At 47.8% G+C, this 55,000-nt stretch overlaps 7 protein-coding genes across 12 annotated transcripts; 2 read left to right on the top strand and 5 right to left on the bottom strand.

The window, feature by feature from the left end:
- Window positions 1-15,810: 15,810 nt before the first annotated feature.
- Window positions 15,811-24,650, bottom strand: LOC136938873 (carotenoid-cleaving dioxygenase, mitochondrial-like). The gene is made up of 12 exons (XM_067231786.1): window positions 24,612-24,650; window positions 23,639-23,840; window positions 23,176-23,387; window positions 21,459-21,574; window positions 21,231-21,333; window positions 20,760-20,888; window positions 20,379-20,539; window positions 19,835-20,002; window positions 19,520-19,657; window positions 18,517-18,699; window positions 18,161-18,271; window positions 15,811-17,371 (listed from the first exon to the last, which is right to left on the bottom strand). Exons 1-12 carry the CDS (start codon window positions 24,637-24,639, stop codon window positions 17,255-17,257), a joined length of 1,668 nt encoding a protein of 555 aa, XP_067087887.1. The 5' UTR covers window positions 24,640-24,650; the 3' UTR covers window positions 15,811-17,254.
- Window positions 24,651-25,148: 498 nt separating this feature from the next.
- Window positions 25,149-27,047, bottom strand: LOC136938875 (succinate dehydrogenase [ubiquinone] cytochrome b small subunit A, mitochondrial-like). 2 transcript variants are annotated; one of them, XM_067231788.1, is made up of 4 exons: window positions 26,891-27,047; window positions 26,572-26,685; window positions 26,302-26,455; window positions 25,149-25,897 (listed from the first exon to the last, which is right to left on the bottom strand). In XM_067231788.1, the coding sequence occupies exons 1-4, from the start codon at window positions 26,937-26,939 to the stop codon at window positions 25,732-25,734; spliced, it is 483 nt and encodes a 160-aa protein (XP_067087889.1). In that variant the 5' UTR covers window positions 26,940-27,047; the 3' UTR covers window positions 25,149-25,731. The 2 variants fall into 2 exon arrangements, with proteins under 2 accessions (XP_067087889.1, XP_067087891.1); XM_067231790.1 differs by having other exon boundaries at window positions 26,302-26,452; window positions 26,891-27,021.
- A 306-nt stretch (window positions 27,048-27,353) lies between these two features.
- On the top strand, window positions 27,354-28,809 carry LOC136938868 (uncharacterized). Its single transcript, XM_067231778.1, has 3 exons — window positions 27,354-27,375; window positions 27,620-27,655; window positions 27,774-28,809. Exons 1-3 carry the CDS (start codon window positions 27,354-27,356, stop codon window positions 28,430-28,432), a joined length of 717 nt encoding a protein of 238 aa, XP_067087879.1. The 3' UTR covers window positions 28,433-28,809.
- Window positions 28,810-29,728: 919 nt separating this feature from the next.
- On the bottom strand, window positions 29,729-33,781 carry LOC136938871 (centrosomal protein CCDC61-like). Of its 3 annotated transcripts, none has more exons than XM_067231783.1 (12): window positions 32,908-33,781; window positions 32,750-32,832; window positions 32,502-32,662; window positions 32,222-32,374; window positions 31,911-32,118; window positions 31,531-31,631; window positions 31,199-31,422; window positions 30,999-31,077; window positions 30,694-30,897; window positions 30,575-30,608; window positions 30,403-30,472; window positions 29,729-30,257 (listed from the first exon to the last, which is right to left on the bottom strand). In XM_067231783.1, the coding sequence occupies exons 1-12, from the start codon at window positions 33,053-33,055 to the stop codon at window positions 30,163-30,165; spliced, it is 1,560 nt and encodes a 519-aa protein (XP_067087884.1). In that variant the 5' UTR covers window positions 33,056-33,781; the 3' UTR covers window positions 29,729-30,162. The 3 variants fall into 3 exon arrangements, with proteins under 3 accessions (XP_067087884.1, XP_067087885.1, XP_067087886.1); XM_067231784.1 differs by having other exon boundaries at window positions 31,549-31,631; XM_067231785.1 differs by having other exon boundaries at window positions 31,199-31,419; window positions 31,549-31,631.
- A 692-nt stretch (window positions 33,782-34,473) lies between these two features.
- On the top strand, window positions 34,474-42,420 carry LOC136938870 (zinc finger protein ubi-d4-like). 3 transcript variants are annotated; one of them, XM_067231782.1, is made up of 13 exons: window positions 34,494-34,505; window positions 35,449-35,553; window positions 35,730-35,890; window positions 36,012-36,119; window positions 36,340-36,473; window positions 36,754-36,846; window positions 37,172-37,250; window positions 38,181-38,222; window positions 39,252-39,389; window positions 39,666-39,797; window positions 39,887-39,999; window positions 40,175-40,256; window positions 40,452-42,420. In XM_067231782.1, the coding sequence occupies exons 3-13, from the start codon at window positions 35,758-35,760 to the stop codon at window positions 40,526-40,528; spliced, it is 1,131 nt and encodes a 376-aa protein (XP_067087883.1). In that variant the 5' UTR covers window positions 34,494-34,505; window positions 35,449-35,553; window positions 35,730-35,757; the 3' UTR covers window positions 40,529-42,420. The 3 variants fall into 3 exon arrangements, with proteins under 3 accessions (XP_067087881.1, XP_067087882.1, XP_067087883.1); XM_067231780.1 differs by lacking the exon at window positions 35,449-35,553 and having other exon boundaries at window positions 34,474-34,505; XM_067231781.1 differs by lacking the exons at window positions 35,449-35,553; window positions 38,181-38,222 and having other exon boundaries at window positions 34,474-34,505.
- Window positions 42,421-43,408: 988 nt separating this feature from the next.
- On the bottom strand, window positions 43,409-45,069 carry LOC136938869 (muscarinic acetylcholine receptor M1-like). Its single transcript, XM_067231779.1, has 2 exons — window positions 44,141-45,069; window positions 43,409-44,077 (listed from the first exon to the last, which is right to left on the bottom strand). Exons 1-2 carry the CDS (start codon window positions 45,067-45,069, stop codon window positions 43,597-43,599), a joined length of 1,410 nt encoding a protein of 469 aa, XP_067087880.1. The 3' UTR covers window positions 43,409-43,596.
- A 3,670-nt stretch (window positions 45,070-48,739) lies between these two features.
- Window positions 48,740-54,242, bottom strand: LOC136938874 (sodium/potassium/calcium exchanger 3-like; the record flags this gene model as incomplete). The annotated part of the gene is given in 16 exon segments (XM_067231787.1): window positions 48,740-49,280; window positions 49,870-49,935; window positions 50,041-50,153; window positions 50,375-50,489; window positions 50,692-50,858; window positions 51,047-51,269; window positions 51,568-51,737; window positions 51,894-52,036; window positions 52,276-52,329; window positions 52,616-52,641; window positions 52,864-52,938; window positions 53,131-53,234; window positions 53,438-53,522; window positions 53,833-53,865; window positions 53,867-53,908; window positions 54,166-54,242. Coding segments are annotated over 16 exon segments (1,604 nt in total), but the record flags the coding sequence as incomplete, so codon positions are not given.
- Between the last annotated feature and the right edge of the window lie 758 nt (window positions 54,243-55,000).

Raw genomic sequence — 55,000 nt, 5'->3', positions numbered from 1 at the left:
TCAGCGTAGTTGGTGTAGTGTGAGTGGCACCATAATAATATTGTACAGTTAGGTCCATAAGTATTTGGACATTGACACAATTTTCATTATTTTGGCTCTGTATACCACCACAATGGATTTGAAATGAAACAATCAAGATGTGCTTTAAGTGCAGACTTTCAGCTTTAATTTCAGGGTATTTACATCCAAATCAGGTGAACGGTGTAGGAATTACAATACATTTTATATGTGGCCCCCCCCTTTTTAAGGGACCAAAAGTAATTGGACAATTGGCTGCTCAGCTGTTCCATGGCCAGGTGTATATGTACGTATGCTAACCAAAACCAAATATATACTAGTTATGTTACAATTTTAAATCATGCTACTTGTATATTATATGTATTATATCAGTTATATTCTAGTTCTATATTACACTATAATAATTTAAGCACCCTGCTATGAGGGGCAGGGACAACCAATCACACTGCTCTCTATGTAGGAGAATTCTTCTGCATCTCCCCTTGTCTGGTTCTCAGCTCCCATCAGACTGTGTCTACAGATCGTCACAGCACACGGCTGGTTCCTCGTCCTAGACACCACACAGCCCTTACTGAACACATCACATTGGGCCTGTCTTGGTCTGGTTGGAATGTGTTAATGCTATCTGCATACAGAACATGTATTGTATTTGACGTGTGTTAGACTGTGGTTGTTGTTTGGGGTGTGGAGTTTATCCTGCTCTGACAGCTGGGTCTGACACTCTCCTTTACAGGTCACTGGAGGCTGTCTAGTCCCAGCTCCCACCAGCTGGGAGCCAATCAGAGCCCTGTTTGATCAGAGTGACTCAGCAGTGTGACAGTCACAGCCTCGTTTCATCACAGGCAGACTGTTTCATGGGATATAGGGAGAAGCAGATGATGCAAAATACAGGCAGGGAGAGGCAGACGATGCCAGATAGACAGGGAGGACCAAACAATGCCAGATAGACAGGGAGAACCAAATGATGCCAGATAGGCAGGGAGAACCAAATGATGCCAGATAGACAGGGAGGACCAAACAATGCCAGATAGACAGGGAGAACCAAATGATGCCAGATAGGCAGGGAGAACCAAATGATGCCAGATAGACAGGGAGGACCAAACAATGCCAGATAGACAGGGAGAACCAAATGAGGCCAGATAGGCAGGGAGAACCAAATGATGCCAGATAGGCAGGGAGAACCAAACGATGCCAGATAGACAGGGGAACCAAACAATGCCAGATAGACAGGGAGAACCAAACGATGCCAGATAGACAGGGAGGACTAAACAAAGCCAGATAGGCAGGGAGAACCAAACGATGCCAGATAGACAGGGAGAACCAAACGATGCCAGATAGACAGGGAGAACCAAACGATGCCAGATAGACAGGGAGGACTAAACAAAGCCAGATAGGCAGGGAGGACCAAACGATGCCAGATAGACAGGGAGAACCAAACGATGCCAGATAGACAGGGAGGACTAAACAAAGCCAGATAGACAGGGAGAACCAAACGATGCCAGATAGACAGGGAGGACTAAACAAAGCCAGATAGGCAGGGAGGACCAAACGATGCCAGATAGACAGGGAGAACCAAACGATGCCAGATAGACAGGGAGAACCAAACGATGCCAGATAGACAGGGAGAACCAAACGATGCCAGATAGGCAGGCAGCAGCTAAAAACAGCACAGTCACTCTTCAACCCTCCAAAGGAGCTTTTATCCTGTTCTTGTATTGTTTGCGAGACGTTTGCAAGACACGAACACGCACAGGGAGCCTGAGAGCTGACGTCACAGAGCGTGTGACTGCATGAGTCACTGAGTCAGATAGCAGCTGGTGTGTGGTGTGTGTCAGGCTGCCTGGGGCAGGAGGTCTGACTGTCCCCAGTAACCTGGTGACCCCTGACCCTAAGGACCTCACTGCCACCTTCGGTGAACAAGGTGAGTTGAAAGGTGAGTTGAATGTATAGGACTGTGTGTGTGTGTGCGTGTGTTTGTGTGTGTGCCATATTCTTCTTTTCCTGCTCCTGCTACCTCCTCTACAGCTATGTATCCCTCTTCATGCTCTCTCTCCACTCTTCCTCCGGGTTTCACACACACACACACACACACACACACACACTCGCCTCCTCTCTCTGTGTTACACACTCTGTCTTTTGTTTGAGGTCAGATGGCGTTGAAGGCAGACCCCGCAGTGCAGCTGAGGAGAATGTTAATATGTCTGTCTGGGCTGATCCCTTCAGGGGCCCCGTACACAGCCAGGGGCCCGCACTCTCTCTCTCTCTCTCTCTCTCTCTCTCTCTCTCTCTCTCTCTTCTGTCTTTCTCTCTCTTCTGTCTTTCTCTGTCTTTCCATTTCTCTCTCTCTTTTCTATCTATCTATCTCTCTTTCTTTCTCTCATTCTTTCTCTCTTTCTCAGTCACGGAGGGTGATGTTGAAAATGACTGAACCTTTCTCACTCCTGACTGAGTCACCAGCGAGAAGCAGCCCTCACAGCCTCTTCTTACACCTCACATGCTGGCTCGCCCACTCTCTCTCCCTCTCTCTTTCTCTCTCATAACCTCGCTCTCTCTTTCCCTCGATATGTTTTTCTCTCACACTCACAACCCACGTGTCAGCTGAGATGTATACTTCTCAATGCATGCTGCTCTGTCCTGGTTGTGTAGCCTTGGCCTTGGGTAGGAGCGAGGGAGGGAGGGAGGGAGGGAGGGAGATCGATTCATGGTCATTTTAGTGTTGAGCTGCATCTAACTGGGCCAGTGATCAAATCAAAGAGAAGAAGGAGCACAAAAGCCAACCTGTTCACCCCCTCCTCTCTTTGCCCCCCCTCCCCCCCTCCTCCTCTCTTCAGCCCCTCTCCTTCTCTCCCTCTCTTCTCTCAGCTGTAAACAAGGAGAATGCACCCCCCTTTCCTCCATCCCCTCCTCCCCTTCCCTCCCTCCCTCTCTGCCCCCCTCTCTCTCTCTCCCTCTCTCTCTCTCTGTCCACCAAAGTCCTTTCATAATGAATGGCAAGGTACGATAATAGCCTTCAGGTTGCCATGGAAACCAGACAGGAGCCCTGTATGTGATTTTCTCTTTTTTTCAAGTGGGTAAATGACACTCTTTCTCTCCCTCCCTCCCTCCCTCCCTCCCTCCCTCCCTCCATCATCACTACCCTCTCTCCCTCTCTTCCTCTCACTCTCCCTCTGTACATTACTCTCACTCTTTCTTAATTTCTTTCTTTCTCTTTCTCTCACTCACTCTCTCTACCTCTGCCTAACATTCTCTCCCTCTCTGTCTCTCATCCTCTCTCTAACAGTCCCTCTCTCTTTTTCTCTCTCCCTCTCTGTGTCCCTCTTAGAAAGGGATCTGAAGAGATTGGGGTGGAAACTGTAGACCTGAGAAAAACATGTGCCTTAACCAGGACTCATATCATCTAATCTGATGATCTTTATCTAGGAGTCTCTGGCAGGCTCACAAAGGTCTGTTCTGTCACACCTGTAGCCCATTTATTATACCTGGAACCCACCTCCTACACCTGTAACACACCGGTTACACCTAGAACACACCTGTAACTCACCTATCACACCGTAACTCACCTTTTACACCAGTAACACACCGGTTACACTGTAACCAGGTGTAACAGGCTGTAACCAGGTGTAACAGGCTGTAACCAGGTGTAATAGGCTATAACCAGGTGTAAGAGGCTGTAACCAGGTGTAACAGGCTGTAACCAGGTGTAATAGGCTATAACCAGGTGTAACAGGCTGTAACCAGGTGTAACAGGCTGTAACCAGGTATAACCCAAGATGCCCTGGGGGATCTGACTGGCTGATCTGGGACCGGCCTTAGCAGAGGCCAGGCAGCCCAGACTGCTGTCTAGCAGGGCTGGATACTGATCCAGGGTCAGGGCTAGTGGGAGCAGGTGGATTCTGTTGGATGGTCTGTTGACATTGTCACATCCCTGCCCCCACAGCTGCTCTCAGACCAAACACTAGTGATCAAGAGTGGGTCTTATCTCACTACTGTGTCTGTCTGTGTCTGTGTGTGTGTGTCCATTTGATTGATGGTGGAATATTGAATGTTTTTTTCGTGTGTGTTTTTGCTTGTGTGATGTGATATATTGGGTGTGCGATTGCATGCACACATGCATGTGTCTGTGAGAGAGAGAGACAGAGAGAAACTGAGACAGAGACAGAGAGAAAGAGATAATAGATGGGTGTAAAGAGAAAAGTGTCTGATGCTCTTCCCAGTGTTGCAGGTTGTCCTGTCTCGTTTCCCAGCAGACTTCCAGGGTCTCAATGGATCTCCCTGCTTCCCTGCTTCACGTACCATCAAAGGAGGGATTAGAGAGCGGTGGAGGGGCAGCTCTGACCGCTCCCAACATTTAAGCTTATTAGAGCGGGGAGGTCCCTGAAACGCTAGGCAGACATCAAAGATGGCTTCTGTGTTGGTGCACAAGCCTGACTCTGTTCGTGGTTGTGTGTGTGCGTGTGTGTGATCACTAGGGTGCGTAGATCTCCTATACTGTGACGGCACCGGATCCTACAGCTCTCAGAGCCCCGTCCACAACCTGCTGTGGGGCTGTCCTGGCGTAACCACGGAGACTGAAGCTACCAGGTCAGTTTGTTTGTGACAGAGAGGTACCAGCTGCATCCATGTCAGTCGATCAAATCAAACAATGGGGGATGATGAATACAAGACATGGATCACGATCTTCACTTTAACTGTGTTTCTACGCTGTGTGTGTGCATGTGTGTGTGCGTGTGTGTGCGTGTGTGTAGAATCCATGTGTGTATACAGACCAGTCCTTTATACAGGGGATGAAGTGCAGTGTGAAGATATGTTGGAGGGAGGGGGAGGAGGGAGGGAAAGAGGGGGAGGGGCAATGAGGAGAAGGGGGAGGTAGAGGGGGAGGCAGAGAGGAGGAGGGGGAGGTAGAGGGGGAGGCAGAGAGGGGGAGGGAGAGGCAGAGGGGGAGGCAGAGAGGAGGAGGGGGAGGTAGAGGGGGAGGCAGAGAGGAGGAGGGGGAGGTATAGGGGGAGGCAGAGAGGAGGAGGGGGAGGTAGAGAGGAGGAGGGGGAGGCAGAGGGGGAGGTAGAGGGGGATGTAGAGGGGGGTAGGCAGAGAGGAGGAGGGGGAGGCAGAGGGGGAGGTAGAGGGGGGTAGGTAGAGAGGAGGAAGGGGAGGCAGAGGGGGAAGTAGAGGGGGGTAGGTAGAGAGGGCTATTTGTTGTTGTTCCTCCTCTCCGTAGTATATAATCCTGTCATGAACCCTATCAGAGGATTTAACTTATGTATGTCATAGGAGCTGGACTGTTCCTATTTGTGTATGGTGTGCATATTATGGTTGTGTGTGTGTGTGTGTGTGTGTGTGTGTGTGTACCATCCATGTGTGTGTGAGGCAGGCTGAGTGAGTGTCTGTGTATGATGTGTGTGTGTGCAGTGTGTATATGTGGTGTGTGTATGTATGATGTGTGCAGTGTGTATATGTGGTGTGTGTGTTCTCTTCCCAGAATGATTTTAGGGACTTTTGAGAGGATGGGAGTTAGTCTGTTTTCATGTTCGGATCTGCTTATTTTTGAGTCACAGTGTTTTGCTTTCATGTCTGTCTCTCTCTAATTCTGCTTGGTTTTGAGTCAGTGTGTTTTGACAGCATGGTAAAGTACCCAGCATGGAGGCGTGTTCTGTCCAGGGATGATGACATCATCGTTTCTGTTGCCTCTCCTCTGTTCCATAAAGGTACTATTAATACCTGTTTGTGTGTGGTGTTTAGGTATGTGTGTGTGTGGTGTGTAGGTTTGTGTATGTGTGTGTGTGTGTGTGTGTGTGTGGTGTGTAGGTACGTGTGTGTGGTGTGTAGGTATATATGTGTGTGTGGGTGTATGTGTGTGGTGTGTAGGTATGTGTGTGTGTGGTGTGTAGGTGTGTGTGTGGTACGTGTGCATAGCCTCCTATTTTACTTGTCATTAAAATATCATGTATAGGAATATTGTTGGAGCCGGGCCTGGTAATGGAGCTAGCAGAGCTGAACCCAGCCTTCCAGGCCTTCCTAACTAACAGTATCTAACGTTTCAGCTCTCAGAGAAAAGACCTCCGCTCAGCCAGAAGATCTGGGATACTCAGGAATGCAAACTGATATTTTGTTTTGAATTTGTACTTTGATTGTTGTGTAATTGGGAAGATGGGGTTATACCGATTTTTTTTTAACCTGTGTGTGTGCATGCGTGTGTGTGCATGTGTGTGCCATTGTTTGTGCCATTGTGCGTGTGTGTATGTTTAAAGAGAAGGTTAGCAGTGTTAAATATGTTGTGGACTCCTTTCCTCCTTCCCTCACTCCTTCCCTCCTTCCCTCACTCCTATCCTCCCTTTCTTCCCACTGCTCCCCCTCCCCTCGTCTCCCTCTCCTTCCTCTCCTTCTTCCTCCTCTTTCAAGAGTCTCATTATGTCCAGAGGAGAGAGGGAGATAGGAGGGACCTTTTAAGGCAGGTTCCCTGGCACAGAACAGTTTGTCCCCAAGTGTGTGTGTGTGTGTGTGTGTGTCAGTCTAGAACAGTCTGTACCTGAGGCCTGCCTTACTGTTCAAATGGAGCTGTTGTCACATTCTACCCCAGAGAAAGAAGAATGTGGCTCATGTTGTTGTCATGTTTTATGTCATAAAATATTTATATTTTATTGTTGCCGTCTCTCATGAAGGATTCCTCTTAACAACGTAATTACATGACTGTCTAAATGTTTTATTCAGTCTTTCCGTTTAACAGAGAATGATTTGAAGGAAATGAAGATGTGTAATATGATGTGGAAGAGATTCTATATTACAGTAACTGGTAAGAACTGAAGTCTTCAAACACACATTGATAAATTTCCATTGATGAAAAACACTAGAATGTTTCCTTGGTACATAATACCACATACATAATACATAACGAATGTTTTAATTATTCAAAATATTCCCCTCTGTCGATATTTCTTTGTTTTCAAGTACATTTTCAATAAATTGCTGGATTCCAGTTTGAGGGTGGATACTTTTGTCCCCTGTTCTCGCAATCCTTCAGGGAACACACACACGCACGCACGTACACACACACACACTATTCATGGCCAGTAAAAGCAGGGTCTCTTCAAAGCCCTGTGTTTCAGAGGGAGAGTGGGGAGGTCTTCACAGCTCCTTAATCCTTTAGCAGACAGACCAGAGCACAGAGCTATAGAGTACTCTCCCTGCTGCCAAGCTTCTGTGTGTGTCTGTGTGTGTGTCTGTGTGTGTCTGTGCGTGTGTGTGTCTGTGTGTGTGTGTCTGTGCATGTGCGTGTGTGTGTGTGTGTGCATGTTTGTATGTGTGTGCATGAGTATGTGTGTGTGTGTGTGCTCACCATGGAGACAGAAACAGGGAAAGGGAGCGGGCTCAGTGTTCTGTCTTGGCACATGAACAGAATCCCACCCTAAGGTCCTGTCCAGGACCAGGACCCCTCTCTTATTCATTAGGACCAGATCTATCTTATTGATGTTACAAAATGTAAAACATGACACAAACACACAGAGTGTATATTTCAAATAAAAAAACGACGGAGAGTTTCATCAAGCATAACCAGTGACAGACAGACACAGGGAACTGCACTGATGGGAGATTGTAGCATGGTGATGATGATGGTGACCAAACCGCACTGTGCCCCAGCCCCTGGTACTGTTGGAACCCTACAGTCTGGCTGCTCACATATAACAGGCTATTGATGTCAAACTAAGCAGAGTTACGTGTTGTTTAGACCCAGATGTGGAGCTCTGGGAAGTATCAGGGGAAAGACAAACAGGAAGGCAGAACTCCAGCTCATCATAGAATTATTATTATTATCATTATACACATGTAAACATATATGTATTCAAACCCTTCTTCATAGCAAAGTTACAGTCTGTACCTTTAAGTGAACCAGCTCCTTTGTATTACATTTACATTATATTAATTATTCCCCCCCGTGGACACTGGTTTTGGGCTATCAACATTCCAAAAATATTACTCTTTTTTAATTTAAATTTTTTATTGTTTATTTATTGTGCCTAAATGAAGTTTGTCTTGGGCATTCTAATGATGTCACAACTGTGAACAACCTCAGGAATAGCCGTGTAATTCAATTTAGTTCATTAAGTTGAATAGACGCGTAACTATAACAAATAAGAAAGCGTGTTCTTTTTCTTAACATATGTTTACAAGCCAACCCCAAGCACCTCTGTTACATATAACATTTTTACATTTCGAAAACTATTTTTTTGGTCCTCAGGAAAATATCTGAAGGGCAACAGTCATGTGATGTCAGCTGGAGTATCTTAGTAACAGAACAGAACTCCAGTAGTAACCAAACCCTCCACAGTGGTCTAGCCAGGCCAGTCTTGTCTGGTTTTCTCTTTGCACAGAAGAAATACTATTTTTTTTCTCTCTCAATTTCTTCACCCTGTCTCTGATTCCCCCATCTCTCCCACCTCCAAACTCTCCTCTCTCTGGCCCCTTTACTCAGAGGGCCTCTCTCTCTCTCGCTCCCTGTCTCTCTCTCTATCTATATATCTATCTCTATCTCTCTCTCTCCCTTTCTTTTCTCTTCCTCCTTCCATCCAGTTTAACTCCGCTGCCTTCTCTTTTTATTACGCTCCAAAACCCGCCTCTCCCCTCCCCTCTCCCCTCCCCTCATCTCTTCTCTCCCTCCCCCACCTCCTCCAACTCCCCCACCTCCTCCACCTCCTCCACCTCCTCTCCACCCTCTGTTCTCCTTCACCCCGCCTCCTTCACACCTCCTTAACACTTCAGTGCGCACCCCTCTTTTTCTCATCCCTTTTAGCACTCCCTTCACTTCTCTACTGTAGCTTTTCATCTACACGTCCCTCCTTTGCCTATCTATCCACGATCGCCCGTTTGTCTCCACCTCTCCTCTCTCCTCTCATGTCTCATTCCTTCTCTCCTTTCTTCTCTTGTTTCTTCATCCTTTCCTCTTTCATCTCCGCTCTTCTCTTTTTTCCTCCTCTTCCTCCTCTTCCTCTTCCTCTTCCTCCTCTTCCTCCTCTCCTCTTCTCATCTCTCCCCTTTTCGCCTCCTCCTCTCTCCTGGTTGAATATTCTTCTGGAGTTAGCAATGCCGACATGACTTAGAATATAGACATTCCTTTGTCGGTGTCAAAAAGGATTCCTGGCAAATGCGCCGCATGTCCATAGTGTCTTTTTGTATTCATGTATTAATATGATGTGAATTCCAGTTACCAGGGTGACTAGGGTTGCAAGCTGTCTCGTATTAGCCGGGACGTCCCTTATATTGGACCTAATTGATTTGTCCCATGTGTGACCTCCCATGTCCCATTTATGGACTGTTACACTGATCTAACCACTGACTGTTACAACAGCAACAGCAGCAGTGCTGATCACAGCACTTGAGAATGATCCCGACACCTGTCATCATCCAATCACAACCCACCCACGCGCATCAGTATAGGTTAAGTAAATGCGCCAATTTGCCAATAAGCTATCATTATAACAAATGGCATAAAACAATACAAAACCTACACCTGCACAATACCTTGCCACCTTTTGTCCCATATTTTATAGTGACAAAGTTGGCAACCCTAAGCGTGACACAAAAACAGGTAGTAGTAATGGCAACTTTTTACTTGTATATGTCAGAGCCCATACCTCTTTACTTTAACTTTAGTGAAAAAATCGTAGTCAGTACTTAAACCTTTGTAAGTGTGATGGCCCCCCTCCACATTTTCCGCGGCACGCACACACACACACAGAGCCCAGTCATGTGCACCAACGGTGGCCAACAATCCTTTGGCCGAGGGACCAAGGTAAGTCTTTTGAGTTACCACGGCAACCCTGACTACCAACAAAACGCCAGGTGTCTGAGGCAGCAGGGTGGCCCACACCCCCCTACCCCCCCAAACCCTCCCAACCCCTATGTGAAGAGGTTCTCATACACCCTCTTACCCCTCCTTCAAGCCCGTCAGACGGACTGCAGAGCTCTGGGATTAGAGACAGAGGAGCTGCCCCTCACTTTCACACCACTGTGGCTGGTGAAACAAAGCATGACAGAGAGGCGGGGGGGGGGGGGGGGTCCTCTAGATGGCAGAGAGACTGCTGCTGAAACGACTGAAGTGGAACTGACCTGCTGAGCCTCAGGTGTCACCCAGAAACCTCTCAACCTGACCGCAGAGTCAGACTCCACATAGTCTGGGGTGTCTGGGGTGCCGTGTTTGACTCTGTGTGTGAGTCTGTGTGTGACGTGTGTGTGTGTGTGTGAGAGTGGTGCGTCTCCATGGTCCAGGAGGTCTCCCTGTTTCCCAGGTCTCCTCGGCGATCCCTCCGTCCTGGGGCTCTTTTGGCCGGCGTCCACGTGGCTCAAAAGCGCCGCGGCATTCCTGATGTCTGCCGCTAATCTGGGGTGTCAGCTCGCGTTAACGCCCCTCCACCACGTCTGAGGGCGCACGGGGCCATGGAATATTAAACCTCCAGCGGTTGGGAGGGGGGGGGGGGGTGTCAGAGTTGAAGGGCAGCGGGTGGGTGAGGGAGGGGAGAGAGAGCTGAGGGGGAGAGAGTAAGGGAGGGGGAAAGGTGGAGGATGAGAGGGGCGGGGCAGAGGGGGGCGGAGGCAGGGGGAAGGGAGAGAGACGGGGTGGAGGGGCAGAGGGGCGGGGGGGTCAACTGAGGTTGAGCGTGGGCGCAGAGCGGAGGAGGGCGGACTGTAACGGTCTGATCTGGCAGACAGGGGGGCGGGGCCAGCGGGCCAGGAGGGAGCGCGCTTCAAAGGGAAAGCCTCTTCCTTGTCTCGGCTCATTGACAGCCGAGGAGATGACAAGCCTTGTTCGGAGGGTGGGTGGAGAGGGAGCGAAGACAGTGGAGGGGGTCGGCCGCCCAGTCAGACTGGTCAGTCTGGAGAGATGGGGCTGACGAGGATTGTGGGTACAGGAGACAGTTGATGATCCTCCTAAAACTCCCTTGGCATACTCCTCTTACAACTCTCAGTCTCCACCCACATCGACACGTAACCCTTGTAGACACCGTAACACCTACTTTCTAATTACAGCGTTGACCAACCCATTACGAACCAGGGAAGTCTGTTCTCTGATATCTAGCGTCCGAGACTTTTACTAGACAAAGTGTGTAAGCCTATACGTCGGTCCCAGGCCCTAGACTGGCCTCTCAATGGTGTCTTTGTCCCAGCCAGGGCATTGTCACTGACACTGAGGCCTAGGGCTCAGGAAACACCTGGCTTTCAGTGCTACACTGGCTCCTTTCACACAGATAGGAGACAAGCCACCCGCCCAGCACACCAGCTTCCCCAGCCAGGACAGCAGAGAACAAACCTGCAAGGGGAAACATATTAGGAAAGCGGCCATTTTGACCCCTCGGCCATTTCGAGTGTTCGCCTTGGCTGTAGGTACGGTTGCTGAACTTCCAGAAATGGAAGGAATGTTTCTAACAAGCAAGGCTGTAGCACTTTGCTACAGAAGGATGTGCTAGCTTGCTACAGGACGGTGGTATGAGACCAAGCTAGGCTTTACAGTAGGACTGTAGTAAGAGAAGAGAGCTAGCTTTGCTGTAGAACTGTGGTGGAAAAGTGCTAGCTTTGTTGTGCTAGCTTGAACACTAGCTTGACTGTAGGACTGTGAAAGGAGGAGATAGCTAGCTTGGCTGTAGGACAGTGGCATGAGTGCTAGCTAGGCTGTAGCACTGTGTTAGGAGGAGAGTGCTAGCTTGACTATGCTAGCTTGAACGCTAGATTTTCTGCAGGTCTGTGGGGCGAGTGCTGGCTTGGCTGTAGGACTGTGGTATGAGCGCTAGCAGTTTGGCAGCTCCTGGTATAACATATGGTAGGCTACAGGGAATACACCGAGACTTCACACACCGGCTTCTGGGGAGGTGTAAAAGACCCTCTGACAGTCACACTCACACTTTCATATTGGCACTGGTTGATTCACAAGCCAATGCACAAGATCACGTGATGACATCCTGTGTGTGTGAACCCCATAACCCCCATCCCATCCCATCCCCTCCCTCCCCCTAGCTGGGAAGGGGGAGCAGAAAGACAATTTACAGTGATTTAAGTGGTCTGCTGTAGCCTGGCAACAGGTTCTGTAGAACATTCTAGAACAGCAGAAGAAGGACAGAGTCTGCCATGGGCCAGACTCTGTGGCTACTCTCTGCTTCTCCTTGCTGTTTACAGACCTTATTTAAGGGTTGTCTTGATTAGAAATCAATGTGAGGCGTACTGTAGGAGCCTGCCATCATCCTGTAAGTGCTTTGCGTGTTTTAAAGCTCAAATCTGCTTGGGTTTAAGTTTCACAGCTGTGCTGTCATATATGGTTGTCCTGTACAAATGTTCACATGAGGGATTTTTATATAAAACATTAAATAAACATATCACTGAATGTGGACAGTTTGATGATAACAATAATTTTCAGCAGGTGCAGTTGGACTTGAACCAGAAGGGTTTAGTGAGAAGAATCAAAGTACCTTAGCCTGTAGCTGCTTGTTTCTTTTCTGTCGCTACGTCTTTACTCTGACATGTTGGTGAGGCGACCGTAGGAAGCTGGATGTGGAGCCAGTGGAGCTGCAAATGGAGGGTGTGTGTGTGTGTGTGTGCCTTGTCTCCCCCCCGGGAGAGAGAGTGTGTGTCTGTGTGTGTGTGTCTGTGTGTGTGTGTGTGGAGGGGGCCCAGGCACAGCGCGGGGAGGTCAACGAGTGCACACCATTACCCACAATTCCCCTGTGCAGACCGGATTTAAATATGCAGGGCTGTTCCTTTAAGACAGTGAAACAGGAGTGGACTGAATGCACTCGGAGAGACAGAGAGGCAGCCAAGATGGAGAGAGGGATGCAGAGGGAGAGAAGGAGGGAAAGAGACAGAAAGAGGAAGGCAGAGAGAAAGAAAAAGGGAGAGAGAGGGAAACAGGGAGGGCGGCAGAGAGGGGGAGGTAGAGAGAGGAAAAAAGGAAGAGGGAGAGAGACTATAGTGTGTGTGAGTGGGGGGGGGGGGGCTTGTTGCTTCCCTGCCCCCCGCTACAAAGCTGTTAAGTTGCCATTATTCATGTCGTAATATTATGGGTGTCGGTTTGCTCACTGCGCTGCTTAGAGAGAAAAGGAGTCTTGTTGCTAGGAGAGAAGAGTTGCAGCCTGCTCTCATTGGCTGCTAGGAAGCTACGAAGGCCCAATGAGAGCCCTCCTCTCGTGACAGTGGAGCAGACTGCACAGGAACCTGATTAATATGTCAGACATGTTTTATGGGTTAACGTGAATCACAGAGTAGATGTATTGAAAGACCATGGTGGGGACTGAGTATGTGGGAGTGTCTGAGTGTAGCTATAAGCGTGTACATGCTTGTACAGTCGATCTTATACAGTATGAAAATATGAGTCAGAAAAGACTCTTCTCGTTCTTACTGGCATAGGTCTGGCCATGTGCTAGCAGGAGTATGAGGATTTAGTTACATACTCTCTCTCTCTCTCTCTATCTCTCTCTGTCTCTCTCTCTCTATCTCTCTCTCTCACACACACACACACACACACATACTAACTCAAGAATCTAGGCCACACACATACACGCACACATTGATACAGACACACAACCATACATACACAAACGTGCAGACATACACACTCAGCCACAGACACTCATAATCACTCACACACACATGCATCTGGTCGACTAAATGGAACCCTCACAGGAGACATGAGCCCAGTCATGAGGATACAGTGAACAAACATACACAGACGTAAAAATTTGAGAATTAGACGGTCATGTGTTTCTGGCTAATTTAGTTCATTTTTTGCCGATTCATTTGTCTAAACTGCAGCGGGCCCAGAGGGAGTAGAGGGAAGAGAAGCTGTACTAGTCAGTCATCTCATTTGGTAGCGTTACAGTTTCTATCAACGCTCTGGGTTCTTCTGGTTTGTCATGGTGCACAGGTTGACCTTGACCAAAGTCGGTCCCAGCAAGTCAGGTGGGTCTGTCCATGCCTGTAATAGCTGCATCAAATTTAGGATTTAATTTGTTTTCCCTACAGCTCAGTTAAGAGACCATACATATATATATAGCTTGATTGCTGAAGAAATACTACAATATCTGTTTTACAAATGTGTGTGTGTCTTTGCAGTCTATGTTCAGCCAAGGTAGGAAAGCCCTTCGAAAAATCTGAAAGCCTCCGACTCCATTCAGTATCTCAGCTTCTCCCTGCAAATTTCACCGGCAATAAAAGATTCGGTAACCGTTAATAGCTAGATTTAGAGCTTTCATTCTTAAGTGGTTGAGCTGTGAAGCTTAAACTGGCTATGAGAAACTACGAAAGAAAGCATTCAATCCATTCTCCCTCTCTTTTGTTCTCTCCTCTGTGTACTTGTGCTTCCGTTCTGTGGCGGGGTGCGTTTGATGTGGCTATGCAGCAGCAGTGGGGGGCAGCCAGGGCAGGTGTTTGGTGGGGATTTGCAGGGCACATACACACCAAATTCACTCACACGCCAAATTCAGACACACACAGACACAGACACTCTCTCACACACACATGCACACATGCACACACACACACCCACACCCTATTCACACTAAATTCACACCATATTCACACATAATGAAAGTGAAATGGCCTCACAGCTGCAGAAAAGACCCAGCTTCTTCTCAGTAAGGTGTAAAGTACTGGACCATAATCACACCGTTCTCCACTCATTCATGTCCTCCTTCACTCTTATGTATATTTTAACCACATTCTTAGATTTTTGAAGGAATTATCTGAACCACTACTTCAACATCAAAGTAATCTACAGTACGCCAGCCAAGGAACAGTTTCCCCAGTGTTTAATCCCACCTCCTTTATGTGATTACTTACAGTCTATTTCTCTACGTTTTTTTGTGTCTTCTATTTTAGTCGCCAACTGATCTCCTCCAACAGGTGCAGGACTTCTCCACCACCTTTCCAGCCCTGTTATCTGCCCCTATCCTGACCTCTAGTGGCAGATGAAGAAATTACAGCCTGGCTTCCCTGAGTTTTCTTTTTTCCAATTCTTACTTTCAAAAATAGGACAAAGGAACAAATAATGTATCTGTCTCCCTGTCTTCCCATCTCCCTGCATCTGTCTGAGCCTGGAGGACTGTAGCGCACCCAATGCTCTCTGACTAATCTCTTCACTCTGTGGTGATGTCTGTCTGCAGCCTCGAGCCTGAAGACTACGCTAATGGATGAGGCCTCAAAATAACCAAAGTGCAACAGAAGGGCGTCAGACACTGTGGGTGAAACAGACAGGCTCTCTCTGTCGTCCTTTTTCTGTCTCGCTTCCCCCCCCTCCCCCCCCCCTCAAACAAACACACACTTGCACACACACACTACAAACACACACATTCACACACAGCCATTACACACATGCACACACGCAGGTTTGTGTGCCGAGATATTCCAGGTGGAGAATAAAAGCGGGCCTGTTGGCAGGAAACAGGATCTCTGGGATCCATGGCGATGAGTGAAGGGCTCTGAAGGCCTCTCTCTGAGAGCACGACTCCTGAGGTGTTTGATGTAGGGGATTATGGGTAATCTGAGGGTTTGTTTGTCAGAGAGATCCTTGCAGTACCACACACACACAGTGTGGTTCACACACAACCTATGAATTCATAGTTTGCATGTATGCCTCACACATTTATTGTACATTTGTGTTTTATCCTCTGAGATTACCCATGGTTGGAATCGACATTATAGAAATTGAGTGCACAGCTGCTGTGGTATGCTCAATATAATACTCTAAGTCACTCGTGGATTGTTTTTTAAAGTCTCACAAAACAAAGAGCAGATCCTTTTGTGTCTTTAAGTAAAACGTAATAAAATTACAAAACTTTTATTTGAAACATCTGAGAATTGCATTTAATGTGGGGGGTAGCGCCCCCCAGTGGTCCTGTACTGCCATTTCTGAAACAGTAGAGACAAGCTATAATAGTAAAATGTGGTTAAAGATACACCAGTATTCAAGCTATTGTAAAGCTGTTTCATCATAAAGAGCTTGTCCTGTCACTTGATATGTGTGGTGACGAAGTTTAAAGTGTTTTTTCAAGAGAGATCAAATCATTTTCTTATAAAAGTTATAAAAAAGATCAGGATATCAAACTTTATAATAAATCTATGAAAGAACTTGGTATAAAAAAATCATTGATAACAGTTTGTAGATAATAACAAGTGGTTGACTTGTGTTCATAGAAAAAAAGGTTAAATACTGGAAAAATATGCAGTATTTCAAGGCAACAGAGGAAAAAGTACAAAAAACGTAAACAAAAGTACAATACATACCAAATTAAGAGGCCATATTTTAGTACATCGCATGATATAGAGCTTGATTATGTAATATACATTCATGTTAGTCAGGCATTACATCTGATTACAGATTGGATTCCATCATTCATACTACAATGAATTGCAACCATGTAAACACATTAGCAAACGTTAAAAAATAAACAGTAACTGTTTGGTTACATAATACTTGAACCGGAGCCTCTGTTCTTCACAGTATAAGTATGAGTACAGACCTCCAACACAAGAACATCTGTTCCCACATCCTTAGAGTTTGGAAAGGGTGTTGACACTGAGCGTTCAGGGTTATGGGGCAAGGTTGAAGATGCTGTAAAGCAAATTCCATGATTTGCTTCTCTACATTATATACGTGTGAAATGAGTTCCTGAAAGCATGTTCAAAGCGCGAAAACTTTGTCGCACTGAAATGTGGAGTTAGACCGTTTCAGGTTTTGTATAGGCGTGGCAAAAACCCAACCTATCTTCCTCACCGCGACCTATCTATCAGATCACAGGCGGTTGCATTCTGTTACTCAGCTGGTACAATGCAAAGACAAAGTAATTAACTCATGAAACACTCAGAGACTGCAGGTAGGTCTGTTCTGCAATTGATTTAGCTAGTGTTGCTGTTGTTGCTAAATTCAATAAATTAGAGTAGGCGGAGCTTTCAGTTCCTTCAGGCGACACGCCCCCCAGTCTCAAGCAGAGACTCACGATTTCAAAGTCTAATTTAACATACTTTTTTTTCCATTCAAATTTGGACGGGTAGTTAACAACACATTCTTCTGTGGTGTTATTAACTTAAAACGAATTTTCAATTTCACTTTACAGCATCTTTAAGGTGTTGGGACCTGGGGTGGAGGTTCAAGGTTAGAGGGTTGGGAGTCAGGAGTAGCGTTAAGATGTTTGGACTTGGTGTGTAGGTTTAGGGTTAGGGGTCAGAGGTTAGGGTGTTGGCACTGGTGGTCTGGTGTTATGCAGATTCAAACAGCTGCATTGAAGGTCCCGTGGAATCCGTAAGGAATATTCACAGGTACCGCGGCCCTCCCCAACTCCTCAAAGGTCTTTGCATCCAAAACCAGGAGGAACGTTGCCTTGTCCTGGAGGGACGAGAATAACTTTATTATATTATATTAAACCCTGTCGACACTGGGAATGAGACTGTAACCTGTGTTAATGAGATGATGTTCTGTTCTGAGTTCAGCTGATCTGGATTGTTTACATTCTTCACATTCTGTTATATCACTACCGTACAGTCTGCATTTTCTGACTTGGACAGCTGCTGTTTTTCAGTCAAGCCCAGGCCAGCCCAGGCCAGCCCAGGCCAGCCCAGCCCAGCCCAGCCCAGCCCAGGCCAGCCCAGGCCAGCCCATGCCAGCCCATGCCAGCCCAGGCCAGCCCAGGCCAGTCCAGCCCATGCCAGCCCAGGCCAGCCCAGGCCAGCCCAGGCCAGGCCAGTCCAGCCCAGGCCAGCCCATGCCAGCCCATGCCAGCCCAGGCCAGCCCAGGCCAGCCCAGGCCAGTCCAGCCCAGGCCAGTCCAGCCCAGGCCAGCCCAGTCCAGCCCAGGCCAGTCCAGCCCAGGCCAGCCCAGCCCAGCCCAGGCCAGCCCAGGCCAGCCCAGCCCAGGCCAGGCCAGCCCAGGCCAGCCCAGCCCAGGCCAGCCCAGGCCAGCCCAGGCCAGCCCAGCCCAGGCCAGCCCAGGCCAGCCCAGGCCAGCCCAGTCCAGGCCAGCCCAGGCCAGCCCAGGCCAGGCCAGCCCAGCCCAGCCCAGGCCAGCCCAGGCCAGCCCAGGCCAGCCCAGGCCAGCCCAGGCCAGGCCAGCCCAGCCCAGGCCAGCCCAGCCCAGCCCAGGCCAGCCCAGCCCAGCCCAGGCCAGCTGGTCTTTACCTCTGAAGGAGTGAGGACCACAGAGAGGATGACACCATCATCCTCATCCACAGCATCAGGGGACGGGACAAACACCGGCTCTGATGGGAAGAAGCCCTTCTGGTACCACACCTGAGGACACACACACACACACACACACACACACACACACACACCACACACACACCACACACGCAAAACACACGCAAAACACACGTGCACACACACACACACTGCTGCTGATATCCTACACTGACATGAGGATGTCATTCACTGTAGCCAGTTCACCAAAACACGTGTTGACTATATTTAACACTTCTTAACACCCTCGATGGCTTAATGTGTGTGTGTGTGTGTGTGTGTGTTAGCTGGCCCACCTTCAAGGTCTTGTCCTCCAGGTCCATCTTGAGGAGGGAGTCTCCCACTAGATGTCTGAAGCCACAGCCGTAGAAGAAGCGGTAAGGCCGGGTGTTACACCTGCTGTAGTTGATCTGAGGAAACTCCAGACCGCCGTACTCACACAGGTCGTTGCCATGGAGATCCTCGTGTTGGCAGAAAACCTGATGTGTGTGTGGGGGGGGGGGGAGGGGTGAACAACCGCTTGTTGTAAAAAAAAAAAAAAAACTGCTTTACCACCTTAGCCCTTTAGTGTTCGGATTACAGCGTTTTCTGGATAACTACGATCAACAGTCTGTTCAAGTCTGGAGGACTCTCTGGACAAAACCCTTCTAAATGTAAATCTATATTTACATTTAGTCATTTAGCAGACGCTCTTATCCAGAGCAACTAACAGTAAGTACAGGGACATTCCCCCTGAGGCAAGTAGGGTGAAGTGCCTTGCCCAAGGACAAAACATCATTTTGCATGGCCTGGGATCAAACCGGAAACCTTCTGATTAATAGCCCGATTCCCTAACCGCTCAGCCATCTGACCACCCCTATATGGCTGATCCGTGAAGTTAGGAGATGAATGAATAACTTCTCGTTGTTACCAGTGTTTCATGGGATGTTATAAGTGACCTTTAGCATACGGATCATAGCCTTTTCCAAATAACTCTAAACTAGCAATCTACAGTATGTTAAACTCTAACCAACTGAAGTCAATATGGCTCAGGGCTGTAGACAAACTGAACTTTGTACAACATGCAGCTCCTGTGTTTGAATTGTGAAGAGCTGGGATTGGTTCAGCTCTGGTTTCAAACCCAGTGTGTTCATCATCACAGAAGAGAACAGCATCTCCAACACCTTTTTTTGTTTCTCTTTGTTGTCGTTTTTCTCCTGTTTTGTTCATTTGTTTTCGTCTTTTTTTGTAGAGTGAAAAGGCTTTACAATTTGCCAGAAAAAAGTATATTTAAAATGCTCAAGCGCATGTCAGGGCTACCTTGTCTTTGCTGATTTTCACGGCGGTGGCCAGGCTGGAGGGCCGGGTGTTGAGATTCTCGTCTGACGGCGTGTCAGCGCTCACATTGAGAGGCAAGACGAACCTCCGGGGAAACACCTTGTTCATGTTGTTGTAAACCTGAAGAACACACGGGACATCACCCTCGCCTCAGTCCTCACACTCAGGATTTAAATTGTGTTAAAGCATTCATATTTAGGTATGTGTGTGAGGGATTACATATGTAGGTGTGTGTGTGTGAGGGATTACATATGTAGGTGTGTGTTTGTGTGTTTGTTTGTGTGTGTGTGTTCGGACCTGGTCCAAGGCCTCCCCTGACTGGCGCAGGTTCTGGATCAGGTAGTTGTTGATGGCCTCCCCACTGTCAGAGCTGCACATGTCCAGCACCAAGAAGCCGTCCTCCTCGAAGGCGTTGATCTGGTGGAAGGTGGACAGGGGCTTGGTGTGGTACTTCACTGAGTTCACCTGGGGGGAGATGGGGAAGATGTGGGAGATGTGGGAGATGTGGGAGAAGACAGGTGTGTGTGTGTGTGTGGGGGGGGGGGTAAACAAGGCAGGTGTTAGGAGGGCTGTCGGTGCGGATCTGTGGGCATCTGTGACGTCTTGTGACAGGTGTCATGGGGTCATGTGACAGGTGTCATGGGGTCTCTTGTCAGTCTTCCTTTACTTAATTAAGCAATTAAGTAAATTCAATGGTGTGGGTGGGCGGTGTTTACACTGAGGAGTGAGCTGAACCAAATCAACTCGGCTACATGCATGCCTACATGCCTGTTAAAAGGGTCTACACAAACAACATTAGACCTTATTCATTAGCTCACTACCAGGCTGGTGGACGTCTCACCTTGCCCGTGTGCTTGTCCACCAGGTGGAAGACGGTCTCCTGCTCGGGGTCCCAGTAGATGCCCTCGCTCAGAGCCTTGCCCCTCAGCTTGCAGGTGACGATCTTCAGCAGGTCCATCTTGATGGGCTGCTCGATGAACACCACGTGGTTCTGGGACATGGCTGAGGGAGGAGAGAGATTCAGTCACGCATGGGTACGCACCCCGGGGCTGCCCTGCTGGGGGCGGGGACAGTGTGGGACATTTACATTGTATTCATTTAGCCATATACCCATCTTACAAACTACACCAGAAAATCAAGGATCAGAAATGTGTAGTTGAACAGCATTTAGCTGGTCAGAGTCCAGGACTGGTCTGTAACGACAGTGAGATGGCTGGCTTACCGAAGCTGTGATAGTAGGAAGGATGGGATTTGTTTGCTGGGACTATGGAGCACAACACTTTCGCCCCATGGAGGGTGTCCTGGGCGTCGTTCTTGGCCGGCGGGACGGAGATGATGTTGTACAGGGCGCCTGGAAACACATAAACACCTGTCAAACGCGGCCCGCACTGTGTCTACCATGTTTACGTCCTACTTTACATCCTCCACAGACAACCACGGCGTATTTGTACATTTCCATGGCGATTTAAGTTCCGTGTTTGTGTTTCTCTCGAGGAGCGTGCGTATGCTTTTTTTTCCCCCGGGGGTCGTCGTGGCAACAGCGCGAGAGCTCCGGCCAGATTGTGAGGTCACCAAAGAACCCCCTCTAAGCGGCCAAGTCTCGACTCTGACTCCAGCGAGACAGCGATGTGCAACGACAGGGCGTCTCCGGTTTTAACTGAGCCATAATAACTCTCTGGAGGATCGGTCTGACCTTTGGCTCCATAGGAGTTCCCCATGTTGTACACGGTGCCGTCGGGGTCATAATGGGGGTGGGCCGTAGCCCCGTTCACTGCTATGAACTTGCTCCAGTCCACCTGGAGAGAATGGGAAGACGTTACTACACAGCTATGACATGTTCCCATGTAGCGACATAGTTCTAACATGTTACCACATAGCAATAAATTGCATTTCAAATCATATTAGTAATATTTGTGTCTACCTTTTCCACGGACTCTAAACTGTCAGGGTCCACTCTGTGCATGAAGTTGGTCTCGGTGCTGACATAGTAGTCTCCCTTGTACTTGACAAAGCTCACGCTCGCATTATCCGTAGGCTCTACACAAGACAAGTTAACATTTAACATCAAAGTTAACTTTTCAATTTTACAAGTGTGTGTAATTCATTTGTGGTACACTTTGTACAAACTTCTTTTTTTACTTTCTGCTTGCACACATGGTGGAAATTCAAGTCTGCTGTAGCAACTCCCTGATTCGTCCCATGTGAACACACAAGCACATTACACAACCCTGGAGCAGGGCCATCCCCTCCACCCTCCTGTCTCTGGAGCGCGGCCATCCCCTCCACCCTCCTGTCTCTGGAGCGCGGCCATCCCCTCCACCCTCCTGTCTCTGGAGCGGGGCCATCCCCTCCACCCTCCTGTCTCTGGAGCGAGGCCATCCCCTCCACCCTCCTGTCTCTGGAGCGGGGCCATCCCCTCCACCCTCCTGTCTCTGGAGCAGGGCCATCCCCTCCACCCTCCTGTCTCTGGAGCGAGGCCATCCCCTCCACCCTCCTGTCTCTGGAGCGAGGCCATCCCCTCCACCCTCCTGTCTCTGGAGCGAGGCCATCCCCTCCACCCTCCTGTCTCTGACGCTCCTCATCCTACGTTACTGAGCTCAGTTTATGGATGTTTGAAATATGAATTCCCCTGACACATTCCTTGGCCTCTTCCCTTTTTCTTCGTTTCCACTTGAATGTAAGAGCTGAAACCACGGAAACGAGAGTGGTTCCTCATTTGAAAAAATTTATTTTCTATTTCTTTCACTGATGTGCTGACAAAAAGTTTTTCCACTTTTGAAAATAATCGCATTTTGAAATTTGCACTGGTAAATAGTTTTTTTAACACTTAAACTTAATAGCTAAACTGATGCTAACCTCATAACATCTGAGAGAACAGATATTCCTCTGTTTCTGCTCAGTATATAGGTCATACTATTACTATTGTAGCTCCATTACAAATGGATTATGTGCTGTATTAGTACATGGATATATTTATCTATTTTATCTATTTGCGACTTCAATTTGTTCTATTTCCTCTCCACATGGGATGTTATGAAATGTGGTAAATACCACCGTAGCACTAGTGTAAGACTGCATGTACAGTACAGACACATCCACCTTATCCATATGCACAATGTGGGACTTTGTGCTTCTAAGTTAAGAAAGGCAAAAAAACATCAAAGAGGAGAAACAAGGATTTAAAAGCTGGCCTTATACATGAGTCCCCTCACATCATCTACTCAACCCTACCCAACACTCCCCCCTACTCCCCCCTGCGCTCTCCCTACCCAACACTCCCCCCTCTACTCCCCCCTGCCCTCTCCCTACCCAACACTCCCCCCTCTACTCCCCCCTGCCCTCTCCCTACCCAACACTCCCCCCTCTACTCCCCCCTGCCCTCTCCCTACCCAACACTCCCCCCTCTACTCCCCCCTGCCCTCTCCCTACCCAACACTCCCCCCTCTACTCCCCCCTGCCCTCTACCTACCCAACATTCCCCCCTCTACTCCCCCCTGCCCTCTCCCTAGCCAACACTCCCCCCTCTACTCCCCCCTGCCCTCTACCTACCCAACACTCCCCCCTCTACTCCCTCCTGCCCTCTACCTACCCAACACTCACCCCTACTCAACCCTGCCCTCACCCACATAGTAACTCACGGATCATTTCGAAGCGAGAGAGGAAACGTTGAAAGAAGTTTTTGCAAGGGTCCGGCAAGGCCAGGGTTCCGAACTCGGACACGACAATGCGATCCTTCTCACTGTTCTTCTTATAGACGTCACTCTGCAGGAAACGGCTTTTGTAGGTCACCTGACCGTCCTGGATCTTAAACTGGTGCAACATAGCCATCCCATCAAACCAGTGGTTGAAGCTGTGGAAGGCAAACCATAACAGGGATATCAACACTGAATATCTAACACCTTTTCCCTGTTTTTCCAAATTTCACTTTGCTCTCAAAGGTATCATTTTGTGTCATTTAACGTTTCTTTTTTTTTCAATGGTTGATATTTATTTTGAAAAGACTCCCTTTCTCACTTTGACAACACATTTATTGTTTTTTTGTTGTTGTTTTTTTTAATAGTATTTTTTACCAAAATGGGCATAAAAGAAGAGTCGACTCACTTTTGGTTTCCGAACTCAAACTTCCCAGGTCCGTTTCTGAGCAGGCTGCCGGAGATCCAGGAGGGGATGTTGCCCCGCACCTCCGTAGCTATGGGCTCGAGCGTCTCCTCCACGGAGCGGACTAGGGGGGCGATGGACTCCAGCCCCCTCAGCTCCGGACAGGCTGGCTCCTCATGCTTGGCACCACCGGAGGGCTCGGTGTCTTCAGTAGGACGCGACGTGCGATAGACATTTACGTTACGGTGTATTCACTTACAACACGCTTTTGTCCAAAGCAACATTGTAGGTAACAGACCAACTGTATTGTAGCACAACAGACAACCGTTTGCAGGTTGCATCAACTACCATTTAACAACAACTGCTATATAGGTTACACTTCATTACGGTTTAATGGTGCAAGTTATTTCACCAAACTTTCACCAAACTTCTACTATCACGGGATACTGCTGTTAACCCTCGGTACAGCACAGGGTTAATCTACGTACGCGGTGTTTACAAGGCGTTACCTCAAGGGATCGGTTTACTATCCTAAAAGCCATCGGCTCGATCAATGCAATTGCGGTGACAGCTACGTTTCCAAGTATATATTTTTCTGAAATGTGAATCCTAAATAAGCCTTAATCGCCTAGTCTATTTCAAAAGTTAATCTTCTGACATGGTCAATGTTACAGTATGCTACGTCAAGAAACGAAGATATTAAAACGAATATTTTCTGACAGTGAATGTTGGTGTAGCCTACGCAGACGCGTGTTATTATTGTTGATATGTGTAGGCTATATAATAGTCATAGTATCAACGCTTAGTGCGGGACTTTCTATGTTGCATTTGCAACGCATGTTTTTTTGTTCCATATTGCATACATTAGGCTACATAGGCTTAACGTGTTTTAGCTACAGCAGATTGAGATAAGGAGATGATCATAACAATAGTATAAGTAGTTGTACAAAACCTATGAAAAAAATAAACTACGTACCTGAAATTTCATCTTTCACAGGTGACATGACTGACCAAAGATTTCTACAGGCTAGAAGATAGAGGAAGTTGCCGTCTCACACTGGTGGGATGTTTATATAGTCTATACTGCTCGTTACGTCATGAACTTGAAACCCGATACAGATTGAACAGCACATTTTCAAGTAACCTACAGAATTATACTACTAGTAGTCTACACATTTAAAATCCTTTGTGGTCATTTTAACCCAACACATCTTACAAAACATATCTACTGTAGGCTACATAATTATTTACAGTAACGAACAAATATTATTTTTTTAACTAGGGTGTGTTAGGCTTAAGATGGCTTGCTGTAGGCTACTATCCTATTTTAAATGTTTAAATGTATTTTACATGTTATAGTCTACTTACAGCATAATTGTAACAGTCATAGTCATATGGTACAATAATAGTTTGTCATTTACGCTATGCATATTTTTGTTTTCCCACAAAGCTATCAATTTTCACTGGTGTCCAGATTCACAGAGCTTTAACAAACAAAATGAACAATCCAATCCAAGTTATTAAAGCCATGCAATTACTACATTTTTATTTGACATTGAGGCAACAGTAAAGTGATTCAGATCTGATTCATGCATGGCCTGTATTTGGTTTTAGAAATTCCTTCATTCATCTTTTATTATTTACATAAATAATTATCATTCAGAAGCAGCATGATCAGAGGCCAAAGTTATTTTTGTTCACAGGTTGACAGCAATCAGTGTCACTACAAACTCAACAAAGGAAATGCTTGATAATCTCCACTTCTTTACCTTAACTACAGGCCTATACAGGAAACTAATCTACAATATGTGCACTTCCCCCGCTTTTTGACAGATGCAAGCGTGTCTCGACAAGAACAAAATTGATTATTATATCTAGATTATTTCAAAAATTGATTATTCTATATCTTTTATGTACACAGATGCTCAAAGCTTTGTTATTGGCACATACTGTGCATTATTTGAGGGCAATTTTGAAACAAAACATACAGACATTGCAAACAATATTACCCCTCCCCCCCTTCCCTTGAGTCTGAACACAGGTCCAGGTATATTGGTCCAGGCAGTGAATAATGTTATTTCCTCTGTCAGTCATGCCTACAGACCCCAGAGCAGGGCCACTGCTCTGCAGAGGCCCACATCGTTGTAGTTGAAGTAGCACAGACCAGCGAAGGTCACCATGGAAGTGACAAACAGAACGCTTTTGGCCAGCTTGATCTTCAGGTCACCGTGGACATAGTCTGTTACTACCTGGCCGACCCCCCTGTGAACCACCAGGATGGAAACATGAGGTCATTTTTACTCCACAGCTTTTCACTGATCAGAAGCTTTTAGACTTTTGGACACACAGTCCATAAGTACAACATAACATCTTTAGACCATTTATTCATTTAGCAGACATATTTATCCTTAGCAAAATACAAATAGTGTAGGCCTATTTATTAAGAATATCAGATCATCAAGGCCCAGACATGCATTTCTGAGAATTTCATTGGTTGGTGGAAAGTCAAGTGGTTAGTTCAGTGGTTAACCCAAAGCATATAGGTGATGATTATAGTCATTAGCAAGTATGGGACACATTCAGACAGGTTTATAGCATATCCTCTTCTTTAACCCGTTGTAAGCTATGTTCTCCTCCTATGGAAACCAAGATAGATGCTGACCTACCAGTGACCATGGAGAGTAAGTGCTGTTGCAACGGAGAAGTCCAACACTGCGCCCGGGTACAGGTAAGCTGCGGGGGCCATTCCCAGTAACACGACGCTGACTACTCTTTCACTCGTCCAGTGCGTGGATGCAGCCTTGGAGACCAAAGCAGCTGCTAAGTGTTATAAATACAAGAACGAGTTTAGTGCTGGTCTTTTTCTGGCATTCCCATAGGCCTATACGCAAGCACACAATATGTTTTAATCCAAAACAAACAGGCGCACTATTTACCTGAGTGGGTTGTGACGGAACGTCTCACTGTCGCGAGTCTGTGCGGTTCTTCATCCCATCTCTTTCTGCTCGCCACCACCAGTCCTCGAGACAAGAGGGAGTTCAGACACAGAGCTGAGGAGGAAAATAAACAATATGCTTAGAAACAATGACTTCAGACACTCAAAACAAACAACAAACAAAAAGGGATGAGTGGCAAAATTGTATTTCTACAGTAGCTGTCCCATTTGACACTTCGTTCACGACACAAATGTATTGGGCTATTGTGGGAAATGATCTGTTTGCTAAACACATAAATGATGCTCAATTTTAAACTTACGTTTAACGCCTCTAATACACAGGCTGGTCTTCCTAACTGCGCAAGCCATGATGGTACTACTTTGGCAAGGTCATGAGCACGGATAGGTTGGTTGCGCAACTGAGATGCTCCCGTTATTCAAGAATTCAACAAGCCGCCTTCCGTCCTGCTTTCTTCTTCTTCCTTTCCGATTCATGTGCCGGACGCTACAACGATGTTTTGCTGCCCTCTTCAGGTGGGACGGGCAAGGCTCCGGTCCGTCGCGAATGTATAGGCCTACATAATAACATGGTCCTGCTCCTGCAGGTGCACTTATTGCGCTTGCAGGACGCGAAGCGCCCACAAGCTTTCTACACCTTCGCCAAACCTTCATTGCTAAGCTTTGGAGTGTGTCTGCCAATCTAGCTTGGGTATATCTATAGGCCTATATATAAACACACATAGGCCTGGCCTACATCCAATGATCATTTTGTTCAACTCCCAAATGGGACAGTTACAGACCATGTGTGGGTCACCGGTAAACTAGCCTACCCTACATTATGCCAAGATTTAGCCAAATCTCCTTAATTGTAGAGCGTGTTGACCTATTAATTCATTTATCTTAGAAGCAATTAGGCCTACCACAAGTCATGTACTAAGGCAGCGTGTGAAATGTTATTTTCTATGCATGTTGATTAGCCCATATAGGGTAATGCGACTTTAAAAACGTAACCACAAATGAAAGTTAAGTCCCATCGTGAGAATCAAAAGTGAAAGTAAAACATAGCATATCCTGCCCCTCAACAGGTGAGTGTTGTTATAAAAACCACATATAATGCTAAACTTTCTATATAAAGGGAGTGTCAGGAGTGTTAAGCTTTATCAAGGCAATATTGATCACTTTTGTTTACTATGTTGCCCACAGAAATATCGTCTTGGTGTAAGTTTGTCGAGATGGAAATCAATTTCTCCGGTTGGGAAGCGGTGGAAGAGAAGAGGGGACTGCGTACTGCTCAGGAGCCCACATCAGGGCGCGTGTACACCATGTTTCACGGTACATATCTGAAATATGCTGAGGATATAATCGACAACGGTTTTCAACGGTCCCGAGATGGACTGTTGGGAGCGGGTGTCTACGTGAGTCGCAACATCGATAAGGCAAAGTGCTACCCGCAACTCAGTGACAGAAAAGATGCCGTGGTGTTCAAATTAAGTGTGAGGGTGGGCAAAGTAAAGAAAATTGACTGCGATAACCATCCACTCCAGAAAACATGGCATGTGGAGTATGATTGTGCCTGGGTGCCTCCCAATAGTGGAATCACTTCCATCAAGTCAGGACGTGAAGAAGACTGTGTGTGGGATCCGGCCAGGATTGAAGTTGTGGATATTGCTTGCTGCATTGATGATGAGACCCGCCACAAGCTGCGGCGTCAGATTAAAACGAAGAGAAGGGCAGAGGAAGGGTCAGGATGTATTTGTCGTCAGGCGTCTTCCACCGGACCTCACCCTCTCCAAAACTGCTGGAAATGCAATAAGCAAATTTGCCCCTTTCAGAAAAAGCACAGGTGTCCTAATTTGCGTTAGAACACTATTTTATAGCATATAAAATATTTCACAATTTTACTTTTCAAATATTAATTAAACATTGTAAGCAAATCATTTAGAGAATAGTTAATAAATCTGCCCCAAAAAGGCACTCTACCCCTATTTTGACTCCTGTGTATGTCAGTGCCCAAATAAGGGGCAACATCTCACAGGAACCATTCCACATAAGACAAATATGTCTTAAATCTCAAGACACAAGTCTTGCAATTTTCAGTCTTGGTCACTGGTAGCTGAGATGTTACTATACAATGTGGATAGTAAATACAGACCGGTCCTTAAGTCTGACCACTGCACTGTTACTGTTAACTAGAACTCTGCACTTCTGATCCTTCATCTTCTACTGTATTCTCTATATACATGACTTGTACTTACTTTGTATGAAAGCGTATGCTAAATAAATATGTAATTTAAGTATTAAGAGTAAATATAGTGTGTACAAACCTCTCAGTAGATCAGGCCAGAGATGAGCAGCTGGGAATGGAGCCCAGATGTTCCCAGGAGAGCAAAGTCCACGAGGAGGTCGTGACTGTTCATTAATGAGACTCAGCCAGCTGGAGAGGCAGCTGTTCCCTACTCACAGCCCGAGGGAAAACCTTCAGCTCAACGAACTGAGAGAACTACATACATGCAGTCAGTCCTGAAGCCAATCTGTGTCTCAGCGGTGTTCGCTGATGAGAGAGCACATCATAATCTGAATCCTACAGAGCAGAATAGGAATGAATTATACTGAGTTGAGTATAGCTTCCTAATACTCTTTACTCGTAGGCCTCATCATTCTTGCAACTGGAAAATGTTCTCGACACAGCATTCTAGTAGCAAGGGGTCTGTCGTCTTCCAGACGTCAGAGACCAGCACTGAAGATGTGTTGGTGGTATAGTACATACAAGCTTCTTCTCAGTTTAGTAGACTAGATCTCACACCTCAGCTCCTGTCTACCATCAATACAAAACACTAGAGATGAGTGATGTGTTTTTTATTTTTTTAGGCCTTTATATTCCTCACGGAACATAAGCCATTGATGAATTGTTTCCACCCTCGTCTGTCTTGAGCCATCCTCTCCAGCTGTTTCCACATCAGCCCCTTCTTTTAAAATTCCTGCTCTGTGCTCCTTCTCCAGGTGTTTTTGGGTCGTCCTCTACCCCGTTTGCCTTGTGGGGGGCAGTGATGGTTTAGGGACAGTTTAACATTCATGTAAGAGGTAAAGGCATACACACACCTGGTAAAACTGTTCTATTGATGCAGACTGATAAGAGCTGTGAGAAATGAAGAGACACGTTTCATTATCAAAAACAGGAACCTTTAAAAAATACAAAAAACAGAACACCCCCAAAATGATTAAAATAAAGTTATATTATTTACAGACTCAAACATGTCAAAAAAAAAACAACTAAACAACAGGCCTAACATTCATAAGCCACATATTGTGCAAAAGAGGAAATCTATTTTAAAAGTCAAAATACACATAAAATTGTGGTACAAAAATCTATCGGTCCTGAAGGCCCAGTACAAACAACCAGGGGCTTGATATCCTTCACAGTGGGAGGCTACCTGTATCACCATCGGGGACTCTAACATGAGGTGACAGAGAGCATTGTTCCCCTGTGACAGCTGGGCTCATGCTTGGGAGTGTCTGGGTCCCAGGCTCAACAGAGGTGAGGAGAGGCCTCATGTCTCTTCTAGTGTCTCTGAGGTTGGTAGAGCTCATGGTGTTAGTGTCCTGTGTCCAGGTCCCTCATGTAGTCCTGGAGAGCCTGCAGTCTGGCATCAATCTCAGTGAGATCGGTCCCTGCATCCAAGGAGCTCTCTGGAGAGGAGAGAACAGCAGACTTTCATACCAGGGTTCAGGTACAAACATGCAGGATAAACGTTAAGCGATCGGCAGGAACATACATAGCTCGGCATCTACTCTTTGGTTGACAGCTGCTTTCATTTGGGGATCGATTGTTTACCTTTCTCGGGTCGCATCCTGTAAGTGGGAGTGCTGCATAGTGGCTTCCTGTTCCCAAGTCTTCCTCTGGGCTAAAGAGATACACAACAGTCACTCAACGTTGCTATGGAGATGGCTAGAATCGACGGCGAGCTAAGGGTAGAAGCCGATGTCACCTTTAAATCCTCACTTACCATTGTAGGGCCATTATACGTCTGCTTCCTCCCTCTGTAAACACACAAAACACAATTCATGACTCGCAAACCAAGACCCGTATGTCACGTGGCCGTGAGCAGGAGACGTGTTAGTCTACCTGGAGGTGAGAGGCTGGGCCAACTCATCCATGTCTGCTAAGGAGTTCTCAGAAGACTGTCTGCTCCTCCTGCTCTCCACAGACACGCTCCTCCCTCTTCCCGTGCTGCCCGTCCGGACCTGCTGATAGGCCTCTCTGGAGCGGGAGCGCCCTCTCTCTAGGACAACCGGAGATGCCAGCATGTCCCTCCGGACCTTCCTCTGGCTGGGGGAGACACGAGAGAGGAACACAACCCAGCCGGGATGAAGGACAGGGGGCGGGGTGGAGACAAAGGAACAGACGGCAAGAGGAGGAGAGGAACAAACCTTTTGAGCTCTGCTTCTCTCTGTCTGCGCTGTCTGTCCTGGATGTAGGCGGTGGGGTCGAAACGCGGTGCCGGCAATCCTAAATATGAACAAGTTGTACAAGTCTAAGTCTTATAACAGACGACTTTACACTTGTTTGTTGTTAAAACAGTGAATTTCCAATATGAATCTGAATGACGGTGGGGTGAGAGAGAGAGTACCTGTGGGAGACGGTGATGGTCTGCGGATGTGGGCGAGAGGCCCCGAGGAGTCCGCCCTCCGCCCCCGGTCCTCCGACCTCCGACCCCTGTCCTCTATCCGCTCCCTCGACCCCGAACGAGCCCTGACCACCACGCGGCCCACGCTCCGCTCGCGGGAAAGCGAACGTCGGATGTCCCCGTCCCCGCGGGAGCTACTGCGCCCCGAGAGGGTCGGAGTCAACCTGCTGAAGACACGCGCAGGACGCACATCAGACAGAGGGGCGGGGGGGCGGCCGGGAGGAAGTGTTTGTGAGTGAATGACTGAAAGAGAGAGAGAAAAGGGAAAGATATACATGCTTAGATTGTCTAACCCTCTCCGTAGCAAGGCCAGCTCGTTTGTCAAACTCTTCACACGGATCCGGAGAGAGCGTTCCGATGCCCTCAGCTCCTCCAACTACGAGAAACAACAACCACATTTTAGAATCAGACCTAAAAATGTTTTCATGAACCAGAACCATTTAAATCTACGTATTTCATAATCAAAACAAATACTTTACTGTAACAGATACCTTTAACGTTAATTCTTGTAAATAACATGCCACATTAGAAAGGTACGTCCAGATTTATTCATTAATTGAATTTTTTACAAGCAATGTTACAGACAACTTCATATATGCTCCCAAAAGATCATACCGTTATATTTTTATATATATTTAAATGGAACACGACCAACCTGCTCCACCAGAAAGCGCTGCTCCTGGCCTCGTTTACTTGCCGAGCGTTGGGTCTTGGCCCTCTCCCTGACCAGCTGCTCCTCCAGGCCCCTCACCACGTCCCGGAGCCCACGGGCCCCTCCGCCAGGGGTGGCAGCCGCCCCAACCACCCGCAGCCTCTCCAGGGCCACGGCAAGGGCCTCCTTCTCCTCTTTCACCAGACCCAGTCTGAAAACCACAAAGCCTAATAAGACACCTGATCCTGAGGCTGTGTAAGGCTTAGAATATAACAGTATTCCAGATGGATGTACAGGGGGGGGGAGGCACTCACTCTGCCCGTAGACGACAAATCTCTGTTTCCGCTGGTTTGTGACCTCCGTGATTGGTGAGTGCGTTGAGCTCAGCCCTCAAGACGCGGATCTCCTTCTGCAGGGCTGCAGGGTCAGGCTTGCCCTGGTAGGGCAGGGGGAGCGGGTAGTGGATCCTGCAGTGACATGGTAACATCAAGCAGTCATTTATCACACATTAGTCATGGAAGTCAACAACCGGATGGTGTAAGTAATGAGCAGTTCTAAACAAGGTATGTCTGCGAATACGTCTGGAAGACACACCTGTCAAACTCCACTGTGTAAATGAGGATGAGGTATCTTTTAGCACTCAGGGCAGGAGACTGTTGCTGGCCACGGGGACGACCTACGACTCCAGCCTTCCTGTTGCGCAGGAGCTCCAGGTCAGCGTAGGTCAAAAGGTCAAGGGTCACCGACTCGCTGGTCTGAAGGACCATGCAGCTGTTACTCACACTCATAACTACTCTTACGTGTGTATAGATTCTAGAATCTATATTGCAGGTCAGACTTACCTTTCTGACTGCAGACTCCAACATGCTGCAAAAGATGGGAAACTGCTTGAAGTTGCCAGTTTTGCGAGTCAGGTCCTCGATATCTGGGAAAAAAGATGCCAGTCACCCTGGTGGTCTGTACGTTATGAAACACATTGATGTTATGGATGCTCACTTACATGCAGGGTCAAATTCTCCTCTCCATTGATCAGCTGTCATTGGGTCCGAAATTTCGACAACCAGTATCCTCTCCTCGAGCTCTATCTTGACGGAAAACTCCACTCCTCGGAAAACAATATCTTCCAACACCGTAGAGCCCACCTCCATAGTTCTCAAATCGTTTGCACGTTGGCAACCTCACTGCAAATCACATTAGCGTAGTTAACCTTACCGGTGGTGTTGCACTAATGATCACGGCAATGATCTTGGAGGTGAAGCCGTTAACTACAACCTAGATGCAAATGTAACACACCTCTGTACAAAATGGGCTAACGCCATTGCATGTCTGCAAGTTAGATAAGGTTCGCTACTTCTGGTCCATCAATTTGCATACTATCTGACGGATTAAAAGGACTCAAGATTGCCACCGCAGGCTAGCTAGAGTCTAACGTTACGCAGCACAGCTGGTGCATAGCTACCTAGCTAGCTGGCTAACAAAATAGCTAGAGCTATCTTTAACTAGCTAAAATTGTACAAATTGCTGGACGATGAGTTGCTGGCTCCTGATGATTGTCGACTAGACCTGTAAACTACATTGTCTTTGCTATCAGTCTCATCTTCTGTTTTAATCCTCATTGCCAGTCTAGCATCTATAAATGTGTACAGTCAGTCTTCCTAGACTCGAGACATCACAGCCACAAAGCCAAAGTCAGAAGGCTAACTTGCTAAGCTCGTCCTAGCTAGCAAGTTACAGCATACCCGTCCTATTGATTTCCTCGAAAAACGATCCACAGTACACTCCAACGGTATATCGTATCGATTATATCATTGGATAACAGATTACTCCTTGCTGGCTAACTAAGTTGTTAGCATGCTTTTTGATCAACTGAAAGACACTGCCTAGCTACTGTAAGACCTACCTGACAGTTTGTAAGCCGCCGCCACTGGTTCAATCACCGGGAATGTTAAACTACCGCCCCCGTAGTAGAGCTATTGGTCGAAAAATATATTAAGACATCTAATTGTGTACTGCTACCGTCACTCACAACCTGATAAAGTTTCAGGACAAAAGCTACAAGGGATTCTGCGGGACATCATCAATGCCTGGCTGAAGCCCTAGTTTAAATCACTTCAGGTGATTTCTCGGTTCCCTTCTCGCTGCAGGGAAGCAGCAGTCGTTATTGTATTATTGTGTGACAGTAAATTGGGAAATATAGCTAATGTGTGTGCACCGTGCGATATATTCATACTAATGCGCTGTGAATCAAATGGCTGCAAAATAAAACAATTAATACACAGTGTACATGTAACTCAAATGCCAAGTAGGATATGTATTATTATTTTTCATTTTTAGCCTAACGTTTAGGCAGAAGAACGACATCTGCAGGATCGTATATATTACCGGATTAAAAACAAAAACATGTCGGTGTGATCTGTAATCTGAACCTAACTACTTAAATTGACTAGAATTTTTTAAGCAATATGCCGAGTCTAAATGATGAAAAAAAGTATTGGTTACTTTTTTACTGAAGTTTTCTGTAAATAATATTTGCGCATGCGCAAATCAACAATGAGCCAAAACCAAGATGGCGGCGGTTGTTGAAAATGTTGTCAAACTGTAAGTGATTCTCTTTTTCTACAGATAGCTAAAGTGTTCAAATTCAGCTACATTTGGACTGTATTTACGCTACCTGTTTAAATAAAACGTATAAGTACCTACATATAGTTGTTACATTGTATTGGCAAAGTAACCGAAAGTTGTCAACCTTTCGGTGGTCGGCTGCAGCTACGATAGCTTTAGCTAGCTGTTACCACCGTAAAGACATCATTAGTCTAACATGATTCATTACCGTAGCAATGCCAAATTGGGTTAGATAGCTTGCTAGCTAACACCTTTTTAATTCCATAGATGGCCATTTAGGTGGAGAGTAATCCTGCTCTTCTAATGCTGTTTTTGGTTAGATTAGATAGATTTAGAAGTGTTACAGCTATTCTTGGACTAATGCCCAGACATAAATACTACCGTAGCGTCGTATAAAATCCATGAATATGTACTTGATTATGGTTATAATATAACGAGCAACCGATACCCTAAATTGTGTTCATAACGGAACAAGCGTACCTTCAACACCTTACCCAAATCAGTGTAATCTCATTTGTTATCACTTTAACTGTACATTTATTTCCACTGGAGTAACGCTAGTTTTAGAATGAGTTAATCCGGTGTTGTGCCCCCAGATGCCCCCCCGCGCTGAAAAGCACCCCCTCGTCGGAGCGCGCACACAAACCACTCGAATCTAAAAGTGAAGGATCGCAACCAAACGGAGGGGAGACAGCCGTCTCACATTGTAATTTTTTGTTAAGAGAATAGAAGAGAAGAACGTCAGTTATTTGTGTAAATAACTGATGTTCTTCTCAACACAACATTCTTAAAACGCGTCTTTTAAAACGTACAGCGAACACGAACCAATACCTTTCTTGCTCCATGACAACGCATTCGGAGGAAATATACCCCAGCTATGATTACCAATGGAAATTTATTTCTGCTGACGCATTCTCAGCAGATACCAGGAACTGCTGTTCCCAGGCACCAGCACTAACCTTAAGGTTTCAACCAGAACTCCACTAATACCGTTCTGGTGGTCCTGTAAAGCTACTCACATCAGGTAGTCTTTTCCCAGGAGGGTTATAGCTGTGTTTGAGCATTTGACAGCAGATCAAGAGGTTGTGGGTTCAAATCCCCTCTTTACGTCGGTTTGGACCAAAGCGTCTGCTAAATGAATACATTACTATACCTTGTTATTATTGTGCTGACCTGTCCCTGGCTTTGCTGACTCTGCAGGCTGGGAGAGCAGTACTATAGAGATGCCATGGAGCAATGCCATAACTACAATGCCCGCCTGTGCGCAGAGAGGAGCGTGCGCATGCCCTTCCTGGACTCTCAGACGGGCGTGGCGCAGAGCAACTGCTACATCTGGATGGAGAAGCGACACAGGGGCCCAGGTGAGAAACACACACACACGGAGGGGGGGGGGGGAGGGGGGGGGGGGGGGGGGGGAGAGTGTCAAGGTGTATGTTTACCACAGTGCCACAGTAATTCTTCTTCTGCTGCTTCCGCCCCCAGGCATGGCTCCTGGGCAGCTGTACACGTACCCGTCCAGGAGGTGGAGGAAGAGAAGAAGAGCCCATCCTCCGGAGGACCCCAGACTGGCTTTCCCCTCTCTCAAGTCAGGTAAAAGGGTGCATTCTTAGCAGACGCTTTCATCCAAAGTGGCGTGCGGAGGGAGATTTGAACCTGCAACCTTTGATCTGTACTGAAACGCTTTACCGCTAAGCTATACCTACCCTTATACCCAGGTAGGCCTGGTTATGTGTACATAACACGGCTCACTGTGTTAAAGTGGTGAGGTCCATCCTCTTGAGTGTGGCTCTGTGTGTCTCCTCTCCTCCAGAGCTGGACCTGGGCTTGAAGAGGGATGTCCTGGGGGCCTCCGATGGCAGCAGCCTGGAGGCCCTCCTGAAGGGGGAGCCCCTGGACAAGCGGGGGCCCCCGGATCTGCGGGTCCCAGACGAAGACCCCAGAAAGGTACTGTTGGGGACGGGGTAGGTAAGGTCAGTAGAATGAATACATCACCTTAACATAGACACTTTGCATTGAGTCAGTCTCCACCTTCATCATTAACAGTTTCTCATTGAGGGTCTAGGTTGGTTACACGTGCTGATTTGTGGACTTCTCTGAAGCCCCCCCCCTGCGACTTTTCTTGCAAAAAAAGGGCTTTTCTAAATTCATTTGATTAGTCTTGAAGGGGGCATGACAGAAGGGACAATGACATCATCCTTCCTGACCCCGCCTCCTTCCCACACAGAGAGTCCTGGAGCCGGATGACTTCCTGGATGATTTGGACGATGAAGATTACGAGGAGGACACCCCGAAGCGGCGAGGCAAAGGGAAGGGGAAGGTGAGGACACTCATCTTAGTAGATCTGTGTAGGGGAACATGGCTGGAGGACCACTACTTACTGTGGGCCAGCGGTGGCTGTCATGGTTACTGTGGGCCAGGGGTGGCTGTCATGGTTACTTAGAGAGATGAGTGGAGGAGACCTACTTTACACTGTGCCTGGTAAATACTGACATCGTCTGGACACCGTTAGATAGTGTTTGAACTACGCACTTCCCATTCTTGATTTTCTGCTGGGGTTTCTGTACGTCGCTCTGGATAAAAGCGTCCGCTAAATGTATGTGACGTGTTATGTATGTAATGTAACGTGTCATGTGTGTGTTCAGGGCAGAGGAGCGAGCAGCAGGAAGAAACCGGATGCTGCAGCAGCTCTGGAGGACAAGGACAAGCCTTACGCCTGTGACAGTGAGTCTCTGGAGGGGAGGGGGGGGAGGGGATGGGAGGGAGGGGAGGGAGGGGGTGAGAAGGTGGGGGGAGCCTATGGGGTGGTGATCTACACAGCTTAGACCAAACCCTTCTCTACTGGCCTTGTGGCCTTTGTGTTCTCTGTGTCGGGCTAAATGGGTCTGAGCCACATAGCATGGCGTCACAGAGATGGGGAATACACAGTAGACCATACAATGGGTGAACCCAACACATTTATATTTATGACTAATAACGATATATATGATGACAACATAAACTTCTGGGAGAATTTCTCGACACGAGCTGCTTGAAATGTGCTCTCCCATGTTCCTGCCGCTCTCCCATGTTCCTGCTGCTCTTCCATGTTCCTGCTGCTCTCCCATGTTCCTGCTGCTCTCCCATGTTCCTGCTGCTCTCCCATGTTCCTGCTGCTCTCCCAAGTTCCTGCTGCTCTCCCATGTTCCTGCTGCTCTCCCATGTTCCTGCTGCTCTCCCATGTTCCTGCTGCTCTCCCATGTTCCTGCTGCTCTCCCATGTTCCTGCTGCTCGGCCATGTTCCTGCTGCTCTCCCAAGTTCCTGCTGCTCTCCCATGTTCCTGCTGCTCTCCCAAGTTCCTGCTGCTCTCCCATGTTCCTGCTGCTCTCCCATGTTCCTGCTGCTCTCCCATGTTCCTGCTGCTCTCCCATGTTCCTGCTGCTCTCCCATGTTCCTGCTGCTCGGCCATGTTCCTGCTGCTCTCCCAAGTTCCTGCTGCTCTCCCATGTTCCTGCTGCTCTCCCATGTTCCTGCTGCTCTCCCATGTTCCTGCTGCTCTCCCATGTTCCACAAAGCGTCTCCACGGCTCAAACTCTGACCGGCCAGGTTGGAGTTCCCCGTCTGAGGGTCTGTCTGTGCTCTCTGTCTCCCTGTTCTCTTTCCCTCTCTTTCAGACACTTTCAAACAAAAGCATAGTTCCAAACCTTCCGAACGAGGTATATTTCTCTCTCATTCCTTTTGAGTTTTTTTTTTCGACCTGCCTCTCTCCTTTTCGCTTCTCTTTGCTTCTCCTGCTCACTGCATGTTTGGATTATTTTTGTCTGTGTGTGTGTGGGTGTGTTTCTGTGTGTGTGTTTCTGTGTGTGCACGCACACTTGTGTGTCCTTCTGTGTGTGTGTTTTTGCTGCCATGTTATTAGAGCTTATCTAATAGCTTAATCTTATTCCTGATATTAGTTCTGGACTGTGACATTTAGTTTATACAGGTATTCACATCATACATGAAATTAGACACGAGAGAAGACAGCAAGATAATTGCCGTAGACGTGCGTTGTCGTGGAGATTAAATCACACATGGCCCAATACAGTTCCCCTCAGGAAATGCATGGGTTAGGGTTAACTAACCCCCCGCCTCCCCCCCTTGTTCCTCTTCTCTCTTACTTTAGAGGGAAATGGTGCTTTCTGCTTTTGTCTTGAAGCTGCAAGCCTTGGGGGGCCTGTTGGTCCCACTGTTCCACAGTTGAATAGCGGTGCCTCAGTCTCAGGCCTGGTCTGTGTCCGGGCTGCTGTCCTGGGCCCTGACACAGGCCTGGTCATGTCCACCCAGCTGGGGGCGAGGGTGGGGGCTAGTGGCCCTACCAGAGGGAGGGTGTATGAGTCTGGGTGGGGAACAGCTTGAGGGAGGAAGGAGAGGAAAGGTTCTGCTGGCTGCTGCCCCCCCCCCTCACACACACACACACACACAGGTCATTGTGCTTCTTCACAACCACAAATCTATTTGTAGTTCTTATTCTGGTAACTTCTCTCACCTCACCTCTAGGCCAGTCTCATATCTCGTTTCTTAAAGGCATGTGACATCTGAACACATACAATGAACAGATATGTGTTTTGATGCATATTCGAAATGCATTAAAACACAAAAACCATTCCGCGTTCTCACCTGTGTTTTTCTAACAGGGAGGGCGTCTCCACGCGTGTTTTTTGTTTTCATACCTTTCCCTTTTTCTTCCCGTCTTTCTTTGGCAGTCTGTGGGAAGCGCTACAAGAACCGTCCAGGCCTGAGCTACCACTACGCTCACTCCCACCTGGCAGAGGAGGAGGGCGAGGACAAGGAGGAGGCTGAGGTCCACGACACCCCGCCTCCACAGCCCGACGAACCCAAAAGTAACCCTCCCTCCCTCTCTCTCTTCCCCCCCCCCCCCCTTCCAGGAGAGTGCTACAGTGTAGACCCAGTGATACCAGGACTACCGCACCTCCCACACTCATGACCTCCATCCCTATCCATAAAAAATTTAGTTCTTCAGAAGACACCTCTTTAACCAGCAACGCAGAGCTAAAAGGGGATTTGAACCTGCAACCTCTTGATCTGCAGTCAAATGGGTTAGAGTTACTGCTGTGCTGTACCCATTGACCTGTATCCCGTCTCTCTCTCTCTCCCAGCCCCCAAGAAAGGGCCAGACGGGCTGGCCTTGCCTAACAACTACTGTGACTTCTGCCTGGGTGACTCCAAGACCAACCACAAGACGGGCCAGTCAGAAGAACTGGTGTCCTGTTCAGACTGTGGTCGCTCAGGTACAGGAACACACACGCACACACACACACACACACACACACACTCAGTCTCTCTGTGGTAGTCTCTCTGTGACGGTTTGTTCCCCCAGGGCACCCGTCCTGTCTGCAGTTCACCCCGGTCATGATGGCAGCGGTGAAGACCTACCGCTGGCAGTGCATCGAGTGCAAGTGCTGCAACATGTGCGGCACGTCGGAGAACGACGTGAGTGTGCGGGAGGAACAGACCGCTAGCTCAACTGTAGCTGCTGGCCTGGGGTTATAAACACATCAATCTACCTGATATTGTGGGTGGATGGAAGTCTACAGTGTACTGTGCATGTGTGTAGTGAGCAGGCTGCTTGGAGAGTTATTGGTTAACCTGATGTTGTGTTCTTCAGGATCAGCTCCTGTTCTGTGACGACTGTGACCGAGGCTACCACATGTACTGCCTCAGCCCCCCCATGAACGAGCCCCCAGAAGGTGAGCTGGAACGCCCTGCTGGCTGGTTACGCTGTGCCTGAACAGCCTGCCTCTGGGGGCTAGTCCCCAGTGATTAAACCAAGCCAGGATCTGAAGTTGCCACATGCAGTAATTGTGCGAGTGTGTGAACGTGTAAGTGTGTGTGTGTGTGTTGTAGAGTTGTGCGATCCTGACCTCTGTCCTCCCTCCTCTCAGGTAGCTGGAGCTGCCGCCTGTGTTTGGACCTCCTGAAAGACAAGGCCTCTATATACCAGAACACCCCTCCGTCTTGATATATACACACACACACACCCCTGCAGTGAGGTTCTCTGGTGGAGAGGCAGCAGAGAAGCTGGTACCACAGACGAACCTAAGACGTGAAAAGGGAAAGACACCTTTAAAACCCCTGTGCAATATACGCCTTGGTCTGCTCCATATGACTGTTACACAGTTCACAGTTCAAATCACCCACAGGCTCTCCTTTCTAACTGTTTGTCAATTTAGCCAAGTCCCAAGAATCCTGAATGAAATTCTCCTTTTATTCCACGATATATCAGTTTTGGCAACTAGTAGACAGAGAAGTAGTTGGAATGAACTAGAATGCCAATTCTCCTTCGTAGTAAGAAACGTTTTTGTATAATTATATATTTGTATAGCTTATAAAGGGTGTGAATGGTTTATATGTTGTAATGATAGTGGTTGTTATAGCCTTTGACACAATATCTTATCTACTTCCGTCAGAGAGGACGGCCATTGCTGTCGAATGAACAGGACACATTTCATCACCTCCAGTTGTTGCCAAACATGGTTTTAATATGAGCTAACAACATCACGATAGGTTCCTATACAAGGCGAGCTGACGGCCTCCGGGCGTCGTGGCCTCCGGGCGTCGTGGCCCGGCCCTAAACTGCTTCTCTGTTCTGCGTAGAAGCGCCTGCTGTAGCTCACTTCCTGTTTCTCTGGTGTGATGATAGGCCTCGGTGAAGGGCAGTAAGGGGATCATGTGACGTGACTGAGTAGATCATGTGACTGTAACATGTCGTTTAAGATGGGGGGGGGGGGGGTCCTGGGGGGGGTCCTGGGGGCTCTGAGTCCAAGGGCCCCCCAGTAAGAGAGATACTGTGTGTTAAGAGCCCACCCCTCAGTCGTACTCTGGGGGGTATCCTGTGCAATTCTGAGTGTGGTGGGACCTGATCAGGGCCCACGTCCATACCTAGATCCCCTTTTACTGGTTCCCCATTTCCTAGCCCATGTTGGGTTGAGATGGTCTGTGCGCACTACCAGTGTCCGTCACAGGAGGGCAGCGATGAGCCTGGCAAGAGAGTAGCTGTGAGAGTTAGCTGGCTGGGTTCTTCTAAGCAAGCTCACACACTGCAGTTAACAATATGTCCAAGAGACACAGAGCGATGGTGAACGTGGTGTCTAGACTCCATGTCGGTTTCAACTAGTCTAGTGTAGTGATAAGGAGTCAGGTGGCTGAGCGGTTAGGGAATCGGGCTAGTAATCTGAAGGTTGCCAGTTTGAGGCACTTCACCCTACTTGCCACGGGGGGAATGTCCCTGTACTTACTGTAAGTCGCTCTGGATAAGAGCGTCTGCTAAATGACTAAATGAATGACTAGTCTCATGGAAAGGGCACACCAGTGCTTCTGTCTCCACAGATGTGCTTGAAGGCTGTAGAAGCTGTATAATACATATTTCCCTACAGGAATACCTTCCCTGTACGGAAAGGTATTCCGTACAGGTTAGCATACATGCTAGCCTGGCTATGCTAACCTGGCAATGCTAAGATTGAGTTAGTGGCTGTAGTTGAAGAAGCCTGTACAACACCAACACAGAAGGGGATGCATGATGTGTGTGTGCTCTCACGCATACTCTAGTTTGGTCAATGTGTTGGGAAGTTGTGATATAATTTAGGTACATTATCATATTATATCCATAGCCAACTAACATACTGAAGCATTAAACATGTAACTTGGTTTTATTTCTAACCGCAATGTTAAATGTTAATTTGAAACAGCTGCCATTAGAATATTAAAAGAAAAAAGGAAGAAAAAAACATTCATGTAAGGTATATACTCAGTTGATGTAAGACATTTCTGGGATTTGTTTTTGATTGTGATGAAATGTTTCTTTTGTGGTTTTGTCATTTACTTCCATGAAAATAAATGATTTGGCACTGGTTACATTATATACAGGGTTCCCGCGGGGTCTTAAAAAGTCTAAAATTCTGAACTTTAAATTTAAGGTCTTAAAGGTGTTACAACTAGATAGTTCAATGTCTTGGGGTCTTGTGTTAAAATCTGGCTGAAGGATCTTCTTACAGCTCAATGTTTGCTCTTAGAATTATAAATAAAAGTAATTATAAATAAAACTGATAAAAGGTAAATTTATTTTTACTCCAGTAGCCGCACCGCAGTCCCTGACTGTCCAGATCCCCTCTCCCAACTGTCTCTCCAGGTACCCAACTGTCCAGATCCCCTCTCCCAACTGTCTCCTGGTGTGACAGTTGGGTACCTGGAAAGACAGTTGGGAGAGGGGATCTGGACAGTCGGGGAGTGCGCTGTAGTTACAGGGATCTGGGCCCACGGATGTGTTTGGCACTACGCTCTGTGCTGGATTTGAACCCAGGTTGTTGTGGTTTAGGCTATTGTTCTCAACCCACTACACCATAGGGTCCCCTTTCTATATATTTGGAAATAATATATATATAACTGATATCAGTTAAATGAATTATCAATAGGTTTGAGCAAGATTTGAACCAGGGGTACAGTGTTTGTCAGTAGACGTGATGGTACACATGCTGAGCCACAGAGGGTTCCTGCAAAGTTACTTTCTACAAGACGGTGTAATTGCCCTTATGACACTACTAAATGCCAAAGGACATGTTTTGTTTCTGCTAATGCCAAGTTATAAAACAGAATACTCTGCCTTCTAATCATAGTTACAAAACAAGTGAAAGTTTGCTGACAGATTTCTAAGAACTCGTTCACAAAATACAGTGACGATAAGTAGACTTTTCTTGAATAGACATTCACGGATAAATATTAAACAGAAATGTACAGTTTACTGTCTATTAGGGGTGGGAATATTTTGGTACCTCACGATTCAATCTTAATTTTAATCTTTATGGTCTTAAAATGCCTTCAAAAGGTCTTAAATTTGATTTACTAAAACCTGCAGGAACCCTGTATATAGTGACTCTGTAGTCTCTGTAAACATATGCAATGTTTAATGTCTTATTGAAAATGATTCATTTAGCAGATACCTGCCAAGGTCAGGTGGGCTGGTACAGGGGGAAGATTCAAACCTGCGACCTCAAGATCTGCAGTCAAATTCTGTACCACGGGTGAGGTCAGAGGTCAAGGGTCCTGGGGGCTCCTCACAGTGCTGCCCGTTCTCTGCATCCGGGTCGTGGCGTGGTTGCCGTGGCGAGTCCTCCCCCAGTCCCTCTGCCCGAGCCGGCAGAGCAGCAGGGATTTGAAGGTGACCCGGAAGTGCTTGTTACACAGGGCGTAGCAGATGGGGTTCACGGTGCTGTTGATGTAGCACAGCCAGTAGCCCAGCTGCCACAGCTTCTCAGGCACACAGTAGGAGAAGGAGGCCAGCACCATGATGTTGTAGGGGCTCCAGGTGAGGATGAAGGCCAGCAGGATGGCACTCAGGGTCCTGGCTGCCTTCTTCTCCGTGATCATCCTGTTCCTCCTCCGCCTGGCCTTGGGCTGTCTGGTTCGCCTGGACTCGGACAAGCTGGAGCCCCGGAGGGAAGGCTGCCGGCCTCGGAGGTCCTCCACCCTGAGGGCCGGGGGGTCTCCCGGGGGGGGGGCGGTGTCTGGGGCCTCCCTGAGAGGGAGCGTGGCCGGAGGACCTGATACCGTTCTGGGCCTCACCTGCCTCTGCTCTGACTCCTCATCTGAGGACAGAGAGGCAGTAGAGCCCCTCCCTCCTTCTGCCCCCCTGCTTCCTGCGCAGCCCTCCCCGTTGCTGCCCGTGGTGGGAGGCAGGGAGGGTTTGGCTGACCCTCTCCCCTGGGAGGCCTCCCTGCATGGATCCTTCCCCCCTGGGCCCTCTCGGGCGCTGCTGGAGCTGCTCTTGGTGCTGCTGGAGTAGACAGACCTCCCCCCAGAGCCCTGGGGACCCCCTGCGCTGCTCACAGACCCCAGCAGCCCCTCCCGACCCTGGGAGCGCTGCTCGATCTCCCAGTAGATCTTCCAGTAGAGGATCACCATGATGGTGACCGGAAGGTAGAAGGCCGCGATGGCCGTGCCGAAGGTGAGCACGGCGTCGTCCATGAAGGGGATGGAGCAGCTGTCCTGGAGCTCCGAGGCCCTGCCCACCACGTGCGGCCAGAAGAGGATGGCGGGGCCCCACAGGACGAAGGACACGGCCCAGGCCAGGACGATGGCCGCCACCGCCCGCTGTGTCGTCCTCTTAACCCTGTAGGTCAGCGGCCGCGTGACGGAGTAGAAGCGGTCGAAGCTGATCACCAGCAGGTTCATGACGGACGCGTTGCTAGCCACGTAGTCCACGGCCAGCCAGAGGTCACAGGCCACGCTCCCCAGGGCCCAACGGCCCATTATGATGTACGCAGCGTACAGGTTCATGGAAACGGCGCCGAGGATTAAGTCTGCCACCGCCAGGCTCAACAGGAAGTAGTTGCTGACGGTGCGCAGCTGGCTGTTGACCCGGAAGGAGATCAAAACCAGCAGGTTGCCAAGGATGGTGACCAGAGAGAGGGGCACTGTGATGATCACAATCACCAGCACCTCCCATACCTCATGACCCTCCAAAGGGTCTGCTGTCCGGTTGCTGGTCTGGGAGACACAGTTGTTCATATTCCATAGAGCTGGGATGAGTGAAAAAAAGTATTCATTCAACCGAATCAAAAACATTCATTGGAATCCCGATGCGCGATTCCTTATGATGCCGTTTGAACTGAGTTGGCTTTTCATGAAATACAAGTTAATTAAAATTCAATAAATGTAACTCAAATACTATTCATAGAGACACTGGACGCGTAGGTACACGTTTTGGTGTCTTAAAAAACTGATAAATCTATTCACTAAATGGTGGTTAATTTTACTGGTTAAAGTACAAATGACATTTGCCGCAATAGCAGTGCTTTTTATTCTTTTGACAATGGTGTAGCTAATACTGAAACTCCTTCCAACACAAATGTTCTTGTCCTGTAACCTATAATCTTTCCGTGCCATGTACCTTTCTTAAACAATGCAACAACTGTTGAAACGTGTACTTACCGACCCGAGTGGTGCTCGCTTGTAGCCTAGGTTGATTATGCCCTGTTGTTGAACCTTGATCGTGTTTGAGCCTTCCTATTGCGGGGAAACGTATCCAGTTTGAATTATTGTTCCTCATATGGCGAGGTCCTGTATGCGGGGAGAAGCTGCACGAAACAGATCAAATGAAACGCCACTGCCATAACGCGTGTAAACAATGTCAGGCAGCCTCCTGTACAAACTCAAGTCGCCTGGCATTTAGCTACATCCTTCTAGATTATTTTCCTCTTCGCATTTCCTGTTCCATCCTCATTTAATTGAAAAAATGTAAATAAACAAATTACCTTTACTAAAGTCAACATTGACTTAATTAAAACTAAAGAGGGTACAATTTCTGGGGAAATTGTTGAGTGTGCTTGCGGCTGCCTCAGCTGGGCCAGTTTATTTAACTACATCACCTCCAAACCTATCGTTTCAATCAATATCAAATGTCCATCCATAATGTTCAAATATTTGGAGAAAAACAAAAGTTTTCATGGGGTGTAGCTACATTTAAATACCCTCTTCAGAATTATAAAAAAAATGTTCAGCATTGAATGCTGTAATTGGGAAATTCCATGCAACTAGACACACTGTACAACATCTGTCTGTTGTGATAACAGACATTTAATTAACTTGATTTTTTTCAATTTCCTTTTGCACCCCCTCAACCACTCATCCGTCTCTCCACATTAAGATAAAGACTGAAGTTCAATTCACTCAACAGGTTTCATCACCAGAACAAGAGTCAGAGATGTTGAGAGTGCTGTGTCAGTGTAGAGTGTGTATCGACATGCTGTGATATTGTACAGCTTGTGGAAGGGTAGTGTGCCCTTGTACAGCTTGTGTGAGTGTGGCTTTACTCTGTGGTGAAGTGCCATGAGCAGGGATAGAGCAGGGATGGGAGTCTCTCTCCTGGTGCTTATCACAGGATGTGTTTGCTCTAAGAGACCGAGGGTCACAATGCAGCTCCAGAGGAGTTCATGAGTAAACAGAAGAACTGGAGTCAGAGAGAGAGAGAGAGAAGAAGGGGTGGTAAGAGAGAGGGGAGATAAAGACAGAGATCCTGGATGAGAAAACCCTGCAAAGGACTTGAAGGGGCAGAAGGACAGGGAAGGAGAGGAGGTGGAGCGAGAGAAGGGAGAGGAAGAGATGGCTAAGAAAAGAAAGGAAAGAAAGTCTTGTCTAACTTACAGCTAGGTCATTTGAATACAGAACACAGTTGTGCAGGATACCAAGTAAGAGAGGAGAAGAAAGGATGGTTATTGCACAGATTTAATTTATTGCACTGAACAACATACAAAATTTCTCTATGATCAGACACCATCTCTAAATAAAGAAATCTCAGCGCTAAAATATCTGATGGCTCCAACTATAACAGAATAAAATATTGAGGAAAGAACACTGTTCAAACATACTGTAACCGGTTTCTGTCATCTGTAAATGTTTTACTTAACTGCTCTGTTATTGAAGGCCAGATTCTTGACTGAGATTAGATTACAACTTTATATCTCCATTGCGCCAATGACTGTTCTGGATTCAACCGTGTGCCCACAATCCAGAGTTAGATAGCTGGAACAAAAAGCGTTCTTTCTGTCTCCGCCCTTTGTTGAGGGTGAGTAAGAGAAAACAGGCATGTAACAGTCATGTAACAAGGAGCAGGTAGACAGCACCAATAACAGGCTTGTTTGACTCTCAATCATCTGTACTCATACCTCAATTTGTACATGATCTAAATGTATCAAAATTGCTTATTTTTCTGCTATAAAATTATTTTGTTATTGCCATTCTTATACTACAAACATTTAGCATTTCCTGTTAGATTTTTGTCCATGTGGATCTTTAAAATGTTATAATTTTTTTGCAGGACTATCTTGCATTTTATTTGTGACATTTTACACGTAAATAATCTCAGATTATTAATATTCAAGATAATATTCACATTACTGCACTCAATGGGTTTTCTGTGTTAAATGAATTAATAAATAACGATACAAAATACTTCTAACACTTTTGCAGGGCAAACCATTGCCTGTTGGTGTCACAAACAAAGACACCTAAAAAAAGTTAGAAAATAATAAATATATATCATGAATCAAAGTTTAAGTGCCAAATTGAACCTTCAGTGGAAAGTGACATTGAAGACACACATGCAATCAGATTCAAACATTCGTATCGAATAAGAGTATGCCGATCTAAAGTGTGTCTTTTTTTGTATTATTGAACCAAGTGACAAAAATATACATATCTTTTAAGTTACAGTGTGTAATATTCACAAATAGGAAGTACGTCATCTAGATCTTATAAATATCAAAAACATCACAAATCTATTTTCTGTCTGACATTCATTTTTTTGTAAAACTATATTTAGTAAACATTTAGAAACAGTAAAAAGTATCGTCTTGAAGACAGTAATAGTTGTATAGTAATACTGGGAAACTTCTAATTTTTACAAACATTTATCGTACCTAAACTTGGTGAACTATTACAACAGACCCGTACGCATGTTATCAAAGGTGGTGACACTCATAGAAACATATATTTTACATATAATAACATCTCTAGAAATGCTATAAATCTTTGATTTCACGTTAATCTATTTACGTCATTTGTAACACTTGTTCAAAAGCAGTCGGTCAGGCAAAATTAATTATTTGACCCTCACTCGAACTCTATCAGTCACTTACAAAATATATTCACATAACGGCATCTTCAGAGGTTTATTGACTTTATTATCGTGTCTTACACGGTTCTAATGTTCTGCTCATCTGTACACAAATACAGCGTAACCACAAAACTAGGCAAAGTCAGCTAGGGTGTACGTCATAAACAAACATGGAAAGGTAAACATCTAGGTTGAATATATGAAGGTTGAGTCGATGACGTCATCAGGACGCGGATGTTCGGATTTCATGGGACCAGCAGTGACTCGTAACCTATAGCAACAGAACCCTAAATAAGCTACAAGCTAATGGTGGCCAACTGTTGCTCCTTAAAATAAACAATATATGCAAATGATTGTAAAAACCAAGTTATCATGCAATTTGTTATAAATCAAATACATTTAATTTAGTGAAATTCTACAAGACAGCCAACTATGTGGACATATATCCCCTTAGAGGCCAAATTGAGCTGCCATCCACCGTACTGTAATGCAATCAGTGAGCTAAAGACGGCCCACTGTTGGTATCCGTGAGCTTCTGCAAAATATGCCAAAGTTCATGGGTAATCACAGCGTGTCTCATCCTTCATATATTGATCCCAGGTGAACGTCAGGAAACAAGGAAACAAACTGACCGTACTATTGTTACTCCATGTTTAAGGGCTCTTGAAACACTCCACTGTACCAATGAACTTACTGATAAAATGTTTTACTGTGTGTGTGTGTGTGTGTGTGAGTAAGTGAGTAAGTGCATGCGAGCGCGCGTGTGCCTATGTGCATTTGCGCGTGAGTGGGTAATTGCGTGTGTGTGTGTGTACACAATGTGCAGTATGTGCTTACCACCACCTTCTCATATCCCGTTTGTGGCACACACGAACACCAGCAGACAGGAGCTTACTCTTTTTGGCATGGCCGGAGGAGGGTGATTAGAGGGCCCGCGGGGGCCCTCCAGTTAGAGGGAAGGGCCTGCCAGGGTAGACCTCTGACCTCGACGGCCTCACATGTTCCCGAAGAGGATGGAACAGAGCAGGAAGACGGCGTAGAGGGACAGGAGACCCAGGCCCAGGCGACGGTCCAGCTTCCAGTGGTTCAGATGGACACTCGTCACCTGAGCAGACACACGCACGCAGGAGGGCAGAAGAAGAAGCATGCAGCGTCTGTACGTCACTCTGGATAAGAGCGCGTGTAGCGTCTAAAGGGGTCAACCGTAGCTTTGACCGTAGGGAGGGGAGGGCAGATGTGTCGTGTGTGCAGTAGGCCTGTGTAGTAAAGGCAGGTGAGACACGAGGGGTTTTGACATTTGCTGTATGGATGTTTCGACTACTTTAATACCCGAGCATCTCTAGCAGGCTGTCCTGGGAGGCCCACTTCTTGTCCATGTCTGTCATAAACCATGTCTCGTAAAGCATTTCCAATAAAACGTTGCCAACCCCGTATGTTTATGTGTGGATCCAGGTCTGAGGTGTAATGAACTATACTCAGGGCCCAGTGTCACATGAAGGTGTCAATATGACAGTAATAAAAATCAACTCTACTGTGTACACGTACACACACACACATTTACTACATTGGCTACTTTTAGCTTATGTACACACACATGCGTATGTGTGCATGTACTACACGGTCAGAAAGACAGAGGACCGCAGCACACACACACACACACACACACACACACACACACACACACAGTGACTCACGGTCAGGAAGACAGAGGCCAGCAGCAGGACTACAGAGTACACCAGCCCCTTGTTGTTGATGTAGACCTGTTAGAGACACCAGAAACAGGGCTGTCATATCCTACATTGTCAACCCAAAGAAATCCTTCAAATCTTAAATCATACTTAGACGGCGTCACAGTTAGAAGTTACCGATGATCCGTGTTCCACCACCAGAGTCCGTAGAGCCCAGGGGAATCCCAGCCCCAACAGGATGTCAAAGATGTTACTGCCGATGGAGTTCGACACCGCCATGTCGCCCATACCTGCGGAGGGAGACATGGAATAAAAATAAACAAATTGAAAATGGATTTGGGTTAAGTTTCTGCGTGGTTAAGAGACGGAAAGAGATGGATATTTATGAAAGAATGAGGGGACATGAAACAAAGGAACAGCAATGAAAATAGACGAGGTTTAGTCACCATGGGGTGGAAAGACAGAGAGAGAGAAATAAACGAAACGGAGAGAGAGTACTGTTTGAGCATACCTTGCCGTGCCACGATGAGGCTAGCCATGCAGTCTGGCACGCTGGTGCCCGCAGCCAGGAAGGTGATGCCCATGATATAGTCTGGGATGTCTAGAGTGTGGCTGATGATGGTGACCTGGAGGGCACACGCAGACACAACACACACACACGTATACAGAAAGAACACACACACATATCCAGACACAACACACACACGCATACAGACAGAACAAACACACCCCCAAAATGTTACTTCAAAACCTCCAAATGGTCACTCCTTGGTCGGAAAAGGTGCAGGCGGGAGAAGAGAGGGGAGGAGAAAGACGAGAGGTCCTTACCATCCACACCATGAGGTAGGAGAAGATGGCGATCCAGAGGGTGGAGCCGATGAACGACACCATGAACCAGCGGTGCCAGCGAGGCCAAACACAGTTGGGCACGGTGCAGTAGAGGAGGGTGCTCAGGGGCCAGGAGATCAGCCACTTGGCCCGGGCAGCCCAGCGGCCTGGAACGCAGAGGTCAGAGGTCAGACAGGTAAGCCGGAGCCACGCCCGCTCCTACGTTTGCAACCCGCGCGGTGAGATTGCCTCCACCGTTAAGCGGCACGCTTTATGTCAAGTTTATGACTGTTATTGGATACGCCTCGTTCATGACCCCAGCTGCTCTGAGCTGCAGCAGCAGGCCCATGCTCACCCGGGAGGTAGAAAGGCCTGAAAGGAGCGTCGTCATCCTCCTCTTCCTCGTCCGCACGGCAGCCCTCGGCCCCCGTCTTCTCGCCCGCCTCCCCGTCCCTCACCCCGGCCCCCTCGGGAGTCTGCCTCTCCACGCTGCCTCCGTTCTCCAGACCTCCAGAGCCCTTCAGGGGGCCGGCCTCGCCGTCCTGCTGGCCCCGGGGGCTGCGGATCAACCTCTGTCTCTGTGGACGGGGGCGGGAGAGAGGGAGAGAGAGGGATATGGAGGGAGAGACAGGGGAAGAGAGAGAGAGGGAGAGAGACACAGCAAGAGACAATGAGAGAGAGGAAGAGAGAGAGGGAGAGAGACACAGCGAGAGACAAGGAGAGAGAGAGGAAGAGCACAACAGCACTGTATAGCAGCGTGTGACACAGTGCAGCGTGTGACACAGTGCAGCGTGTGACACAGTGCAGCGTGTGCCACAGTGCAGCGTGTGACACAGTGTCAGCGCGTGGGCGTGTCGGGTGTGGCTGAGAGCTCACCTCGCTGATGAGCACGCGCCCGGCCATGCTGAGCCTGGTCCGGGGGGAGAAGTGGGGCGTGATCATGATCCGCAGCCCCGCCTCGGGGAAGGACAGCTGGTGGGGGTACAGGATCAGCAGCTCGTCCACCATCACCACCGGAGAAGACTCCTGCCCCGGGCCTGACGACCCTGGAGGGGCCACCAACACCACACATCAGACACCAGCTCTGCCTCAACACGCTCCCAACCCTCCTTCTCAGTTCAAGTTTACTGGCCATTTGTAACTAGGACAGGTGCAGGTATTTTGGGATTGTATGGTGACTTCCAGCTGGGGGAGGTGCAGACCTTTCTTCAGCAGCGTCATGGAGGTGTTGCAGTTGGCTCCGTCGTCTCCTGCCTGCTCCTCCCTCAGGGCCTCGGAGCCCCGGCAGCACGGCCCAGAAGCCTCCAGCCGACGCTCCACAAAACCCCGGATCGGAGAGTTGAACCTGAGACCGAGCACTTGTGTCAGAGGTGGAGATACAGGTGGAGATACCAGGTGGAGATACCAGGTGGAGATACCAGGTGGAGATACAGGTGGAGATACAGGTGGAGATACCAGGTGGAGATACCAGGTGGAGATAACAGGTGGAGATAACAGGTGGAGATACAGGTGGAGATACAGGTGGAGATACCAGGTGGAGATACCAGGTGGGGCGTGCTGGGTCGCAGGGTTCATCTTACTCACTTCATGATCAGAATGTAGACTCCATACATCGAGATGAGCATCAGAGACTCCCACCTGTGGACACACACACACACACGCTGTGATACACTAGAGCCTGACAGTCTACACACACACACACACTGTGATACACTAGAGCCTGACAGTCTACACACACACACACGCTGTGATACACTAGAGCCTGACAGTCTACACACACACACACACACTGTGATACACTAGAGCCTGACAGTCTACACACACACACACACTGTGATACAATAGAGCCTGACAGTCTACACACACACACACACACACACTGTGATACACTAGAGCCTGACAGTCTACACACACACACACTCACCAGACCACTTTGGCATCATAGATGACCTACAGGGAGAGATATTCAACGTTTAAAGCAACAGAGAGATGCAACTGTTCCATTGTGAGCATTCTAGTTGTTTTACTAGAAACACTGGGTTGGCTGGGCTGAGAACAGCAGTCACAGACTAGATTAGGGGTATAGTTTGTTTCCTAGGTACTCTACGGTATGTTGGACTGCAAACAAATGTGAGCAGGTTTAGGGTCAGGGTCAGGGACGAGCTGTCTCACCAGGATGAGAGCCAGCACTGACAGTATGTAGTACAGAGAATCTCTGAACAGGGACCACCATGTCAGAACCACCGTCTACAGGAGAGAGAGAGAGAGAGAGAGAGAGAGAGAGAGAGAGAGAGACAGAGAGACAGAGAGACAGAGAGAGAGAGAGAGAGAGAGAGAGAGAGAGAGAGAGGGACAGAGAGGGACAGAGAGAAATAGATGAATGTATCCATTGAAAATAAAACTCATCAGTATTGAAACAGAAGAACTCTAGTTGTGTACCTGTCCTGCAAAGATCCCACAGACACCAATAATGACCAGGATGTTAAAGACAGCAGAGCCTACAATGGTGCCAACCCCCACATCCCCCTTAGTGATGAACACACCTGACAGAGAGGACGAAAGGGACAAGGGCCTGACTCAGAGGTTGTTATTGACAATGTTGACATCTACAGGACATGAATGGAATTACATGTGTTCAAGGGATTGAAGATACATTCCACAGTTAATTACGGGTCATTGAATCAGTCAGTGAAGGTCACAGACGAGTGAGAGTTTCCTAAGAGTCTGGTTGGAATCGGACACTGACCAATGAGAGAGGTGAACAGCTCAGGGGCGGAGCTCCCGGCGGCCATAAAGGTTGCCCCGGCAACATCCTCACTGAGTTGAAGGTTCTGACAGAGAGAGTGTGAGAGAGAGAGAGAGAGAGAGAGAGAGAGAGAGAGAGAGAGAGAGAGAGAGAGAGAGAGAGAGAGGAGAGAGAGAGAGAGAGAATGAACACAAAGAACACCTCACATACATACTCATATCCAGAGCAGCAAATACATCTTAAAAAACCCTAATATGAAAAAGTCCCAGGGCTGTTCTATACGTATGGCTGGACCTGGCTAGAACTCAGACGCTGCTAGCACGCCTGCCCCAGAGACAGACAACACCGAGTCACAAACAACCTGGATGGCACTGCCATCCCAGCTTGTCTCTTACCTCTGAGATTTTCTCGAGGGATGGAACAAAGTGAGTCGTCACACACTATAGCTAGCGCATAGAACATGTAGATGGCCTGGGAGAGAGACAGAGAGAGAGAGAGAGACAGAGAGAGAGAGAGAGAGAGAGAGAGAGAGAGAGAGAGAGAGAGAGAGAGAGAGAGAGAGAGAGGTAGAGAGAGAGAGAGAGAGGGAGAGAGGGAGAGAGAGAGAGAGAGATTCAGCAGAGCAGGAAACAGGGTAACTGGACTGGTTGGTGAGTAAACATCAGCTCCATGATCCCGTCATGATAGGATGCAGGATGGTTGGGAGGGAGGTGGACATGTGTACTCACACACAGCACGTGTAGAAGCACGGCCCCCCCTCGCCTCTCCTCCTTGGTGAAGATGTCTTCAGGAAACTCATGGATGGCTGTGGGGGGGGGGGGGGGGGGGGGGGGGGAGGCGCGGACACACACACACACATTTAGTGTTGATTCGAGTCTCTCTCTGTCCCAGGTGTATGCAGTATCAGTTCCCAGACACACTCCCCCCGTGTCATCTGTGTAGAGCAAGGCCGAGGGTTTCACACCCCGCAGCTGTGTACACCATCCAGTCCTTCCACTCCAGACTGTGTTCCCCTCCCTCCCATCCAGTCCTTCCACTCCAGACTGTGTTCCCCTCCCTCCCATCCAGTCCTTCCACTCCAGACTGTGTTCCCCTCCCTCCCATCCAGTCCTTCCACTCCAGACTGTGTTCCCCTCCCTCCCATCCAGTCCTTCCACTCCAGGGACTGTGTTCCCCTCCCTCCCATCCAGTCCTTCCACTCCAGACTGTGTTCCCCCTCCCTCCCATCCAGTCCTTCCACTCCAGACTGTGTTCCCCTCCCTCCCATCCAGTCCTTCCACTCCAGACTGTGTTCCCCTCCCTCCCATCCAGTCCTTCCACTCCAGACTGTGTTCCCCTCCTCCCATCCAGTCCTTCCACTCCAGACTGTGTTCCCCTCCCTCCCATCCAGTCCTTCCACTCCAGACTGTGTTCCCCTCCCTCCCATCCAGTCCTTCCACTCCAGACTGTGTTCCCCTCCCTCCCATCCAGTCCTTCCACTCCAGACTGTGTTCCCCTCCCTCCCATCCAGTCCTTCCACTCCAGACTGTGTTCCCCTCCCTCCCATCCAGTCCTTCCACTCCA

This window comes from Osmerus mordax (genome assembly GCF_038355195.1).
Source record: "Osmerus mordax isolate fOsmMor3 chromosome 19 unlocalized genomic scaffold, fOsmMor3.pri SUPER_19_unloc_2, whole genome shotgun sequence".
Classification (NCBI taxonomy): domain Eukaryota; kingdom Metazoa; phylum Chordata; class Actinopteri; order Osmeriformes; family Osmeridae; genus Osmerus; species Osmerus mordax.
The sequence above is the reverse complement of the archived record's forward strand: the minus strand, read 5'-3'. Positions and strand labels throughout refer to the sequence as shown.

Bases quoted from the DNA above. Each gene is read 5' to 3' on its own strand.
- LOC136938873 (XM_067231786.1), bottom strand. From the start codon at position 24,639: ATGTCACCTGTGAAAGATGAAATTTCAG. The intron at 20,540-20,759 runs GTAAGCCAGCCA...CTCCTCCCTCAG, and splicing joins TTCCTACTATCACAGCTTCG to CCATGTCCCAGAACCACGTG. The intron at 18,700-19,519 runs GTAGCCCTGACA...CACACACATCAG, and splicing joins TGAAAATCAGCAAAGACAAG to GTTTTCTGCCAACACGAGGA.
- LOC136938875 (XM_067231788.1), bottom strand. From the start codon at position 26,939: ATGGCTTGCGCAGTTAGGAAGACCAGCCTGTGTATTAGAGGCGTTAAA. The intron at 26,686-26,890 runs GTAAGTTTAAAA...TTTCCTCCTCAG, and splicing joins GTGTATTAGAGGCGTTAAAC to CTCTGTGTCTGAACTCCCTC. The intron at 26,456-26,571 runs GTAAATAGTGCG...TATAACACTTAG, and splicing joins TTCCGTCACAACCCACTCAG to CAGCTGCTTTGGTCTCCAAG.
- LOC136938868 (XM_067231778.1), top strand. From the start codon at position 27,354: ATGGGACAGTTACAGACCATGT. The intron at 27,376-27,619 runs GTGGGTCACCGG...GAGAATCAAAAG, and splicing joins GGGACAGTTACAGACCATGT to TGAAAGTAAAACATAGCATA. The intron at 27,656-27,773 runs GTGAGTGTTGTT...TGTTGCCCACAG, and splicing joins CATATCCTGCCCCTCAACAG to AAATATCGTCTTGGTGTAAG.
- LOC136938871 (XM_067231783.1), bottom strand. From the start codon at position 33,055: ATGGAGGTGGGCTCTACGGTGTTGGAAGATATTGTTTTCCGAGGAGTG. The intron at 31,632-31,910 runs GTTGGTCGTGTT...TGTTTCTCGTAG, and splicing joins AGCGCTTTCTGGTGGAGCAG to TTGGAGGAGCTGAGGGCATC. The intron at 30,473-30,574 runs GTAAGTGAGGAT...GTATCTCTTTAG, and splicing joins CGTATAATGGCCCTACAATG to CCCAGAGGAAGACTTGGGAA.
- LOC136938870 (XM_067231780.1), top strand. From the start codon at position 34,474: ATGGCGGCGGTTGTTGAAAATGTTGTCAAACT. The intron at 34,506-35,729 runs GTAAGTGATTCT...CTGACTCTGCAG, and splicing joins GTTGAAAATGTTGTCAAACT to GCTGGGAGAGCAGTACTATA. The intron at 35,891-36,011 runs GTGAGAAACACA...TTCCGCCCCCAG, and splicing joins GAAGCGACACAGGGGCCCAG to GCATGGCTCCTGGGCAGCTG.
- LOC136938869 (XM_067231779.1), bottom strand. From the start codon at position 45,069: ATGAACAACTGTGTCTCCCAGACCAGCAACCGGACAGCAGACCCTTTG. The intron at 44,078-44,140 runs GTCAGAGCAGAG...GCTCCCTCTCAG, and splicing joins TCTCTGTCCTCAGATGAGGA to GGAGGCCCCAGACACCGCCC.